The sequence below is a fragment of the Mixophyes fleayi genome, chromosome 4 (genome assembly GCF_038048845.1).
Source record: "Mixophyes fleayi isolate aMixFle1 chromosome 4, aMixFle1.hap1, whole genome shotgun sequence".
NCBI classification, from domain to species: Eukaryota; Metazoa; Chordata; class Amphibia; order Anura; family Limnodynastidae; genus Mixophyes; species Mixophyes fleayi.
Window position 1 is genome coordinate 228,012,891 of NC_134405.1, and position 72,089 is coordinate 228,084,979.

General features: G+C 39.8%; 1 protein-coding gene across 2 annotated transcripts; it reads left to right on the forward strand.

Moving 5' to 3' along the window:
- The first annotated feature begins 9,783 nt into the window (after positions 1–9,783).
- On the forward strand, positions 9,784–22,613 carry NUDT4 (nudix hydrolase 4). Of its 2 annotated transcripts, none has more exons than XM_075209398.1 (4): positions 9,784–9,901; positions 12,307–12,351; positions 13,564–13,651; positions 16,691–22,613. In XM_075209398.1, the coding sequence occupies exons 1-4, from the start codon at positions 9,848–9,850 to the stop codon at positions 16,891–16,893; spliced, it is 390 nt and encodes a 129-aa protein (XP_075065499.1). In that variant the 5' UTR covers positions 9,784–9,847; the 3' UTR covers positions 16,894–22,613. The 2 variants fall into 2 exon arrangements, with proteins under 2 accessions (XP_075065499.1, XP_075065500.1); XM_075209399.1 differs by having other exon boundaries at positions 13,567–13,651.
- The last annotated feature ends 49,476 nt before the right edge of the window (positions 22,614–72,089 follow it).

Here is a 72,089-nt window from a genome sequence, read left to right on the forward strand (position 1 = left end):
TTTTCTTCTAATTCTCCAGGACATCTGGGCTACATTTGACACACACTTCCTATGAAAAAGCTAGATTCTTAGTCTTCAGGATAATGTCTTGGTTCTCATCCTACTTATCAGATCGCTCTTTCAGTGTTAGGATATTAATCCAAAGAAACAATCTGCTTCCTCTATTAGTTGGAGCACCACAGTGCTTGGTCCTAGACCTTATGCTTGGAGGCCCATTATTGCTCTACACAGTTCACTCAACCCATCTTTTATATTCCTTCTATACAGAAATAACTGACCCCAAAAACAGCATTGATATGTGACTGGATCACAGCCCCACTAGACACTTGTTTCTAATGGCAGTCTGGCGACACCAATATGCAGTATGTGGTGCACAACCTCGTATCAAACTCCAATTGTCCTAAAAGTTGTAAGCTTGCGCTTTCCTTGGTCTATGTAGTACCCAGTTTTGTTTTATTACTGTGCTTGCTCACAGCTGTAAAGCACTGCAGAGCATTCTGGAACTATATAAATGTTAATTAAACTCTCCTCTTTATGCCACAGGAATATATGTGTCTCACAGAAACGAAGCAGGATTTTTAGTAGTGAATATGCTGGAGGGCAGTAAACGTTCCCTATGCACAGTTAACCAGTCCCTGCTATTACAAGGATCAGTTGGGCTCTTTACTTATCTCTGTGTAATGGCTGTGTGTTCTCCTCCTGGTCATGCACAGGGTGTGAGAGATATATGCTGTTCTTCTCCACCCTGACTAAATTTCCCATCCTAAAATTGTGTATATTTTTCATCTCCAGCCCAAGCTAGCTTTCAGGATTACTGCAATTTCAAAGCTAAACGTGGATCAATAGAGCAGGAAGTCGGATCCCAGGTCTTGCAGGTGCTGAAGCACTCTCACTGTCACCTGGGACCCTAAAGATACAATGCTCTTAACAGACTCTGCTTGGATCTTTGTCAACACTGGAAGTTGATCCAGGGCTGCAATGGGGTTGTAAGCTGCTGATTTTCCTTCCCATGGGCTACTAGGCACTGGCAGAATGACGCAGCCAGATTCGATCCCAATCCCGACTAAACCAGAATTTTAAAACAATTATTTTTTTTACTTTTAGCCATATAAAAATGCATTACACAGGTGCCCAGTGCCAACAGCACAGTAAATAACACTTTTTCCACAGCATGTGTGGGTTCAGGGACAGGTAAGCTTGCCACATATGATTTATACATCTGCTCCATGTCTAACAGACACATGTCCATTTTAAGAAGCAGAGCTTGCAAGTAAGTGCTCTGAACTACAAATTGTCCCAGATATACCATATACTGCTTTCCAAACTCTTGTGGTACAATCTTCTGAAGAACAAAAATATACTCCAGTTGGTGACACTAAAGATGTGTATCCCTCTGATGAAACACAATATTACTTGAACTGTTGGGTTTTGTTTGTTTTTGCAATAATATCTGCACTATGATCCCCTATTTATAAAGTGCCAACATATTTATGCGTCGCTGATTATTCCATGTAATTGTGTGGGATTGTCAGTTACAAAGGTGCAGCCGGGGGATGGGTTCTAAATTCAGACAGCTTGAGCTGTATGCAGTTGTTACTGGAAACCATTTTTGAGGAGAGGTCTGGTAGATTTCAACTAGAAAACAATAGCAGCCAGGCAAGTAATTTTTGATGGTAAAATTTTATATTGGTAAATCGTTTTTTAAAATGTATTTTTAAGGAGTTTTCTTAATGTTAGACTTAAAGAGCATGTGTTTGTGAATGGTTTTTAGTTGCCTTTCTATGACATTCCATGCATATTAGATGTTGTGGTTCTTCAACCAAAAAGAATCTTGCATTCCATACCACGTGACAAGAATTTTTCTGATTTTGGTTATTCTTGGCTTTTTCCCCTCAACAACAAAAGTGGATATAAAAAAAAACATAAATTTGAGGTATTTGTTACTTGCTTACTTGGCAAAGCTGTAATGTTCCGTAAATACGAAGTTCCACTCATCTGCTGGAGAAATTGTATCCACTCCAATAAGAGTAAATATTTTAAAAACTAAAATATAATACTACTTGGTGCACACTATAAACCGTTTTCCTATTAAGAGCTGGCAATATAGAAGAACTGTGTGCTATGTACTGTGGAAAAAATACATAGGGATAAATATATCTCACACACGTATTTGGCCACACCTGTTATTAAATTGAGGCGTTTCAATCAGTCCAGTTGCAAAATGGTTAGTTCTGAAGACCTCAGTGACTTCAGGCATGGTACTTTTAGAGTGTTACCTTTGCAATAAGACTGCTTGTGAAATTTCATCACTGCTCGATATTCCAGTGAACTGTAAGTCATATTAGAAAGTGGAAGCCTTTAGGAACAACAGCAACTCGGCCACAAAGTGGAAGACGACGTAAAATCACAGAGCGGGGTCAACGACTGCTAAGGCGCATAGTGTGTAAAAAGTTTGCAATGCTCTGCTGATTCCATTGCTGAAGAGTTCCAAATTTCCACTGGCATTAATGTAAGAACAATAACTGTGATGCGGGAGCTTAATGGAATGGGTTTCTATGGCCAAGCAGCTGCATGCAAGCCTCACTTCAAGACCAATGCCAAGCATCTGTTGGAGTGGTGTAAAGCACACAGACACTGGACTTTGGAGCAGTGGAAACGTATTCTTTGGCGTGACTAATCGCGCTTCTGTTTAGCAGTCAGATGGGCAAGTTTGGGTTTGGCGGATGCCAGGGGGATGTTACCTGCCTGACTACCTTTCCACCAAACTTCACAGTTGGCAAAATGTAATGATATGGAGCTGTTTTTCAGGGTTTGGGCGAAGCCTCTTATCTCCAGTGAAGGGCAATCTTAATGCTTCAGCGTACTAAGTAATTTTGGACAATATTATGCTTCCAACTTTGTGGCAACAGTTTGGGTAAGGCCCTATTTTATTCCAACATGACTATGCCCCTGTGCACAAAGCAAGGACTGCAAAGACATGGTTTGATTTTGATGTGGAAGAACTTGACTGGCCCGCACAGAGCCTTGACCTCAACCCCATCGAACACCTTTGGGATGAACTGGAACGGAGATTGTGAGCCAAGCCTTCTCGACCAACATCGGTGCCTGACCTCATAAATGATCTACAAAATGAATGTGCACAAATTTCCACAGAAACATTCCAACATCTTGTGGAAGCCTTCCAAGAAGAGTGGAAGCTGTTATTGTTGCAAAAGAGAGACCAACCCCATTTTAAAGTATATGTACAGTATTTGAATACAATGTCATTAGAGTGGTGTAATGGTCAAGCGTCCAAATACTTTGTCTATACAGTGTGTGTGTGTGTGTGTGTGTATATGTATGTGTATGTGTGTGTATATATATATATATATATATTATTATTCATTCGTGTGTATATTATCTTATTTAAAAGGTAGACATAACATGAAGTTAATTCTTAACAACCATTGATTTGTTCCAGCTCCTTGGCTGCTAATGCCTCGTTTGATCCCCCAGTTTGTAGAATACATATTTTTATTTGTTACTTTTGGAATTGTATTTGCAGGTTGTTTGGCTTGGTTTTTTATGCTAGGATTGATTTTTGGCAACATGAACTGTGCCTACTTTGAGCCTTGCATTTTAGATTTATGTACATGTATAATCTATTTCTGTGTATCCATGCTCTATTTGAAAACTTGTGGTCTCTGCCACCCCACCCCCTTAATTACAGAATTGACAATTATAGCTTTCTTATGCTGTAATTGGCATGCTTAAACCTTAATATTAAATATTAACTGAAGCTTCCGGCATTTAAGCATTTTACACATTCCATGTTATGGCTAAGTGACTCCAAAGGTAGTCTTATCTTAAATTATGTTAATATTCAGGTTCAAGGCTCAGAGCTGTCGTGTGTAAATGATTGATCTAGAAGCAGCGCATTTGCTTCCTTTTTATTTCGTGAAATTGTACTCAAGTGGCTTTCCAGTCTTTTCTATAGACTAATTTTGAAAACAATCTAAACTACATGTGTTCTTTTTGTTTTTTTTCAAATTGGCAGTTTGGGACACTAAAAAAATCGGCTCTTGATTGTGAACTCAGCATGCAAAACTTTTATAGAGAATAAGTGAAATACTGTACTGTTCTTCTTTTGCGCCAACATATAGTGTACTGCACCATAAAATAATTTTTCATGCAAATCTGGCCCTTCCCACTAAACTTTACACACACAAACACCATTGAGTCAGTCATTTAGCCAATGATGTCCTCTCCATGAAATTGTGTGGGTTTTCGTTAATTTCATCCCACAAACTGTGCAGATAGAGCCCAAATCACCAGCATTCAGAGGCATTGATTCAAAGTACTGTGCCACTCTGATGCCACTATTATAAATAATATGGTTTTATATCCAAATATTAAATTAGAAAAGTATTGAAAGAAGAAAATTGTAAAGTCCCTTACTATTGACTAGAGATGGTCACTGACCCCCGTGTTTTGGTTTTGGATTCGGTTTTGGATCTGGATTACCGTCGTGTTTTGGTTTTGCAAAACTGCCATTGCGTGTTTTGGTTTTGGTTTTGTTTGGTTTTGTTTTGCTATTTTTTTGGAAAATCCATGTTTTTGGGCCTAAATTAACCCAATTTAGTGCTCCAACTGTTTTAGAGACAAGTAATCTAATTGTTGAGGTAATAAATCATCCAAAAAAACAGTTTAATTCTTCGTTGGTAGGCCTATTCTACACACAAAACAGATTGTCTTCCTCTCCATCTATGCATATTGGCAATGCAGCCATCGTCTTTGAATGTATATTACACCCTACACTTATAGTTATATGTAAAGAAATGGAAAAAGCCAGTGTGGTTTCTTTCTCTCAAGGCCCCCCTCCACTTGTATAAAATACCAAAAAATTCAGCCATTATAGACTGTACAATATTAATTGACATGGAGAAAGCCAGTTTGGTTTCTGTCTCTCTAGGCCCCCCTCCACTTGTATAAAATACTAAAAAATTCAGCCATTATAGACTGTACAATATTAATTGACATGGAGAAAGGCAGTTTGGTATCTGTCTGCATCAGATCCTCTCTCCACTAGGAGTAAAATAGAAAAAAATTCAGCCGTTATATAATCTAGAATATAAATAGAAATTGAGAAAGGCAATTTGGTATCTGTCTGCATCATAATCATCAACATCATCATTAGCGCCCTCGTCGCCTACACAAATCTCCCCCTCATCCTCTTCTAATTCCAAAGTGGCATCCTCAATTTGGGTATCACCGGCTACACTCGGGCTATTAAGGCACACATCAGCAGAATGCTCACGATTAGACATCCCACTGTTGGATGGACTCTCCACAGGGATTGTTGTCATTTGTGAATCAGAGCAAATATTCTCCTGTAATGCCTCACTGTTATCTTGCAGCTCGGCTTTGACTCGTAACAGTAGTTGTGCACCAATTGTAGGCTGGGTAACTTTTTGGGATCTGCCACTAATAGCCAAAGGTGAAGGCCTCATTCTCTCTTTGCCACTGCGTGTGTAGAATGGCATGCTTGCAATTTTTTTTTTATCGTCACTTAACTTTTGCTCAGTTACACTTTTTCGCTTCAATACAGTAAATTTTTGGTTTTTGTTTTTTGCACTAATTTGAAAACACTCTGTTGTTTGACATCGCCTTGGCCAGATGACGTACTGGGAACACTAACATCAGGACTGGTGACAGAACCTGGTTGCTCATTCAGATCATATGTGGACTGCTTTGAATCCATTCTGAGCGCAAACCACTGGGGAGTGCTAAAAATTATTTAGTAGATACTGCTGACAGATATGACTTTTGACAGCCAGAAATATTAATGCACAATTAGGGAGGACACCCCAAAAGCACTGAGGAGTGCTAAAAATTATTTAGTAGATACTGCTGACAGATATGACTTTTGACAGCCAGAAATATTAATGCACAATTAGGGAGGACACCCCAAAAGCACTGAGGAGTGCTAAAAATTATTTAGTAGATACTGCTGACAGATATGACTTTTGACAGCCAGAAATATTAATGCACAATTAGGGAGGACACCCCAAAAGCACTGAGGAGTGCTAAAAATTATTTAGTAGATACTGCTGACAGATATGACTTTTGACAGCCAGAAATATTTATGCACAATTATGGGGGACACCCCAAAAGCGCTGGGGAGTGCCAAATATGAAGAAAAAATAATAAACCTCTATCCTCCTCTCTGCACTAGCGATTTTGGTTAGAGCAATTGCAAGAACAATATTGTATTCTGTCCCTGCTCTAATTAGCCTATGACTACACCCTGCTCTCTCCCTCTGTCAAATGGCGATGGATTGCTGTGGAGGCGTGTATTTATAAAGTTGAAGTATCGCGAGAACCGAGCCCCGAGATCCGACGACGTCACAATGACGTTCGGCCTCGATTTGGATTCGGAATGGGCGGGAGAGTACCGAGCTGCTCAGCTCGGTACTCGGATACCCAAAGTTCGGGTGGGTTCGGTTCTCGGACAACCGGACCCGCCCATCTCTACTATTGACAGTGATTTAAGTACATTCAGTAGGACTTCAAAAAGTAAATTGCAAATTAAATATGTTTTAACATCCTGTGTCGGCTCACAATTTAAGCCGTTTACTTGATTGCTGAAGATTTTAGCTAACACTTACCAATTTTTTTCTGTTTATGATGCCTACAATTTTTGCATCGCTACTAAGTGGGGAAATCTGTTCTGGAATACAAATGTAATACTGCATTGATCACTCCTTTGCGTACTGTTGCTACGGCCTAGCAGTATATGTGTAGATAAGTTCATCTGGGCCTGTATATCAAACGTAACTTTTATCCCTTTTTTTTAAATGCAGTTATTTGTTCAGAGCTTTAAATAGTGCTCAGTTGGAAAGCATCATTGGACAAATTGTAACACACTTCAGTAGCACTGTAGCGTAAATGAGCCACCTGAAGCTGCATTGACATGGGCGAGGGAGGTTGGTTTCCAAAAGGATCATATCTCAACCTATTGTTTACATACGTAAGTGTACTGGGGGGGATTTTCTTTTGCTACTGGTTGAATAATTACTTTTTTTTTTTTTTTTTTCTATGTGTTTTCATTCTGTCAAACAGTACACACCCATAGCAAAACATAATTTTAGATAGTCAGCCTTGTCCAAAATAGTTTTGAAATATGATGGAGAGTATATACTTATGGTACGTCTGAAATGAGCTCAATTTTTGACTTCCTCTTTAAAATCAGTGCCTCAATTTCTGCTTATTGGCATAGCCTAGTTGCAATCAATTTTTTTTTCTGGGGGGTTGGGTAGTTCATTTTCTACAGTACTAGTTTTTATGAAGTTCTGGTATGACTACATTAATTCTCAGATTACTCTGCTTAAAAATAACCTATTGTAAAACTTATATTATCAATCATATTACACCTACCTCTTTATAGAGAATATGTAATAATTCACATCAGTCCTTGCCACACACTACGGTCCATTTTGTCAATTCTCTAGGAGAAAACTGAGTGGGTCTTCTCTGGGAGGTCCAAACACCACACAAGGGCCCTGGTCGGAATGAATTCCATGACCCAAGCAATGCAGCAACAACTGTTCCTCTATGCAGCCCATGTAACTTTTCTTTCTTTATTCCTTTTGTGCTTGTTAGCCATATTTTTATGTAAGCTGGTAGAACACAGCAAAGAAGGCAATGAAAATAAATTAAAAGCAAGGAATACCAACTAGTTGTAAAGATACTAACTTAGATGAACAGTTTTTGATTAACGGGTATCTCTTAAAATATAGGGAGGTGACAATATATCTATCTTACAATTTGGGTAAAAATTAAATTGGCTCTAATTCGTTTTGAAACCTGCTCATATTTAATCATGATTAGTCTTTAACGTTTCTCTCAATTGGAACATCCAAACCTCCTTTTTAAACGTGCTCATCTCAACAGTACTAAAGTCATTTCTTGCCCCAGTTTCTTTTTCCAACTCCTACTTTATTTCTCTCCCCTCCTTTGAATCCAAACTACTTGAGCAGCTTATGTACAACTGCATAATTATCCCTTTTCCTGCTTAAACACAGCCTTTCATTGAGACTGTCCTCCCAAAGTGAGAGATCTGAGTTCTTAAATCTGCTTACAGCGAAGTCTATTTTTACCTGTCCATACTCATCCTTGTGGACCTGTGTTGCTTTCAACACTATTTATCACCTTCTTTTGCACATCCTTTGGGACAGCGTTCACTTTCTACCTATCAAACTTCTCCTTCAATGTCTCTACTTCTGGCACATCTTCTGCCTCCACTCCCACTATATTTTGAGGTCCCATAAGACTGTTCTCTGGACTCTGCTTTTCTTACTGTATTCCTCTTCTCTTGGTGAACTAATTTTCTCTCACATTAACTCAACGTGTCTAAACATGGCTTGTTTTTCCTCTTCAGAATCTGTACCTCTCCTCAAATCACCCAGTCTTTACTTCTCCCATTCAGTCTACTTCACATTCCTGGCGCCTCCTTCCTTTGCAATATTTTTAGTATAAGTTTTTAAAAGAAATACAATCAAAACTTATCCATTTTCATCTACTACCTCGACTTTTGCAACCTCTTCCTGTCTGACATCACCTCACTCATCTGATCCACATCCACCATAGCACTATATAAATCACTACACTGGCTCACTGTATCTTCCAAAATGCAATTCAAGTTACCCTTCCCTATAAAGCCCTCAGCAGTGCCCCCACCATCACACGTCTCAAACCTACTATCGAAATACTCTATAATACCCTCTTAGATCTGGTCTGGACATGCAGTTTACTAACCATTTCTCATTCTTGCCTTGGTATTCCTTACCATGCCTATTCTCTCTTCCCATGCCTGAGTCTTTTTAAACATGCTCTGCAAACCCACCTCCTATTCTAGTTCCACTGATGCAACCTCCCTTCTGTCTCAATGTTCAGACACTCCATGCTTGTCTCTGTCGTGGTGTTTTCCCCCACTAAATTGTAAGATCTCTTCCAACCAGGACCCTGTGTACTCTTTCGTGTCGGGCAGTACGGTGGCTTAGTGGTTAGCACTTCTGCTTCAGAGCACTGGGGTCATGAGTTCGATTCCCGACCATGATCTTATCTGTGTGGAGGAGTTTGTATGTTCTCCCTGTGTTTGCGTGGGTTTCCTCTGGGTACTCCAGTTTCCGCTCACACTCCAAAAACATACTGGTGGGTTAATTGGCTGCTATTAAAATTGCTCTTAGTCTCTCTCGGGGTGTGTGTGTGTGTGTGTGTAAGTTTGGGGATTTAGATTGTAAGCTCCAATGGGGCTGGGACTGATGTGAAGGAGTTCTCTGTACAGCGCTGTGGAATTAGTGGCGCTATATAAATCAATGTTTTCACTTATCTTGTCACTGTCTTAGCTGTCCAGCCAATTATTTGGCACATTAAAAATTAGCAGCAGCAAAAAATGTATAAACAGATTTGTGAAGACATAGTAAACCTTTAAGATAAATTATAGAACATCATAGCTAAAGCTTAAAATTGAGCTAGAAAAAATATATTTAATAAAAGGAGGTCCTGAAGAATATCAAATGTTTGTTTTTGAGTTTATATACGGTGTACAGTAGATGTTGATAAAAGGGAATACTGTGCTCCTATAGCTAATAAAAAATGTAAAAGCGCTGTTTTGAATTTGTATTTAGTATATGCAGATTTGTATGTTATGTTTAGGGTTAAGAATAAATGTTTGCTGTCTTTTTACTAAATATTCGTACTTTGTTTATAAATGAAGCATAAACGTTGCCATCTGTTTACAATCTTACAGATACTCTTAGTCAGCAGCAGTCGTTACCCAGATCAATGGATTGTACCAGGAGGAGGGATGGAGCCAGAGGAGGAGCCTGGTGGAGCTGCAGTGAGAGAGGTCTACGAAGAGGTATAATAAAAGCATTTTGCATATACTTGCGTCAGTCTTTATTGATTTGGCCGTTATGCAAACATGTGGCAATATTCAATTGATTTCATGGTACTCTGACCAGAATACAGGACAGCAAACTGAAATGGGTTAGTGCTATGCAGGGGACATTGGAAGTAATCTAAAGGGTTCATTGACCCATATCACAATAGTAAATGAATGGAAACATTAGAGCAGTAATGGAGATCAAGATCTGTTCTTTATATTGCAGTTACACAACAATATTCCTAGCAATTTATATTCTGCAGTCTCCACTAGCATGACCTTGATTGTATTGCGCTTTTTTTTTTTTTTTTTTAACCTTGCAGTGTTTAAAGGTAGATAAGCATACTAACTTTCTGTTCATTTAGTGAAACTGTTGATTATTCAGTTGTGTATTAACTTAAGAAAAGGTAACGCGTTGAGTTTCTTTGCAAATGAGCTGCCCAATTTTAAGAAGAGTTAAAGTCAGGCATTTTATCTTTAAAAGTTAAGCTTCATAGGCTTGTAGTTTGTGATGCACTTTTCTGACAATATAAATACAAATGTACTTTTTCTTTTTTTTTAAGGTATTTGCTTCTAACTGCATTACAATGTGTACTGCTTAGTATCTTTGGTTAAACTTGCATTAGATCTTTAAGTACTGTAAATACCTTTTTTATAAATTTCTGTGAGATGTGTTTAAATGTTTAACAAACATGACTTGTGTATTGTAAAGAAATAAGCTATCCCCTACTATAAAATATAAGATCAGTTTCTAGATAACGTATAACTAGTCATTTTATATGTTTGTGTGTTTTTGGTTTTTTTACAATTTATTTTTAGAATCAAGAAGCCAGGCAAATTTTAAGACCCTTTATATGTGGTATCCTCTAATAAACAGCAGGCTGAACACCTACCCCACCCCCTTTTATACACACCTCGCATCTCTTGCAGTATTGACACCACAACACACAGATCACTTTAAAAACGCAGCTTGACCAATCCCAATGTAAAAACTTGACAAGCTCTTCTAGTTCCTTTTACATGTGTACTTCATAATGTTTTTTTGTTTGTTTTTTTAAGATAATACTCCATTCTATAATGTGGCTTTAATGGACCACCTCCTTACCTGGAAGGTGGCGTCACTCCCATAGGACTCTCTCCTGGACTGTTTATTGAGGGGGTGGTTCAACATAGGAGGACTATGGGGCATATTTAACAGTAATCATTGATTACAAGTGTTCTGCTAGAACAGTATTCACGATAAACACCTATCTCGTCTATGGTCACTATCGCAAAGTAGCTGCCTTTGTGATAGTCACTGGAGGGTAGAGCAGGTGAGATGTGGTGAGAGATCTTGGCTTCTTTGTGCAGCCTTAGTTCCACTAGATATACAATTGGTGAATTGAGTCAGTGTGGCAGGCAGTCTTGTTTTACATAAATGTCAGACTGAAAATCTAACCCAATTCAAATGAATATAGTAGTAGTAGTAGTAAAGACTTTGTATCCAGTGTTTCAGTGATGTGCTTTCACTAGTAATTTTAAAATAAAAACAGGTTGGGTTTTTTTTTGGGTGGGGGGGTTTATTTTAAAACTTAATAAAAAATTTCTCAAGTTTAAAAATAAATAGTAGTCTGTTAAAGATCTTTTTTTAAAAAAATATGCTTTAGATGGCGAGTTCTTGTGAGCAGTGTTCTCATCCCTGTTGTCTAAATGTTAAAGTGATGTAGTTGTGCCATTGCCCTGTAGATATCCATACTCTGTACAGCACTGCAGACATGTTAACCCTTTATAGCTAATCTAAAAGCTACTAATAACGTTAAATATTAAACACTTGTGTATTGAAAGAACTTGTATCTGATATTTGTGTTTTACACTTGCTGTAGCTATACTGTTACCAACCATGTTCTTATAATAGTTCCAGATTTGTCTCCTCACATGGGATTGATGACAGGAACTCGCCTCCCCACCCCTCATTCAGATGTTCTGATCCTTAGTTGCCTTAAAGTGAGCCTGCCTGGCTATGCTGCATAAATCATACTCTATTTAATTATAGGTGTCTGGTCACATCAAACTGTTATGCCTGGATGTAACTACCCATGCCGGTCAATCATTCCCAATTTCCACTAGACAATCCAGATTTTCACTGTCTTAATTTCTGGTGCCAAAAGAGATGTCATTCAGGAGTGTGTGGCTTCATCTGACATAAACATGCCATAAGTGGATTAGGGCACATACTGGTTTGTTTCTATCTGGGAGGATGAGGTATGATAATACCTTAGGGATACTTGTAAATGATTCGCAGACTGTTTGAAGGGTTTCATACACACAAACTTCATGTTAATGTGAGAGAATAATATTCACAACAAGCTTTTTACATGATGTATGTCTTCTTTTCATCACAGGCTGGAGTAAAGGGGAAGTTGGGAAGACTTCTGGGAATTTTTGAGGTGAATGTTTACATTTTATAAGTGCATTGAATGGTCGTTTTTTTTTCTTTGTTTTTTTTTTTTTCTTGTCCTTTAATTCCTTTGACGCTACAAATAGGGTAGTCTTGTTTGCTTCATTCTTAATCCGTGGTTTTAAATACTGTCTCCACCTTTATTTAGACATTGCTAAAATACCTAGACCCTAAGTGTTTTCAATAGGACCACCTGTTTGGTTTGTTCAATTCAGAAATCATAACTTCATATATGTACCAGTTATGGAATTAAATTGGACAAGATAGTGTTTGAGCTGGAGTTGCTATTTAATAGAAGAAAAAACATGGAGTCCGATGCTATTGTAAATCCAAAACTGTGTAAAACACAACCAGGTTCCAACGCTCAAGGACGCAGCTATTAAATGAGGGATTTTGCCAGCTCCCTCCAATGGAAAAACCAACAGCAAATGTGAAAGGACAGTATTATATAAATAAACCAATTGAGGAGAACCCTGGAATTATCCCATAATTTAATCAATGACTTAGAGTTGGTTTCTCTTATAAATTTTATTGTAAAATATTTAGTATCATCCCAATAGATGTACATTTTTTTATATTCATCAAAGTCAAACATCTGAATAAATGTGATAATGAGGGTTCATGAAAAATGGTGTAAGGAGCCAATTCTACTTAAACCATGCAGTTTAATTTGTTGTATCGCAGCTAGAAATGCCTGCAGCTAAGCAGATCATAGTCCTATATAGATGCTACAAGTTCCATAGATATCCAACAGGTTAGCATAGGTATATGCAACGATGGATTTTTCAAAACAGTATACTTACAAGCGACTGCTAAAATATAAAGTCACATGGCATATCTTAAATCCAAACTCTATGCATAATAGCAGTGATAGTATAAATGTGAAAAAGCAACAAGTAAGGGATATTCTCCAGATTTAAGTAGCCAGCTTTACACTTGCAGTTTTTGTGAGGGTTCATCTACAGTCTGCAAGTGAAATGTTCCTTCCAATTGTATATAGTCATACACACGCAGCCGATCAACTTGGGAGAATTTTCATGTAGACCCTTTCATGATTGACGCGTTTGATCCTTGGCACAGGACTGTTTCAAAGGTTCTTTAATACAACATTTGTAGGTGTGATTTGGCTTAACACTGACTGAAGAACTATAAAGTTCTGTTAAATCATGGATATTGTTTGTTTTTACTTCTCGTATTTAAGCAGAACCAAGATAGGAAGCACAGGACGTATGTGTATGTTCTCACGGTCACTGAAGTCTTGGAAGACTGGGAAGATTCTGTGAATATTGGTAAGCACTTTTTGTTTATTTACGTTCAGATTTATTGGGTAACTTGTTCATATGCTTTTCAACCTGCTACCTCCCCTGGTGTTTGTTTTGAGTCTCCAAGACAAGTAGTCCTTATCCCTTCTAAAACATGGTGAAGTGTAAAGGAAGCTGGCCGTTGGAGCAGGCAAACTACTAAAGAAAAGGGCTTACAATCGCTATACCTTACAGCTCTCATTCTGTGCAGGCTAGAGGCAGGAAGCCTACCTTGGACAGTATAGCATGGTGAATGAATATGCAGTCATTTGGGCTCAATGAAATATGTAGTAAAGCAGTGCTCTGCATTAAATGCTGTCTCCAATTTCCTTTTTAACAAATAGAACACACAAATGTCACAGGCAGAGCCGTAGCTAGAAATTTTATTGCCTTGGGCGAGAGCGAGCAATAGCGCCCCCATCTGGCTAAGTGTAAGGGCTTTTTCCTAGCCATGACAAACGCTCGGCACTGTGCCCTGAGGCCACACTGCCCTAGTTTACAGCTCAGTGTGTAGAATAAAAAAGGAAGAAAACATTTTTCTAACAAATGTTAGCTATCACAAAGCAAACCCGCACAACCAGCAGCTCATCGCTATAATGACAGTTCCACAACTGTATTGCATACCTCCCCACTGTCCCGATTTCAGTTGGGACCGTCTCGAAATTAGAGCACTGTCCTGGCTTGGGACATGTTTGTCCCATGGGTGGAAATGTTGGAGAAGGGAGATGGCTAATGCACAGCCTAGCACTTTAAATTCATACCCCTATAGAGATGTGGCCACACCCCCTGTCAGGGAATTGGATGTTGGGAGGTATGGTATTATGACAGGTTTATAAGTGTATTATATGGCTGGCTGTATACAGTGCAACCTATGGGTCTCCTTTGTTTCTCCTTTCACTCGCTGTTAAATCAAATAACAGTGTTACAAAAAAATAACATCGGGGTGAAACAATACAAATCAGACATTAGTATGTCAGGCTTGAAAAAAATCCAGCTTTTTGTTTTGTTTTTTTGTTTTTTTTGGTTTTTTTTTTGTGTTCCACAACACTGAAGGGTCAGTGGCACTAAAGTTGTTGACTGAAGGCCCACTTACCTTGAAACTGGTATTCTGGCCTGACTGCTTCTCCTCTGTAGCTTCTTGGGATCAGTACAGGAGAGTGGAGTCCATTAATGTGAGAAGCTTGTATTGCTATGTGATCGCAAGTCTGATATTTTAAGGTCCCATACTGTATTAAAGACCTCTGTCACATGAACTACACTTAAAAAAAAAAGTCAAACTTTTTATTTTTAATTATAGTAACATAATATTGATAAGACTAATCTAATTAGTCACCCTGGCCATTTAATAATGTTCGTTTAGACGTCTGTTGCTTATTACAGAAAAATAAAGTCAGATCTATATCATTTACAAGCTCCTTCATGGTGATATGTATAAATGTTTTCAATGCCACTTATTATGGTGGTAAAAATTCCGTATCAATAAGTTAATCTGCTACCACAGCGTTACTGGCTGAGTGTGGTAAGGCTTAATTTTCCACTTTCCTAGGCCAGTCTTTACAGATATGTGCATGTGGGAGTCAGCTTGCCAGATTTGGGACTTCAATTTTTTTTTTTTTTTTTTTTCAATAAATATGTCAAATTTTATTTTGGAAAAATATGCAGAAACCTTTTATACAATAAAAAATACTTTACTCAAGTGAATAATGCATTTTTTTTTAGAAGTTATTTTAATCTTATTGCACCATGAGATGGCAATAACAGACATGTATTGTGGTGGTGTAAGTAAAATTAAAGGTAAATTCACAAGGTAAGCCTTCACTTATGAAAAGCTGGCGTATCTTAGCTCCATCAGGGTTATCGCTGGCAATAAACCTTTGATGTACAAGGTGTAAAAAGAAAAACCCTCCCATTTTCACTTGTAATAGTGCTATTCATCCTTTAATAAGTCTACCTTTAGTACATGCAACTTTAATGTGGAATCCATATCAAAAAAGCACATGTGCTGATAGGGTTATGAGTTTGATATATAATATATGCAAAAAATGATTAAAATGAGAAGATTGTGCTTACCTGCCATACTCAAGTTCGTCCACATCTCTTCCGATCGGCAGCCACCAGGACTCCATCAACGTCAGTAGAAGAGGAGCAAGAAGGTAAGAGAAGTGATAGGCGTGAGATGCACAAGGGAAAAGTGGATGTTGGGAAGTAAATGAAAGAAGGTGGGTAGATGGATAAAACAAAGGGTTGGCAAAGAAACACAGGGGGAGACAGTTGCAAAAAACTAAAGACAGACACAAAGTGAGGCTAAAAGATGCGCATCCAAAATTGCAGACAGAGAAAAACACACAGAAGGGGAAGAGACGGGCTGACACACACACACACACACACACACACACACACACACACGTACGTACACACACGTACACACACACACACACACACACACACACACACTCACTCACTCACTCTGAGGGGTGAAAGACTGCAGACAGAAGAAAAGTAGGAGAGAGAGTCGTGCATGACATGGAGGAGGAGCAGAAGTCAAGGGGGTGCTCCTGTGCAGTGTGCACATGAAGTGGCTGCCCCTGCGCTCGTGTGATGAGTGGTTGTATGCTGCCTCTCTACTGGAATTGGCAGCATGTAGCCTATTGTACAAACATGTGGGGGCGATCGCAACCCTGATCCCGCTGGCACCCTCCTGCTAGCTTTGCAGCTGGGCATGTTGCACATAGTTGTATAATGCAAATAGCTTTGTGCCCTAGGTGGTTGCACTCATTATGGCTCTGGTCATAGAACTTGAAAAATGGAAACCAATAGCACAAGATTTTAACTAGTGTAGTAAAAAGGAAATGGATTGCAATCTACAAGAAAGCGTACTTATCAGTTTTACTATCTTAAAACATTTGTTTTATTGTGTTTTGCTGAATTGTGAGTTTTTAAGAAGTATTGTCTGATTTTGAGTTTCCAGGTCAGCATTGGAATGTATAGTGAAATCGTTAAACAAAATTTGTATTTTTTTCTCTTTAGGGAGAAAGAGGGAGTGGTTTAAAGTTGAAGATGCCCTGAAAGTCTTGCAGTGCCACAAGCCAGTGCATGCAGAATATTTGGAAAAACTGAAATTGGGGTGCTCCCCAACTAATGGAAATTCTGTGGTCCCACCTCTATCAGACAACACTTCTCTGTATGTAACTTCTGCACAGACTTCTAGCCTGCCATCAACCGTGAGATAAAAACTCTGCACTTTACAAGACAACTTGCTCAAGCAGTGGGGAGAAAGGCCTCGTGTTCTCATGCCGACATCCTGATGATTAGACCTGGATTCTCTTGCAAAATGTGCTAAAACCATTTTGCATTCTTACTTTTCCACAGGTGTTTTGGGGTTTTTTTTTGTTTAGTTTTTTAACCATGTAAAATAGTGTTCATCAAACAAAAGCCATATGGATTTTTTTAGATGCCTTAAATGGCCATTTTTTTCCTGTCTTATGTTCCGTCACTACCATTATCAATGTGGCTTCTTTGCCATGTCAATTTTTTCCACCTGCTATTTATGAAAGGGCTTTAGCTACTGCTGGATACAAGATGGGCCTATAAAAGGTTCTTTACTTGTAACAAATGTGGGTGTTCCTGTAGAGTTAAACTAGGTTAAATAGAACAAAGTGTGGGTTCTCCAGAAGCGGATTATCATATTATTGGTTATTCCAGGCTGCAGGTTTGGCCTCTGAAGGCTTATTATATTTTAGCTATTTACTTGTAATGTAGTCTGTTCCCGATTTTTCTTGTGATGTGATAAATGCCCATTAAGGTAAATTGAAACAAGTTTGTGCTGAGTGGAATAATGTTTTTCAAGCGTTATGTTAAGGTGCTGATGGAGGATTTAAATAATAAGGCTGCCTTTTTAAACCTGGTGCCATTGCTATATGTATAATTTAAATCTATTGCTATTGGAGATTAGTGAATCCACTCTTTCCTCTGACCAGCCGTTTGTTAGAAGCCATCTACTCCGTTTATGCGATTTTACCTGGAATCTTTTAGCCTAATGATGGCTGGTTATTTTGTCATTCAATGTCTTTGGCTATGGATAAATGAAGTAATGGGAAAGATATGTGCATGGTATCTATGTGGTGCTTGGGGCATTGTTTTCCTTTTAATAGGGAAATGTGTAGGTAAGGCGGTAGTGTTTTTGTAACATGCAAAGTAAGGTTTTGTGCTCACAGGCATCTTTTTGCATCTGCCCTTCATTTTACACTTCTTAAAGGTGAATAGATGACAGACTAATAATTAACAAAGGAGATGAGGGTATATTGACATAGAGCATCTTCTACTTTCTCCCATCCATGTATTGTCATCTGTTGCACTTAGTTTCTCCATAGTGAACAATGATCTGGCCTGCATTTGTAACACCCTCGCCATCTATGGGGAGGAAAAAAAAAAACCAGGAAAAAATGTAAAGATGCATAACATGTAAAGTCTAAACTTTGCTAATAACACACGCAGAGCCAAGAGCTCAGGGCTTTAGCCTTGGCTGTCAATGAAATGAAAAATTTGGCCACCCTCCCCCTCCTTTTTTTTTTTTTTTTTTTTTTTAAATTTAATATTGGTAGACAAATAATCAGGAACAAAATGCATTATCTAATAACCTTGTATGAAGTAGAATATCTAAACATTTGTTTTAAACTATTTGGACCTAAGTGGTGCTTAATGGGGTTGATTTGAAGAACATTAGGATGTGCCTCCCATTCATAGAGACATATGGCAAGCAGTTTCTCTCAGGTTAAATACCATTGATCTGTATATAATTAAGAGTTCATGAGACTCTGTCCACATATATTGGTAAGGATGTGTTTAGCACAGCACCTTGTTCATTTAGCAGTCTGCCACAATTGTCTCTACAAACAGTATATTTGCCAGGGCTATCTACATTTTGCAAAAACTTAAGGTGTTTTTCAAGAAATTTAACACATAGAAGGAAAATATACCATTTATTCAGACCTCACCTATATGATTTGCAAGCTTTTGAAGTCTAGCAACTTCCTAGAATACTTTTCATTAGTTTTTATTTGTTGCTCCCGATACTAGTACAAGTTTAGCCACTTGTATGTGTGAGCATTGTCTCCCTCCCAACTGTGAATGGTTGGACTCTCTTCAGTGTTTTATTGAAGAAAATCTGACATGGAAAGCTCCCATTACAAATTCCATTTCCTTCTATTAACGTAAACGGAGGCATGGTATAGATGAGTTGAATCGCAAGTATCTGTACATAAGTTGTAATTTTGCTTCCAGCATTAACATTATATTCAGTGTAAAAATGCATTATTTGTAAATAATCAAACAAGTAAATTTACAGTGAGTGCACAAAGGATTGTTGTTGTAATTTAAATCTTTTGTTACTCAACTCATTGTTTTCTTCTACTTTTTTAACACATTCTGTGTAAAATGCTGCTATAAATTAAAATACTTGTGAGTACTTTTAGACTTTTTGTTCAAGAAAGAATGGTGCCACAACTGTTCTGTTGGTTTAATATATGTGCCATATTATTGCCTTTCTAACTTTTTTAAGAGTAATGTTTGTACCATCCATATTTACATTGCTTAACCCCCTTTTTATTGCATTGAAGCATTTTTTTTCACCTTAATAGAGCCACTTTTGGAGATCTTTGCTTCCCAAAAATATCTGTGGAGTGTCCCTTGTACTCTGCTTTAGTCAGACATCAGTTTTTTGTGAGAGCACTTTGATCATTAAAAAGTCGATCTTTTATTTTAATTTTTGTTTTATTTTCTTCCCCTCTATTTTTTAATTACATTTTTGTCATTTTCCTCTCCTAGTGAAATATAAGGCTGGGTACACACTACAGTGTTTTCAGCTGATCAATGGGCCAATCAAACTATAATCGACCATTCGGCCTGATATCGCATTAGTATGTACACTCCAACATTGGGCGGTTATTGTTCCAAAGCACATTGTATCGTTTCATTTGATACCAGACTAAAAATCTCATTCCAATTCTGCAGTGTATGCACTTATGATCAGTAGTGTCCATAGATCTCTAAGGAGTGTGTTAGAGTCTCAATCTTTTTACACAATTCATCTTCACATCTGTGCTCTGAATCGGTCATAACCATTGGCTGAAATGTGTTGTTTATCCATATTTATTTTTTTTCAATAGTTTGTAAAATTGTTAAGGATATCGGGATATATTTTGTATAGTGTGTACCCAGCCTAACTTTGCGAATAAATCTTCAGGGCTGATTATGGGAATTCATAATGAACATTCAACATCAGTATTGCCATTATGCTAATTACCAATATCCCTTAAACTGAAGTGCCCATGCAAATGTCTGGCTTCCTGATGTGCTGTGCCATACTGCGTGAGGTTGAGTCCACTGTATGGGGCACCATTTGCTAGAAGCACATTGTATTGGGTGGAAAAAAACTCTCCTGAACAAGTCTGCTCACCGACCAATTAATGGTTTTGTTTGACATTTCATACTTGAAATTTAGGTTTTAAGAAAACAATTTTGCATGAATTTTTTAAAGTGGGGTAAAGGATAAAAATGTGAAATTATTTTCCTTCATTTCATTATAACTTTCACATTAGAATTTGGTAATTTACACAATTGATTAAAAAGGGGCAGCTGTGTTAGAAGCATTTGTAGTAATGCAAGTACATTTACTTAGTGGCGGCTTTAACCGAATTTTTTCCATTTTTTTTATTTTTTCAATTAATACCCTCCTTTTGGATTGCATTAAATTATTATTTGGTAGTGCATCACTTCAATAGATCCTAGATGCTGTTATGATTCTGAAATTCATACAAATGGCAATCACTTTTAGATGACTAAGCGACTTTTCCATACGTAAAGTTAAATCCACATTTCAGCTCTGTATACCAGTCATTCTCTTGATTGTTCAACTGAAACTTTGATTAAACTACACTCTCGGAAACGTCTGAAAATGCTTCATATGAATGTGCTTTTGCATACATATCGTGTGTATTGCCTGAAGAGTACAGAGTTGAGGCTGATATTTTGTAGAAGATAGAGGGAGGTGTTGTTTTTTGTCTTAAAGACAATCTTCCTTAATTGGGGGAAACTGTTGCCAATACTTTGGAGCTAGACCGAATGGACATTTCTCAGTGATGGGAATCAATGGTTCCTATTGGACCTGTCATGACAATTTATGAATACAATAGCACTGCATAACGATCAGTGGCAAATCCCCATGCAGTGTAGTGCATACTGTAAATGTTTTCAGTGTTTTGTTTGCAAGAAGAATGTAGAAATGATCACTACCAACCCATTCATATAGCATGAGCTACACTTGGCTATCTCGAAGTGTATTGTGCATAAATGGTCTGTTATGAAGGTGAAATGGTTACAACTTGTATTTCAGTTACTTTGTGAAATAGAATGTGGGTAAGCTTGTGACAACACATTCTTAGAGGCTTTACTGCATGGGCTTCTAACCAATACAAAATGTATTTGATAAGTGTGTAAAGAAATATGTACAGTATTAATGACGCTTAACTCAATTGAAAAGCGTATACATTTTCATTTGGGTTTGGTATATGGCATTAAATCTTTGGATATTTGTGTAAAAATATCACCACAGTTACCGAACACATGCAAATCTCTATGCAATTTAAGTACATATACTCTAATGACCAGCCCTTCTGAGTAACTCAGTAATTTGTTTCTGTAGGATATATTTATGTAATGTTTGAGATGTTTCCACATTGTTTTTGTCTTAATGATATCGACATACGTGTCATTTAGTGATAAGATTATGAAATTTGTTTTTGTTAGTGCTGATTAAGATATCGGATGCATAAATGATCCTGATTGGTAATCAAGCCAAACAATTTTGATTGTGTCCAATATGGCCATACTAGGGGTAGGCTACATAGGAAAGAGCTGACTGGTCCTGAACTTAACACAACTGGTAGTTATCAGATTTGATTGGACAGAATTGATCCATAAGATTTTATAGTACAAGACATCATGGGGGAGATTAAATTGGTGGCGATGGGGTGCGCGAACACATTGCCACCAATTACAGTAGAAATCTCTGCTCATTTGGAAGAATGAGCGGAGATTTATTAGTGTCTTTCGGACACTTCAGAGACACCACTGTAGCTAATTGAATCCCCCCCTCACTCTCCCTGCAATGTGGCTACTAGTTATATGGACCATATTGAAATGTGTGGTTAAGTCTGTGAGGTAGTTTACTCCAGTTTTCGACAAAATTGTTTAACTTTCCCTTTTGCAGGACAAATAATACAGTTTACTATTCTGTATAGAGTCCCCATTGAGTAAAAACAAACCATTTCATAAGTCAGACTTTAATTCCATATCAAAGTACAATAGCGCCTTAATTTAAATGTCACACCCAAGGGGTAAAATGGTGGTAACTCTAATAAATGCTGAAATCTAAAAGGAATGTGAAATGCAGGTTGCTTTTGTTGCATTGTATAGGTATAACATAACACATGGGAACATGTATATACTTCAATAACCCATGTCTAATTGTACATTTTTTTTTCACTATACAGAAATGGGATATATATTACACAAAACTGTGGGGTTTTTTTGTGAAACAATCAAATGTTCAGCTTATGAATTTGTATATTAAAAATTGGTCTTGAACTAATTAAAATGTCAAATATTCCCTGTCACTTTGTTTATATACATTTATTTAAACTTGTATGAGCCAAATAGAATTTTTTATTTTACTGTGATGCATTAATATTGTGAGCTTTGAAGGATTTGGGCTACGTACACACTAGCGTCAAAATTGTCACAATACATACATGTTAATAGATGTGAAAAGAAAAATCCTAGGTTATGTGCGGAAGTGCAATTTGTAACACTTTGCTTATTTCCAATGCGTCTGGCACACACCAACAGTGACCCTTTATATTCATCTCAATTTGGACGCATTGTAAACTCAAAATATATATTATATTCTCTTCCACGCAGGAGAAGTTCACTGCACTTTGAAACGTGTGATAAATCAGGAAGTTTGTGTACTATACAAAGCATAAATAAACATTTTGCAGTTTCTATACATTTTACAGGCGATTTTTACTTTTTTCTTTGACACCTTCATTGAAGAGCGTATTGAAAATGTTGGTGTGAACATAGCCGTATGCTGGTTGTAGATGCTTGATAGCTTTGGATTTGACTTGCTGACTGCATTTGAAGAGATGCACAAAACAATTTGTGAATTTTCTAAAGAGAAGTGTTTTGTGTATGAAATGTTTATGGTGCTTTTTGAATTTGTTTTTTTTTGTTTTTTTTCTATAGATGAGGAATAATTTAATAAAATTAATCCTTGCTTGCAGTCCAGTTTGTTTCATTAAAATAGGTCTGTTTAACAGATTTCATGTTTGTAAGTTGTGATTTTCACACATGTCTGATTTTAAACTTCTGCTAACATCCTGGGCAATCGATATGTAAAATGTTAGACATAATAATTCAAGCAGGTGAGCAAATATAAATTAACTGCAAATGTGTAATCATATTTTGCTTATTGTATTCCACAACATTATCTAAATTGGTCATTCTAACCTGAACAAAAAAGTAAATTTCACTGGTTTCTTTATCATTTATTTTATTTATAAAGCACTGACATAGTACATTGACAAACCAATTACATACAATGTAGAGCAGGTAAGTAAGCGCTGCTCACTTTCCTTGTGTGAGAGATGTAGTGGTCTACGATGTGGGAGGGTAAATTCCCTGGAAAGCCCCTAGTTTGTTGGATAAGAATATCCCAAGATGCAGGAATAGGGGGAGGATGGAGTATTAGTGATAGGTTTGTGACATAACCATGGAATGCTGCAGATGCATCAATGTTTTATTGGTATTACAGTTCAAATGGCTGTAAACACTGGTTAATACACCTAAATGGAATGAGGATATTACTAGACAATAAATACAAAAATACATGCAAAGGTTCCTAGTACATGATCTCATGAGCAGAATCGCAGCATGGCGTCCAGACGCACAATGGTAAATAACCTGTCGTGATCAAAAGTAGTCCTAAGTATTAAGGAGTTGGTAAGAGGTCCAATGCCCTGGTTTGATGGTTTCCAGGATGTTAATAAAATAGTCTTATAAGGTAAAAAACTTTCTTGTTGTACAGTCTAGGTATATTTCCAATGCTCCAAATGGTGAAGAGCTATGAGGCCATCTCCACTCACCCTGTGACACAGTGGTTCCACTTTGGTTGATTCTTTCTTCTTTCTCCTTTGTGGTAGTAGTGAGAGATGGCACCATTTTTAAAGAAATAAGTAGCTGTGATCCGCGGACCAGCTCTTATAAAGTGGTTACCTCTATATTGGTGCCTGTCTTTTGCTGAAGACTTTTGATGGTACAAGTAGATTTGTCAACTAGGTGGTGGTGAAGTATAAATGTAAGGTCCTTGCCCTACATGTTTCACCCCATCAGAGCTGAGATTTCTCAAGAATGTTTGTAGAGAGCCGGCACTGACAGTTCTTATAGTGCTGTGGGTGTAGGTAAACTACCCACCAACTTATGGATCATCGTCATCGTGGGGAGTGTAAATGAATCGGAGGCTGGGGAGAAGTAAATAAACCTTCTCGATTTGACAAACTGTCTAAGGAACTTTTTCCAATGTATGTCAATAAAATAGTGAGAAATTTGTCTGGTGGATTACATTAGAAGCACAGTTCTCATAAAGTGGGGGAACAGACTGGTGTATTCAAAATTTAAAAATCCCTTTCTTTGGTAGGTAGATTAGGAATGCAGTAGTTCCTATGAATGAGTGCTGGCACAAGTGTGGCAGGGATTCAGCAGGAGTGGTGGGGCTCAGGATTACTCATGGTAGAGGGACAAGTTTAAGCAAACCAGTAGGGTACAGCAAAGCAAAGAAGTTTGGTAAGAGTGGTTCTAGGATTTGCCCTAGTCGCGGAATGTAATTGGCATAAGCCACAAGTGGTGATGTCGTGCCTAGATGAGGATCAAGCCTCTAGGTGTTGGGGTTTTCAGGTTGTAAATCAATTTTGCTTCTTTGATATTGTAGCTACATAGTCTCCAGCTCTCCAGGATTTTTGTACCTTTTTGTTCCCTATAAACTTGATAGGAGTGGTTATGGTTAGTGTATCCTCACATGATTCCACCATGTGCCTCATTTGATTTTTTTTATATTAAGAATATGTTCTATCCTTGTGTGCAGGTTTCTGATTGTGTGACCTACGTATTGCAATGCGCAGGGGCATTCAAGTAAATAAATGACGCCTGGTGTTTCGCAAGAAATTATTTCCTTTATAGAAAAGGACTTGCCGGTGTTTCTGAATGTGAAGTTGGTAACTGGTTTGGTAGTGGCTTGTCTGGTGCTCCTGCATGTCTGGCACTGGTTACAGTAAAATAAGCCCTCCTTTTCTCTGTTTTTTTTGTACTTATTGCTTAAAGGTACCAAACTGCTGGTAAGCTTGTTTTACAGGTTTTCTGTCTTTCTGTAGGTAACTTTTTTGGTCTGTCTGGTGGTATGTTAGCCAGTTTCTCATCCTTAATAGATCTGGCCAATGCCTTTTTGATGTCTTCCACCGCCTTAGACTGGTTAATAAATTGGGTAGAGAAGATGGAATAAGTTATTGTATTTCCTTTCTTTGAATCCATTTCAAAGATGCAGCTTGTGAGTCAGACAGTTGACTCAATTCATGAGTAAGGAGGAACTGTTTGGACCCATCAGAATGTGGCATAGCCATTCCTTATGGTGGTTGCTTGAAGATTGGATGTATGCATTTCTATCTACCAGTTTCATGAATATTTTTGTCTGGAGCTTTCCATTTTCTACATAGATCTCTAGGTCCCAAAATTCAATTTTTTTTTCTTAATGTTAGCTGTGAGTTGAAGGTTCCGGTTGTTGTTGTTGTTGTTGTTGTTGTTGTTGTTATACAGTAGGAAGCCTTAAACTTTGTCTTGTGTGCCTGTCAAGATACATAAAACATTATCTATGTACCTGTGCCAACTCATTAACTGGTTCTTGCATGGGTTAAGCTTATGTTACCAAATGTTTGTTCTCCAAATGTGCCAGGTTTGCACAACTTGGGGCAGATTTATTGCCCATTTTGGTCCTGCAAACCTGTCTATAGTGTTGTCCTTGGAACCAGAAGTACTTATGTTTGGGTGTAAATTGGATATCTTCCAGAATGAAGTTGATTTGATATGGTGTATTTTATTCATTGACAAGTATCTGCTTAGTGTGGTTGTAACCTGTTGAGTGGTCAAAGAGGATGTGAAGTGAGGTGACATCACAGGTCATTAGGATGTAGCTCTATCCAAACAGTGTTTATAATCTAATACCTGGGTAGCATTCTTGAGAACCTCTCTTGGTGACAACCAAATGTTGTAAAAAGTGACCTATGTAATGTGAGATCTCTTAAAGTGAGTTTATGCCAGAAACAATAGGTCTAGGGTTTTTCAGGGTTCTGTGAATATATGGTAGGCTGTAAATAACAGGGAGTCTGAGGTTTTTAATGTGCAGAAAGTAGAGTTCCAATCTTTTTTTTTTTTTTTTTTTTTTTTAATGCCCATTTCAAAAGCTTTCCTAATTCTTTATTGTAAGACAGTGGTTCCCAAACTGGGTGCCGCGGCCAGGGCTGGTGGTAAGCAAGACGGATGACTGCTTGGTATTTATTTTGGCTTAGGGGTGCCTTGAAAAAATTATGGAGACCCTAAGGGTGCCTTGAACTAAGAAAGTTTGGGATCCACTGTTGTAAGATGTAGTGAGATCATTCTTCAGTGGTTCATACGTAGGTTGGTCCTAAAGGTTTGGGGTTTTTTTCCCCCCATATATTATACCCCACCCCCCTTATCAACAGTTGTTTAATTATCATGTTCTGGCTCAGCTGCTTTATTGATGGTTTTTCAGAGTTTGGTAGGTTTTGCCTTCTTCCTTTCACATCAGTGGGTAATTTGGTTGTCTTCCTCAACCATTGTTTGGAAGGTCTCCACATAGGGACCTTTCAGATATCTGGGATAAAAGGTTTAGTTCTGTATGCTTATGGGTTGAGTCAAAAATGCTTTTTCACAGAATTTTCTGTCCTGCATGAAGAATTTCTTCAAAGTGATTTTGCAGGGGTGAACTTGTGCAGGTCTATATAGGTGACAAATTTGTTGAATGTGTTGCTGGGGTAAAGCTCATGCCTTTTGTTCAGCAGGGTTAGTTGTGGGTTAATATTGAAGCATAAAGAGGATAGAAAGAAATTGTGTATTGGAAGGCACTCAGCGATCGCTATCCTCTTTATGCTTCAGTATTCGCTATTTGTGTAGTAGTGCACCATCCAGAAAATAATTATATTATGATACTGGAATAGCGATACCTAGTGCAGTGGTACCCCCTTTTTAGTAGTTTAGTTGTGGGTTAGTCAGTTGGTATATACTCAAGCTAAAAAAATAAATCTTCATTTTGCTTTTTATTTACATTTTATTTATTTATTTGCCAGGTGCTTGTTCTTTTGGCCGCCTCCTTTTTTCCTCTTGTGATTCTGGCCTGGTTTTTCTGTTCTCTGTTCTCTGTACACTGAAATTGCCAGGATCTCATGATATCGTTCAGTGGTTCTCAGTCCGCCTTGCCTAGTCCTAAAAAATCAGGCCCAAAGATGTTTGTGTTTGTAGTTTGTGCTGTATCATGGATAGTGTAGTCTTGGTTACTGGTGAGGTCTTCAAGGAGAGAGTCTGGTTTGTTCTAGTTACTTACTAGCTGAGCTCCTTTGAGGAAGTTGGTTCTGGCCTGTTTCTCTTTCTGTTTTTTTTTTCTTGTTTTTTTTCCCCACCTTTTTATTGGTGTGCCCAAGTTCAAAGGGTTAAGAGGTTTGTAGAATCTTGGTAGTTGTGACTCTGGATCTGTTTAGTAGTGACCTGTAGGTTCTGCTGGTTGTAATGGTGGTACCACAGGAATTGTTTTGATACTGGAGTCCCTCACTTCTATAGTACCTTCTAGTGCTTTGGGATGTACTCTTTACCTTGAGAGGCCTTTCCCTTTGTACTTGTTTCCATACCAGGTATGGGATGTCGCTTTCCTATTGGGATTCTGTGTGGGGTATTTCCTCCAATTTCTGTAGTCCACCTAGTAATCTTTAATATACCTAAGGTATTTCTTCTCCTTAATTATTATCACCTCCTTCTATATTTGGTCAATTTTGTTCAGTGTAAGCTGTCTCCGATTCACAAGGTCTTCATGGTGCTTGGTGGTTTAAAAGTTAATCTCAAATCTTTGTTGCATTTAGCGAGTGAGTTTTTCCTTTTATTATAAGCCTCATTCATTCCAGGGAGCAAACGTCTAAGATGGTATTCCATCTTTTGCGGAATGCCATCCTCTGAGACAAATGTTGGATTTTTAAATATTCTCAGTCCTCTGGGTATGATTTTATTTTCTGTGTATTTTTTCATTGTGTTTGGATTCCCACTATCTCTTTACCTCCAATGGTGTGAAGTGTCTCATATCCAAGGAAAATGTCACAAATTGTTTTCGTTGATTGTTTCAATTATTCTCTGTTTGAGAAGATCTCATCAAATATAGACAGTCGGTTTTCTCTTTGTTGTTCATGTCATATCTGGTTGTTGGTGTGTATAGTTGAATGCACAAGGGATTGTGCATGTGTGGGGGGAGAGTTAGTGATGGGTAGCTGTGGATGGTACTAGATCTGGGTGCTGCTAACTAAGGCTGGAATTTAGTTAACAGCAGGTAAGTAAGCGCTGCCCACTGGGAGGGATAAATTCCCTGGAAAGCCCCTAGTTTGAGTTGGATAAGAATATCCCAAGGTTCAGGAATAGGGGGAGGGGGAAGTATTGGCAAATGCAGCAGATGAATCACTGATACTACTCCTTCTATTCCTGCACCTTGGGGCACACTTTCTTTCCTTTTAAACGTTATCCAGTTGCATACAATGAAATACAATAGAAGATAAAGTTGGCCCAAATGTGCTTACAATCTTAAGAGACCTACCTGTGTGTGTGTGTGTGTGTGTGTGTGTGTGTTAAATAAATATATATATATATATATATATATATATATATATATATATATATATATATATATATATATATATAGTGTCTTCAATCTTTGATATAAATTTTAGCAAATATTCTCTGCGTATCAAATCCGTTTACCATCCTGATCTATATTGTACAATCTAATCTACCTAGAAGGCGGAAAGTAAATTGCCCTTTTATAGTGTTCAAAATTTGAAGCTACACAAATTAAGTTCAGAATATCTTGTGCAAGTTTCTTAGTTATAAAATAAAAAAAAGTTGAAGTTTGGGCAGTTCCCTTTCAGTGTCATAAAGTGCTAAGTTGGGCTAGGAACACACTGAGATAACACATCGGTCTGAAAAATCGTCAAACAATTGAATCTAGGACAAAGTCCGATTAGTCTGACGATTCATGTGTACACACTGACGCGATTTACCATCAGATCTGGTCCTCTATCTAGTCTTCAGAGAATGACAGCACAATAGTCATTCATTATTGTCCCTTTGTCACACTGATTAAAACCACCATGTTATAGCTATCCACATGTCACAATGGATTTCATTATCTTCTGTGACTCTGAAACGAATCATTCTGTCTCTGAACCAACAAATTAATAAATCCTGCTACAGCACTCTCTACATTTATTCACCGGGACATTCATCACTGGCATCGACTGAAAAGAGCCCGACTCTTTAAACTCAATGGAGATCGTGAGCATGAGTGCATAACACACTATATGATTGGTTGAAAAATATTAAACAGTACAACCAAATGAAATGATAGGCACTTTGGGATGATCATTGTGTCACTATATACATACTCACGATATCTAACCAAACCAAAAGTCTGATGTCGGCCAATTGGAGGTTTTTTGTGCAATCATCGGGAGAGTGTGTACCTAGCCTTAGTGGTCATTAGCTGCATACCTACTTTTCTAAAACACTTGATTTAAAAAAATAAATAAAAAAATAAATAAATGTCCACTCAATGCTTAATGGCCTTCTTGCGTTTTGCCTAATAGTTTATTCTGTAAGATGACATTGACATTAAGGAGGATGTGGAACAGATGTTAATGCAAATGTGTTTATCTGAAATTTTTCTTTTTTTCTGTTTAAACATGAATCGGCAACTTTCTACCATACAGAAAGTTCCACTCATTAGTTTGGAAAAAATTGCTATGTGAAAGTGTGATGGGCTTCTAACTGACTAAACCATGAGTAAATATAAACAAGAACACAATGGAAAATGTGAAATACATATAGTAGCACATCTTAGTATATTATGACTAAGGATACAAGTCGAGAGGATTAATTTTGCTCTGGTCATCTTCCTCCTTTTATCTGAGGCACAGAAGATAATGGCTTGTAAGAAATGTTTCTTTCCTCCTTCCTTACCTATAGTTTTCAGCAGTCACACAATAGATGTAAGAACTGCTAATTGCACATGAACTTGCATAGATTAATATGTCTTATCCCCACAAGCACCAGTGTTTTTTTTCCTACCGTATACAGAAACTCCTAAAATATCTTCCTGGACAATGGATGACAGAAAAGGTTGCTTGTGTAATAATTTGTGCACATACAAACTGTGTAAATATTGACGTAACCTTATTAAACTAATACAGAATTAACAAATGTGTATCAAGATCAGGCTCAATTTTTCTGTGAACATAACATTGCATTTGAGTTGGGAACATTTGGAACTGTTTGCATGTGTGGTGATTTTTAAGATTTGTGTAAATAACTTTTTTTATATTGAAATGTTAAAAATAAAACTAACTTAATCTACTAGTGTTATTTTATTGCTTGCAAATTTCGTATGCATTTATTAGTAAGTAGTTTGGGCGAGCAGATATTCTTTCATTATTTAATACTACAAAAAGGTGGCTTCTAAAAGGCATTGCAGTATGTAGTTTGGTCAGATAGGTGCCAAAATGGAGGACCAAGTAAGGAGAGGACTCAGAATCAATAGTAGTGTTTCCTGCTTCTGGAGAGTAGTGGACTGCTACCTTCACTGTGAATACATCGGCTGGATATCTTGAACAGCATGGTAGCGAACCCCAAACAACTGAAAAGCATCTGCTCTAGTTAAAACCTCTAAGAGAGGGGTGCTTTTATTGTGACTGTAGTACATTTTAGTTAGCTGTTGGTAATGTCTTGCCCATCAGTACTCTTGTACAGAAAATTGCAGCACAATTCAACAAAGTTTTTGGAACCTTTGATAAATCTTTTACACCTTTAGTGTGGGATTTGTCCTTCACATGTACATCAAAAGGGTTAAGAATATACTTTTCTATCCTCCACCAATATTTTCTGTTGGCAGAATAGGCAGCAGGTATCATTGTGCCAGTCATGGAGTGGATGTAGCTAGGCCGCTGCACTACAATAGGGGGGAAAAAAACTAGTGCAGATGATGGGGGTGCAAGGAACTAGGGGGTAAATTTACCAAGCTGTACATTTGAAACCAAGCTTGTTGCCTTTAGTAACCAATCCGATTCTAGTTATTTTGTAGAATGTACAAAATGATGGATGTTTCCTATTGCAACCAAATTGTAACACCTGCAGCGTGATAAATGTACCCCTAATTGTCAGATCTTCCTGATCCTGGTACGAACTTTGGAGGTAACCACTTTCAAATTATGTAACTCCTTAGTAGTTATTTGGTATTCCCATGTCCTCGCCAGACAATTGCACTACATGAGACAGCGAGGGGCCCAGGATGTGTGGGAAGGTTTTGTAATGCCTATCCATGATTCTCAAATAAGGCAGTCCTTATAGTTTTGTAAGTCCCCTCATTCATTACCAGACAACATTCTACATTACAGATAGGGGGGAGGGGGGGGTTCTAATGCTCAGATTTCTCCCATCCTTTTTAAAAAAGGATAACCCATATTCCTACACATTTTATGTATTTCGTTCAAGGCCTTACAGAATAGCAAAAAAAAAAGCTTTCATAATATCTGTAGAATCCCGTGTTTTGCTGTCTTGGAAAGGTGATGCTAAAGCAAGAACCACAAGGTATCTCTTAAAGTAAAAAGGTATATTTTATTTCTAAATTCCACCAAGCTTACTTTCAATTGGAAAAACACTTGCCTATTTTGGGTATAATTTGTTATGACAGGATGTAGAAGGAGACTAATGTTTTCTGCAAGTGCCATTTTCTGTGTGTGTGTGTGTATGTATGTATGTGTATATATATATGTATGTGTATATATATATATATATATATATATATGTGTGTGTGTGTGTGTATGTGTGTGTGTATGTGTGTGTGTATGTGTGTGTGTATGTGTGTGTGTATGTGTGTGTGTATGTATGTGTGTGTGTATGTGTGTGTGTATGTGTGTATGTGTGTGTGTGTGTGTGTGTGTGTGTGTGTGTGTGTGTGTGTGTATGTGTATGTGTGTGTGTATGTATGTGTGTGTGTGTATGTATGTGTGTGTGTGTGTGTGTGTGTGTGTGTGTATGTGTGTGTGTATTTTTATGCATAAACAGATTACTGATATTAATGTTGGAATGTGCCTAGCTTAAGTGACAAAATAGGTTCAGTACAGGGATGAGAAAATCTTCAGTAGCCAAAGTGTTAGCAACCAAATCTGAAGGGGTGTTTCATACAATATGTACTTAAACTAATGAATAAAAGTCAGCCATCTGTGCTAAGGAACGTCTAGTCTGGATGAATAAGTATTTGTGACCAAGGAGGACCTGTCTGCTATGCAAAGCAGTTCACTTTGAAGATACTCTGAGTGAAATTATTAAGATAATTTAGAAAACGCCTCTAGTAATGAATCTGGAGACAGAAAACCACTTAGAATGTTTTAAGCAAAATGTTCACATCTAGATTAAACACATACAGGTCTATGGGAATTAATGAAGATGCAATTGCCACAGAACCCAATAATCTCTTTTTAAAAATCTCAGTAAAAAGGGTTGTAGGTATCTGGTATATATAGTGGAGAAAGATCTTGTGTAAAGAATAGACACAAGTGGAAAAGTGTAGAATGTTATGTATCCATTCAGTGACTAAAAGATTTGAGTGAAGCTTTGTTCCAAAGGTAGCTACAGCTGGTATGTCAGCCAGAACTACTCTACCATTACAAAAAGGTTGCTCTCGAAGAGAGAGAAATATGGAAAGTTGTTTGGGTTATGTTTTTGTTTTTAACTTTATATTTCTTCTGGGACCACATTAAAGTCAAGTGTGGTCACATTCGTCAGCGCATTCAGATTTTTAGGGGAGACACTATACAGAAGCCCAAGACAAGATGAACAGGCAATACTTGTTGAAATGCTTTGAGGTTATGCAGAGGCATGGAATGTCTATGTGCATCTTTGGATGCTATTACCTTTTCAGTAAGGACAATAACTGCAGCAGTGGCTAGGAGAGCCCTTTGGTTGTGGCATTGGGCAGCAGATGATTAGTAAAAAGAAAAAAGACTAGCCAATACCCTCTTTGAATGGTCCCCAGTTCTTTGGAGACATTAAACACAAAATGAGATGCGTTCTGCGGATAAATCTAATCGCTTGCCACACGATTGAAGATCAAAGCAATGATCTTCTTGCCAGCATTTCAAAGGTGTGAGGAGTTATAGACCAGGAAGGCAATACATTAGATAGAATTTTCCTACTACATCCAAACAATCCTTTACAGATCATTTGGTTGTGGACATTGTAACAAATGGATACAGTATCTGAAGGGGAAATTTTGTCTGACTTAAGACTCCATTATCCTCAATGGAGTTGGAAGCTTTACACAACTGTCTGCAAACTTTAAGGAAGGCCCAAATTATCATCAACATTTATTTATGTAGAGCCAGCAAATTCCGTAGTGCTTCACAAGGAAGAAACATAGTAATAATACTGGGTAAAACAGACAAAGAGCTCTAACCTCACAAGCTTCTTCATCCTGCAGGGCAACCGTGCCCAGGTTTTTTTGGTTCTTTTTAAAGTACGTTTTAACAAAGGTTCAAAATTTTCCAAAAGGTACATTGACATACATGTACATATTAAGATAGACACGATGTACAACTTTTTCTCACCATGCTTTTACAGAGCAAATTTGATTGCGTGTTAATCTTGTACCATGTAGATGCTGTTTTTTTATTTGGAACAAAGTAGAGAGAAATAATGAAAAGAAGAGAAGGGGGGGATAAGTAAAGTTGGTGGGCAAGAAGGGGGGGGGAAAGAAAATTGGAGGGGTAGGGGGGAAGGAATTCACGCCTTTAACAAGGAGTAGTCAAATCCGATAATTTCAATAGAGGACCGGCCTCTACTAGAATTGAAGCAGAGGTTGATTATGGTGTGAAGCCCATGGAGATCAGACTTTATGGAAAGACACAGAGGAGCCCCTCAGCACACTAGTGATGTGCTCTATTTGGTAAGTATGCCAAACCCTACCACAGACCATTTGGAGAGTATGGGGTGTGGGATTTTTCCAGAAAGCAGCTATCTGACAAGTAGCCATGCTGATTATGTGCCGGAGGAGCTTATGCGTGTGTGTGGGGAGGTCTGGGAGAGGCAAGGGTAATAATACATGCTTAGGGTCGGAGGGTATGGGAGTGTCGAGGACTGCTGTAGCTAGTGTGAGAACCGCTGTCCAATACGAGCGTATTCTGGGACAGTCCCACCAAATATGCATAAAGGTGCCAACTTGGCCACAATTTCTCCAACATGCGGGACTTGTTTGTGGATATATAACATGAAGCCTAGCAGGTACATAGTACCATCTATGGAGCAATTTATGGGCATTTTCTTTGATACAGACATTTATGGAACAATGCGCTGTCCACTCATAAATGTCCGACCATTCATCTGGATCTAGGGACGTTCCCAGGTCCGTTTCCCACTGCGCTTGGAATCGGTCCTTGACCTCTGTTGAGGTGGGGAGTAATGCATTGTATAGCGTGGAAATGAGACCTTTTGAAGATGCTCCAGAAAGGCATAGATTCTCAAACCCAGTGGGAGGCCTAGATGATAACTGAGCCTTGACCTTTTAGTGATAGTGTCTAATCTGCAAGTATTGGTGGAACTGTCCCATCACAAGCCCGCACCGGCCTGCTAAGTCTGAGAACTGAGGAAATGTTTGTGTCCTAGTGATGTGATTTAGTAGCAATATTCCACCCTCCCCTGCCCATTTTGTGTGCATAGGGCGTGCAAGACCAGGCGTTAAGGCTGGGTTTGTCCAGAGGGGTATCATTATCGAAGGTGTGGGAGATAAAGTCGCCATTCTATTACATCGGGTACAGATTGAGAGGGAGAGGGCTATTACTGGGTGAGTTCGGGTGGGGGCTGGGCGCTGAGCAGTTGGAAGCCAAAGTGCAGAGGTGCCCAGGTTTTTATTACAGACACTTCCTCCTTAGAAAATCATCTGAAGCATTTAGACTTAACAGGTTCGTTGGTGCCAGGCATTTTCATATCATGTCTGAATTCTATCCTCGCTACCATCAACAAATTGCATACGCTCGCATCCATAGACCTTCAGGATGCCTATTTTCATCCCTGTGGCTCTTAATCACTGGAAATTCTCATGTTTCTGTCATGAGGTAACACTTCAGTTCACATGTTTGGCAATGTCCTCGAGAATTTTTACCAAGGTGCTGGTGGTGAAATTAAGAACGCTAGGTGTCATGATTTGGGCCTATTTGGACAACATTCTTGTAGTGGTGAGTCCAGAGCACAATTGCAAGTGTAGAACAACTCAAATGATAACATTTATGCAAGAACATGGCTGGATTGTAAACAGGACAAAAGCTATCTTGTCCCGTCATGACAAAATTTAAGGTGATGCAGATATATACCATGCAGAACAATGTCTCTGTGTTATAAAAAAAAAAAAAAGGTGCATCAAGATCATCCAGTCCCTTGCATGGCAACTACAGATTTTTCGCCAGGTAACTAATAATGGGACTTCGATTGTTGGGAATAGTTTCGTTCTCCGTAGGGGGTCATTCAGGCAAGGTGGTACATGCAGAATCTCCAGCTGGAGCTACTGAACCAGTGGGGATCACAAACAGATTTTTCTGAATCGTACCAACAAGGAGTGTCAGCTGGAGGCATAGTCCAGAATTAAAGGCAGAACCGGAGTATGTAATACTCTCAACACACTCCATAGTCGCAGGCTGAGGAGCCCATTGTAATGTGCGTATTGTCGCTAACCAATAACGATTGTCGAACCTCGATTTGTGTTTCCAACGCACAAAGATTTATTCGCAATAAGTGGAAAAAATATGCTCAAGCGATGTAATAGTAAATACAGCCGTTACTTAACGCAGGCGCTCTGGATCCAGTGCAGTCATTCAATCCTGAAGTCTGGGGACAAGAAGTCTGCACTCTGGATCACAAGCTGCTGCTTATATACACAATCAAGTACAGTAATACAATGAAGATGGTATGGCTTGCATCTATTGGTCCGGGTCTCAGGAATGTCCAAGGGGTCGTCAATCATTGGCTGGTTCATCCTAAGGAATCCAAAGGAGGGGGTCATCTCTGCAGGGGGTATGCTCTGCTCTTCCCGCCAGAATTCCTTAGTCTTAAGTAGTTCATAATTCCCTATCATTTATAACTTGCGTATGCACTCTGCGATTCCCTCGCAGAGCGCACCAAACAGTAGGATATGTAACAAGGTTCATTATGATACCACTCATGATGTTATTCCTTTAACCCGTTCTGTGTATTTCACTAATATGCATGTAACTCTGATATAACATATAAATACTACTATATTTCGACATAACTGACTATGTGTTGCAACTACCAATAATGTGTACTATTTTATAAGTATGCGTGTTTGTGCGAATGTATGGTAAAAGACCAATTACTGTTGCTGCCACGTGTAGTGGATGCGTACGCCCTTTCACGCCGTAGCGTTCCCTTGTACGTCATAGCGTACCGTACGCATCTTTTCAGACAAAGACAACCAAGTTTGCTAGACTTTAATTGAAATGACTTTATCCAATTTGCTGACTTCGACAGTTCCACCCTTTGATAGTGTAATAAACTATCACCCAATCACCGTTTCAAGTTCAGGATTATACAATACTTCTTCACAGACCATGATCTCGGTATCTGGTACCACCCTTTCAGTCTCTTTCTCAGTGTTACTCTTATGAGACCGTTTTCCACACTTCAACACAGTAGGAACACATTTGACAACTAAACCAATTGCTAAGATGACACCCAGTATAAGGAGAAGGAGCTTACCTACACTCGCAATCATTTCCTGTACCCACTCCCCCAGACCGGAGAACCATTTTGCTGGGTTCAACCATGAGAACCAACCCGCCACCTTTTCCCCGACCTCATATAACGAAGAATTATGGCTCTTTCGAAATTCCCATTTCAGCTGCAAAATTTCATCCATCTTCCGGTCTATAACCTCTTTAGGGTCTTCCGTATTATTAGTAATGTACGTGCAACATTTGACACCGAACTGGGTGGCCAGTGTCACACAGTACCCACCAGTAATAGAGGTGAGATAATTTAGTACCAGTCTATGTTGCACCAACTCCTTCTTGTACGCTTGTAGCTCCCTTCCAGTATACCTGAAAGTGTCATCATACATCTCGGTGATATTATCTATTAATTTAGCTAGGTCTTGGATATATTTAAAGTTTAATGTTCCCCGAGCGGTCCTGGTGAGATCTAGAGCAACCATAACTTGGAAACCAGCAGTTTCACTAATCAATTTTGTAGCTATGGGTTCCTCACCAGGAATCATATTTCTCTTGCCACGGTGTTCATACTGTGTGTGTATGTATGGTGGTGATGTAGTCTTGTGAATATCTACCATTTCTTCATGAGTAATAGTCATGATTTCAGGAACCAGTTTAGCTAAGAAACACAAGCCCTTGGAACTCGGAGTCGCCCAGGAATAAGCTTTCCTCCCACAAACAAAATACACATCATCAGGGAGAACATAAGGAACAGTATGCCCATGAATTATATCACACAGAGTTTTGATAAAACTACCCATGCCTAGTGTCTCCATCTGCTCTAGACACGTGTCGGCATTAATGATATTTTCACATTTATCTGTAGAGACTTTTCCAATAGATACCTTCTTATGTTTGGTTATGCGCCCTAACTTGTGACTTCCATCAGCATTCCTGCCTAGTAGTGACCTTGTGAGTCTCTCTCTAAAATAAGTGTGGCGAGCCATTGTCTGATCTGATAGGTCAGCCTCCCAATTCTCCAGGCGCTTTGCATGAGATATGTTTAGGCACAGCAAAGATCTGCCTATGGAGTATTGTCGAAGCGTCAGACTAGGGGACCTAGTGTTATTGTACCTCCCTTCTATGGGCCTCCCACCCCTTAATTCGAGTACTTCGGATATGTTTAGCGGGAATGGCACTAGTCCTATGTTATGCTGCCCTTGAGGCACGTGAGAGCACACCCAACACTCAGTTTGGTTTAGCACCTTACCCACCAGGGAGTGATAATCCTCCAAAGGATGTCCGCCTATATTCAGAGTACTGGGGGACTGGCATCGTTGGATGCATCTCTCGTCAACTAGGGAGTTGCAGAACTTGCAGATACAATACTCATCAGACAATAGCCCCTCACACTGCCTCCGAGTTCCTGAGCTAGCAGACCTTTTCATAACCCCTGGACCAAGTTTGATAATGGGCTGCTCAGGATATCCTATTAACTTTTCTTCAGCCTCCATTTCATCCGTATCACTCCCAGAACTCTCCTCCATCCTCCATTCTCCTTCACAAAAATAGAATGTCCTAGAAAAAGTAAAAACAAGGAAAATCCTGGAACAAAAGAAAAACAAAAACCGCCACTCCATCGCTGGAAAGATAGTTCTGAGGCAACGTCTCTGGTTCAGGTGTCTTAACTGCAGGCTTTAGGTCTCCCGGAACAGGCTCACAAGTGACAGCTCTATGTCGTCGGTCTGAGTCTTGCCTTGCACTTTCTCCGGATTATGGACTCTCCTGCAGTGGGTGGAATGGACCCAAGTGTCTCTCTCTGCAACCTTCAGTGATGTAGTACTGGTCAGCAGCACTTGGTACGGGCCTTCCCAACGGTCTGTTAAACAACCTGAACGTAAGAAATTGCGGATCATAACATAGTCTCCAGGTTCAACATCATGACAGTTTGTTTCTGGCATACCAGGTGACAGCATTTTTAGTTTTTGTTGTTGTTGCTTTAGCTGTCTACTCATTCTTATAAGATATTGTACAGTCACTTCATTATTACACTTTAAGTCGTCTTGTGGACTCACGATCAAATGAGGTTGTCGTCCGAACAGTATCTCAAAGGGGGACAGATTAAGAGGAGGTCTAGGAGTGGTTCGAATGCTGTGGAGGACCAACGGCAAAGCCTCAGGCCATGCCAACCCAGTTTCAGCCATTATCTTACCTAGTTTGTTCTTGATAGTACCGTTTACTCTCTCCACCTTACCACTGGCTTGTGGTCGGTAAGGGGTGTGAAGTCTGCTACTGATTCCCATGAGTTTACACATATTTTGGAAGACATCACCAGTAAAATGGGTACCCCTATCACTTTCAATGATTCTAGGGATACCGAACCTACACACAAAGTCTTGTACAATTTTCTTTGCAGTGAACACAGCAGTATTAGTGGCTGCCGGATATGCTTCTACCCAACCGGAAAACACATCAATACACACTAACACATACTTCAGATTCCTGCACGGTGGTAGTTGGATATAGTCAATTTGTATTACCTGAAAAGGTCCGTCTGTAGGAGGGATGTGGGATGGCTCAGTTGGAATAGTTTTCCCAACATTTTTCCTCAAACAAGTAAGACATGACATTGCTTTCTTACCAGTTTGAGAGGAAAATCCGGGAGCACACCAGTATGCTCTCACCAGTTTGCACATACCTTCTTTACCCAGGTGAGTCAGGCCGTGTGCTGCTTCAGCCAGGCTTGGATAGTATGTTCGGGGAGCTACAGGCTTACCTTGTCCATCCCTCCAGAGTCCTGAGGACTCTTGACCACATCCCTTCGCCTTTCAGACCGCCTTCTCCTGCAGGGAACACAAATCTTGCATTTCAATTAATTTCTGCGTGTCTAATGTCTGAAAAACCATCATAGTCTCGGTCGATACAGTCATAGGTTGCCCTGCTGCCCATTTAGCAGCTTCGTCTGCCCTGTTGTTGCCCAATGACACTGGGTCTTCTTCAAAGGTATGGGCTTTGCACTTTATGACGGCTACTGTTCTGGGTAACTGTATCGCTGTCAGAAGTCCTTTTATGTGTTGTGAGTGTGCCACTGGTGTACCTGCTGCTGTCGTAAAGTTTCTAAGACGCCAAAGGGCCCCAAAATCATGCACTACCCCGAAGGCGTACCTAGAGTCAGTATATATGTTGGCTGATTTACCCTCTGCCAATTCACACGCTCTCCTTAGTGCTACTAGTTCCGCCACCTGGGCTGAGTGAGGTGGACCAAGGGGTTCAGCTTCTACCACATCCTGATCGTCTACAACAGCGTAACCAGTACATAGCTCTCCTGTCTCTGTCTGTCTATGGCAACTTCCGTCTGTATAAAACGTAAAATCTACATTTTCTAAGGGGGTGTCACATATGTCGGGCCTTGCAGTAAAGGTCTGATTCAGGTGTTCCATACAGTCATGCGTGTCAGTATTCTTGCCTAACTCATCATCAACCAGGGTCTCCTCACCTCCCACCCTTTGTGTCTCTTGAGACACATACGGAAGGTATGTAGCTGGATTTAGGGTGCTACATCATTTGATGGTGATGTTTGAGGGTGCCATCAGGGCTAGTTCCCACTTTGTGAATCTAGCTGAAGAAACATGTCTGGTTTGGGCTGAATTTAACAGAGCTGATACAGCATGGGGTGTATAGATGGTTGAATTATGTCCTAATACTACATCCTCGCTCTTACTTACTAGAAGGGCCGTTGCTGCTACACTTCTGAGACATGTTGGGAGTGATCTTGCCACATTGTCCAATTGTGCACTGTAGTATGCTACCGGTCTGCTAGCGTCACCATGTTTCTGTGTGAGGACACCTGCTGCACAGCCATCAGCTTCTGTACAAAATAGCTCAAAAGGCTTTTCATAATCAGGTATTCCCAATGCAGGTGCTCTTGTCAGACTATCTTTAAGATTAAAGAACGCTTGCTCCGACTCTTCTGTGTGTATGACACGTTCTGGTTTTGAGGAAGAGACTAGCTCCTGCAATGGTAATGCCAGAATAGAAAAACCTGGGATCCAGGACCTACAGTATCCACACATCCCCAAGAAAGTACGAATCTGCTTCTGGCTCTGCGGCAGGGTCATGTGTTGTATGGCCTCAATTCTGTCGGTTGTCAGGTGTCTTAGCCCCTTAGTGAGGCAGTGTCCTAAGTATTTGACCTTAGTCTGACATGGCTGTAATTTATCCTTTGCCACCTTGTGCCCTGTTTGTGAAAGATGAAGCAACAACAATTTAGTATCATGTAAACATGACATAAAAGAATCAGAGCACAACAACAAATCGTCCACATATTGAATTAGAACAGACCCATTGTGGGGTTGAAAGGATTGCAAACAGTCATGTAAGGCTTGGGAGAAAATACTGGGGCTGTCAATGAACCCCTGGGGTAGTCTGGTCCATGTGTATTGCACTCCCCTGTAGGAGAATGCAAAAAGGTATTGGCAGTCAGGGTGAAGAGGGACTGAAAAGAAAGCAGAACATAGATCAATGACAGTAAAATGACTGGCAGACGGTGGAATCTGCATGAGGATGACAGCTGGATTCGGCACTACGGGGAATTGGCTCTCAACAACTTTGTTATTTCCCCTTAAGTCCTGGACTAATCTATAGCCCCTCCCCCCACTCTTCTTCACAGGGAAAATGGGACTATTTGCTGTACTGGCTGTACGAATTAAAATCCCTTGTTGTAACAGCCTCTCAATAACAGGATATACCCCTAGTTCCACCTCCGGTTTTAATGGATACTGTGGGATTTTTGGAGCTATCCTACCACTTTTTAGATTGACCATGACAGGGGCTACGTTTGCCATCAGTCCAGTGTCCTGTCCATCTCTGGTCCATAGGGAACCTGGTATTTCCAGCAACATCCCCTTTACTTGAGATGGACTTTGTTCTATAACAGGAGAGTGTAACATTAACCTTGGAGGGGTGTCCAATATGTCCTGTACCTCATGTGCAACCTTCTCGGGTATATCTAGGAACACACCATCTGAAGTACAGTATATGACACATCCCATTTTACATAACAAGTCTCTCCCTAGCAAGTTAGTAGGAGCCGCTGCAGCCAAGAGAAACGAATGCTTAGTATGCAGAGGCCCGATAGTAACTTCGGCGGGTTTAGTTAGAGGATAATGTAACACTTTTCCCGTCACCCCCATAGCTGGAATAGTTTTGCTGGTCACCTGTAGATTGAAAGGAGAGGTTATCACAGATCGGGCCGCCCCTGTATCTACAAGAAAAGTTTGTTTCCTGCCAGCTATGTCAACTATCATTGTTGGTTCTTCACTCTGACTCTCAGTTAACCTCACTGGCTGTAGACTACAGGTATGACCTGACCCCTAGCGCTGACTATTGATTTCCCGCGCAGCATTTGCTGCCGTAATATGCGCGGGTAGATGTGAGTCTTCTAGTCTATGTGAATCCTTTCTTGGAGGATATCTATGTGACCCACCCCTATGTGTATTGAGTCTTTCTTTATTACAATCTCTCCTGTAATGTCCTTCCTCGTTACAGTTGAAACACCTGATCACTTTAGGTTTCCTGTTATATGGGTTGTATGCTGGTGGTCGTGTATGCACCCCTTCTAGAGCCTGTATACTTACCGTCATTAACCTATCACTTTTCTCTTCCCTTTTTCTAAAAAGGTTCTTGTCATGCTCCACAGCAGACTCCCTAAGGAAGTCTACCGTGACGCCTCTCCAATTAGGTAATGTGGTTTGTACTCTCGTCTTTAAATTTTCCCTAAGGCCATCCATCAGTACCCCTACAGCTACCTCTCTGTGATGTGGGTCCTCACTTATGTTGGATATCCCAGTAAATCGTGCAATCGCTGTTATAGCTCTAGCAAAGTAATCTGAGGCAGTTTCACTATCCTTTTGTTTAATGGTGAAAATCTTACTCCAATTTACTACTACTGGAAAACAGATGGCTAAGTGTTTGACAATTTGTTCTATATTCCGTTGGTTAATCTCATCAGTCAGGGTGTCATCTTCCTCCAACAAACAATCTCCAATAAATTTTTGTATGTTAGTATTGGGAGGAAGACACGCCCTCAACACTACCCGCCAATCCTTACTGGTTGGTTCATGAGCATTCCCTAAGTCTTTAACAAATTTCTGACATTTAGCTAACTCTTTTCTAGGATCTGGGAATTCAGTCATAATGGAACGTAATTCTGATCTAGTCCAGGGACAATGCATTGTAACATTTCTTAAAGGAACTACACCATCCTTATCCGGTTTCCCATTGGGAACTGATATTGTGCGGACCGGGAACACACCCTCTGGTACACTAACTTCAGGGGACGCTACAGGATTTACAGGCCCTAGATTTAGAACACTTTCACTCCTAGTGATCACGCTACTCTCACCTATCTCAGCCATTTTCTCATACTTGCGCTGAGCCTCTAGTACATTAACAGCATGGGCAATGGCCGAAATCACAGTGGGTTCATCTTCGTTTTCAGATACACTTGATTGAAACTGATTTAAAACAGGGTACAACTTAGTAATTTTTCTATTTTCAGTTTTAACAACGGCTGTACTTACCCCTCCCGCCACATAAGGTGGCGGGGGCGCGCTTGCGCTGAGTTCGCCACGCTTCTCAATGGTTACATCCGCCTTGCGCTTGCTTTTCGCCACGCCTATTTCCGGTTTGCATTCGCTGCTCTGCCACGTGTTACCTTCCATTTGCCACAATTTTAAACAATCATTATGTCTATTTCTCTTTTTCGTTGACTTGATCAACCATATTCTATCTTTTACAGTATTCAGTACCTCTGCATTAAAACTCCCTATTGTTGGGAAAGGCCTATCACAAGCTTTGGTCATCCCGACCCACGTGTCACAATACACAGTTGCATATGCACCATACTTCTTACACATGAGAAACCTCGCTGAACCAATAGGGCCTTCCTTAGGCAGTACACTGACCATCTCTAGCGTATGCTTAGCACCCATGTTGAACAATATACCTTCTACCCGGAACACAGACACACCGCAATGCTCTGTTCCTTCCGGCCAAATGTGAAATACAGACACACCGCAATGCTCTGTTCTTTCCACCTAATAATTTCAACTCTGTTGCTATACTCACCGCTAGAGATCTATAATCCTCGGTGAACGTATTTCCTTTAGCCGCGCTCACTCGCTTTTCCCTAATACAGAAATATCACTGTGGGCCCCAAGGGCTATCAGCTCCTCGATACCCTGGCTAAACCACAAAATCTGCTGAGTTTATTATCGCTGGGAGCGCAAAGTCGATACAATCAACCTGCCTTTCCAGTATAATTCCTCCTAGCTGCTTCACCAATTCGCACTAACGGTGCGACCGGATCGCACTGCCTACCAATACTAATTATTAGCAAACTTTGCGATCTATTGGTAGCGCTTTGCGAAAACCCAGTTTTCGCATTCGGTATACCTGCCCTGTATACCGTCCTTCAGTTGGGCAATCCGCCTCGTCAGACAGCAACTGAGCACCTCAACAATAAAACAGTGTATCTACGTTACAACATCACACACTATACACCTTTTCTGCGCAGAAAATCAAAAGTTCCCAACAATAGTAATAATGTCTCAGAGGCTTTCACAAGTAATTATACTATGCATGTATAATAACTATCAACACGATTGTTTAACCACGTGGCAAGTTTACCGGAAGTTCGCGTACGCACAGCAGGAAGTACACATACGCTAAACAATGCAATACAGTTAAAACGCACAATGACAGAAAAAAGAAACAGTTTTCTCTTTTGTCCCTAGGTTCTAGTTAGCGTGCCCTAGATAATGCAAAACGGACATTCGGTTTCGCAACACAGAGTAAAATTCAGGTTTTGAACACCATGCGTTCTTACCCGTTTATGACGCGTCTCCACCCTTTGTTGAGGAACCGAAATCCGTTGGTCTTGCGTATCATCGGCAACGAAACCTCCAAAGCTCACGAGCCCCCAAATTGTAATGTGCGTATTGTCGCTAACCAATAACGATTGTCGAACCTCGATTTGTGTTTCCAACGCACAAAGATTTATTCGCAATAAGTGGAAAAAATATGCTCAAGCGATGTAATAGTAAATACAGCCGTTACTTAACGCAGGCGCTCTGGATCCAGTGCAGTCATTCAATCCTGAAGTCTGGGGACAAGAAGTCTGCACTCTGGATCACAAGCTGCTGCTTATATACACAATCAAGTACAGTAATACAATGAAGATGGTATGGCTTGCATCTATTGGTCCGGGTCTCAGGAATGTCCAAGGGGTCGTCAATCATTGGCTGGTTCATCCTAAGGAATCCAAAGGAGGGGGTCATCTCTGCAGGGGGTATGCTCTGCTCTTCCCGCCAGAATTCCTTAGTCTTAAGTAGTTCATAATTCCCTATCATTCATAACTTGCGTATGCACTCTGCGATTTCCTCGCAGAGCGCACCAAACAGTAGGATATGTAACAAGGTTCATTATGATACCACTCATGATGTTATTCCTTTAACCCGTTCTGTGTATTTCACTAATATGCATGTAACTCTGATATAACATATAAATACTACTATATTTCGACATAACTGACTATGTGTTGCAACTACCAATAATGTGTACTATTTTATAAGTATGCGTGTTTGTGCGAATGTATGGTAAAAGACCAATTACTGTTGCTGCCACGTGTAGTGGATGCGTACGCCCTTTCACGCCGTAGCGTTCCCTTGTACGTCATAGCGTACCGTACGCATCTTTTCAGACAAAGACAACCAAGTTTGCTAGACTTTAATTGAAATGACTTTATCCAATTTGCTGACTTCGACACCATCTTTTGGAATAGATAGCACAAGAGACATGGTCACAAAAATTCATTCAAAAGTTTCAGAAATGCAATTTATCTCATGGAACACATCACAACTATCTTACATAATGACCTTTATAGTTTCCAAAGAACATAGGCACCTTGGACAGGTTACTGTGAGGCTGAACCTTCACTCAATTGTTATGGCTACATGCTACAAAGATAAACTTTTAAAGCAGTTGAGGTCTTCACCTTTAGCAGTTGTCTTTCCCGTAGATCTGAGTGTGCTCACAGGTACTTGGATGCCCCCAGGTCTTAAGCTCAGCGTAGTAAAGGTTTATCTATGGCGGCCGTAGCGCAGCGGGAACAGGAGGCAGTGGCCATGATAAAGGAGCAGATTGTCAGTAGTAGGCCGGGATCAGGGTCCAAAGCAGGCAGAGTAGTCAGGAAAACAGACCAACGGATCCAGGTAACAAGCAAAACAGCAAATTCCAATCTTCAGGCAGAGGTCAGAGCTACAGGCAAACAGTTCAATTCCAGGCAAGGGTAACAAGAGGTCAATCAGGAGACATTGAGCAGGTAAGCAACAACAAATGGACAGACTTAAAGAGTTAATCAATTTTTGGAACAATTTCTACGTTTTTATGCCTCTGAATTTCACGACAATTGGTCACCTTTGCTTCCATGGGCTGAGTTCGCATATAATAAATAACTCGTGTCATTCTTCCACTTAAATTTCTCCAATTTTCTGTAACTTTGGATTTCACCCAAGGTCTAACTCTTTGTCCTCTCTCAATCATTCTGGCCTTCCGGAGACATGTTCTACGGCTTCCCGTCTCCGGATCCTATGTAAGTGAGTCCACTCTGCTTTGCTATGGGCCTCTTTTCAGTTCAAAATGTTTGCAGATCATCACTGTAGAACTTTGTTCTTTTAAAGTGCGTCAAAAGGTCTGACTTTCCACTTGCAATATCAAGATCAGACAACCTTGTAAGAAGTTTGGTCCCAAGTTCATTGGACCTTTCTCCATTGTCAAACAGATTAATCCTGTTGCCTTCAGGTTAAAGCTTTCTCGTTCACTGAGGATTCCCAATACTTTTCACTGCTCACTTCTGAAGCTGACTGTTCCTGCATGCAGATATAGGTTCCATCACCCACAGAGCTCTCGGCCTGTCAACATCGACGATCATCAGGAATTAGTGGTAGAGAAATTTCTTGATTCCAAAAGAGTCCAGGGGCAAATTCATTTTCTGGTGCAGTGGAGGGGGGGAGCCGTGGTCTGGAAGAACAATCCTGGATTCCGTGGGGTGTTTACACGCTGGCAAGCTTATAAAATAATTTTTCAAACACTTTCCCAACAAACCAGGATGTCGGGGTTCCTTATCCGCTCCTCAAGGAAGGGGGGGGGGGTACTGTTATGAGCCACTGTGATCTGCAGCTCTGCACATCCAGAGGGAATAGACAATTCCTTGGATGTTCTGCCTGGGTAATGTCTTCCCTCTGTTTCCACTTGTCCTTTAACCTGGGATTTTTTTGTTTGGGGGGGGGGTTTAAGCCGACGTGCGTGCTGCAAATCACCCAGTGGTGCAGTCTGTGACTGTGCTGGGGGCTTGGGACTTTCCTTAAATGGAAAGGGCCTGCTCTTCCCCACAGCACAGAAGCCAGAAGGCTCAGACAGGCAACTTTCTCCCCAAGATGTCAAAGGTTTCCCTGGTTCTTCAGCCTAGGGGATGCTTCAGGAGCAACTAGGGTCTCTGCCCCTTCTGCCAGATCTCTTGCACCCAATTATTCATCCAAATCCAGAACAACTAGCTTTAATGACATGGAGATTGAGTGGGAACTGCATATGCAGAGCAAGTGATTTGTACACGTTTTCAATCAAGAAAGAAGAACTCTTCAATAATCTATTACATAATTTGAAAAAAGTTTAATACTTGGTGTGAGTCTAAATTCAATCTCACTTTAGCAACTATTTTCAATGTGTGCTCATTTATGGCATTTCCCATAGAGTCTAAAATAAAATATGTGAAATCTCCACCAGCGCTTCTCTATCTACTGCAGCTAGATATAATCAAAACAACCATACACCAATTGTGACAAAGAGATATATATGACAAAGTATGATATTATCCAGCGCTGTTTAATCTCTCATATAAACTTGTAATATTAAACCAATAATGTGCATGTGATATACCCAAAAAGATTTTATATAAACTTGTGATATATTCAAAAACTAAATAAATAATCTTATACTCCAATTTGTCTTCTCTGCAACATTGGAATACAATAATCATACATAAAAATAACAAAACAAACACAAAATAACATATCAGGTATTACAATCATTTTTAATAATGGGACAAAAAATTGTTAAGATGCACATTCCTCAAAGAATATTATTCTAATCTTTATTCCAATATGTACTCCATGCTGACAAGTACAGTGCAAAATAGAAATGAGAATCAATCAATGTATATTATTTTAAGCTGTCTTCAAATCAAGATCACTTTATGATGGAAAGGTCCTGTGACTGGATCACTGATAAATAACTTTGAGTATAAATTTATATAAAGCAAATAGCGCAGGCCGTTTATTTATATAATTGCCAATGCACTTATTTTTGATACTGTGTATATTGTGAGATAGGAAATCGTTATCTATGAGACCAGGGTAGAAAAGTTGTTTTTTCTGTTTACCCTTGCTAAAGGAAATATCTTATTTCTGATGTATACTTGATACAATAAGTCTTTGTTTTGAAAGCCTTTTGCATATCTTGGTGCAAGGAAATGCATTCATGTCTAAGGTATATGTTTGATTTCTGATAAGCATTTGTAAGTCTGTTGTGTAGTCTGGAGGATGTCCTCATTAAGGCTAATTAAGTCTATTCAATGTGAGTGACCAACACTTGAATGCACAACAGGGGAGCCTGTTACCTGAATGCAGGTCCTGTTAGACAGATCGGAACTTTAAACAATGGAAACAGAACATCTGAAGGGGGGATGTGGAAGTTAAATTGTGTTCGATACAAAACTAGATTACATCCTGAGATCTAAGGGAATATTCTAGACGGGTTGGAGTCAGGGACTGGCTTACTCTGCTAGGAGTAATTTAAGAACTGTATAAAAGCATGTAATGTATCATTCTGATGTTCCATCTGACCTGACCACTGATACCTTAAATCAGGGGAACTGTCCTTGTCAGGACACTTGCGCAATAAACATCACTCTGCTTCAAGATCCTGCTTGACAACTTCTTCAATATTGCTGTAATCCTGTGACCTGCCGCTTAGACCCTACAATCTAATCCGTTCTCCGTCTGATGCTGATGTTTGGACCCAAGCTTCTCCAGTACCACCGCTCTGCCTACTACCTGCAGCTCTTTTCAGTGTGATAGGCCAGGGAGGATCCATCCACAGCAACCCGGATCCATAGTAAGAGGTTCGGAGTTACCAGCCCAAGTGTACCAGCACAGGAGTACACTAGCAGTGACAGTTAACCAGAAGTAACGTGGTTCTGAGCGCCATAAAGAAGTTCAGTGGTGGCAGCATTATAAGCCCCTCCTACTGCGGCAAGAGGGCGAATTTGGGATAACAAATGGGAACGGTGGCAAAGCCCAACCGGTTCCCAGCAACAACAGACAGGGTGACATAGGCGCTCCATCCTGTCACAACATTACAACAAACTATTGCAAATTATTGCAATAAACTAGCAAACAGTGCAAGACTGTATTCTTTACAGTTAATAAGAATATGCAGCCAGATACCAAATTTGTAAGGCACTTATGAAAGTAGTTATTTGCACATAGATTTGGCCTTAATAAACAAATGGACACTTCAACATATTTTGTAGGTCACTATATTGAAAATTACCTGGTCTTACGACGTTAATGTTATGGGACAAAAATTTGGTTAAACTTTCTCCATGACCCTGGCACCCGGCGAAATATCTCCTAACCTCTCTAGAAGCAAAGCAAGCTTTGCATGACTCACTAGAAATATTTATGTAAACCAACAAACCTGAAGACATTGCTATTTTTACAAATCGGTATACAGTTACAGCTTTTCTCAGAGGTACGACTATACAAATTGCTTAAAAAAATTAAAACAGCCAATGATTAACTCCACAAAGATTTAAGGGTATAATTACAAAACTGCGGGTTTGAAAAAGTGGAGATGTTGCCCATAGCAACCAGATCATAGCTGTCAATTTTTCAATCCAGCAGTTTAGTAAATATACCCCTTAGAATCCAAGATCATCTCATTTGAGGAGTAACGTAAACAGCAGCCCAGTAATGCTACTATTATAAAAGAAGAAAAGGCTAGGGAACAGTTGCAAACTTTCTCCATGAATCAAATCCAGAAGGCTCACTTTCTCCTCAACCAAAACATTTTACTCTCTAGGAAACAGAGTGAGTAAATTACTTGCACGCAAATTAAGGGGGAAACTAAAAATTGGATTAGATGCACGTTTAGCAAAAAACGGGTCAAAATAACTAATCCCTTGAATATAGTCAATATACTAGCTGCTTATTACCAAAAATTGTATAATTTAAAGGATGATTCCAATACTATCCAATCTTCTGCTGCTACTGTCACCAATGTTCTGGAAATTCTGAAGTTCCCCATTTGAAACATTAAGTAATGACGTCTCCCAACACAGATTGGTGCGAACTATAAATAAAAGATTCTGTTAAATTCCTAGCTAAGGATAATGCTCCTGGATCAGATGCCTATATAAACAATTTTCACATAACATTTCCGCTGACACTAATCACAATCCTTATTAGGCTTTTCAACGAGACATCTGTCAACGGACAATTTGCAAAAAAGATGTTAGAGGTGCAAATTATAGCCATTCCAAAACCTGGCAAGGACCCAGCCCACTGCCAGAACTATCCAATTGCACTATGAAACACAAACATCAAAATTTAACTGCAAATAGAATAGGACCCCATATCCCTAGTTTGCTGAATGCCAATCAGTTGGGGTTTGTTATGGGCCGCCAAGCCCCATATAATACCAGATGTGCCTTCAATAACTTAGAAGCACAGGCTAAGACACGTTATTCATTAATGTTGCTTTTACTAGATGCAGAGAAAGCGTTTGATAAGACTACACTGACACGTAGCATAAACTTTGCCTGTTTTCAAACTATATACTGCTTTTTGTCACAAGCGCCTAGTCCTCTTTATGTCCCTCCATCTCACCCTGACAGACTATTCAGAAGTCTCTTTTTACAGACTAAACACAACCAAAACAGATGCGCTAGTGATTAATATACCGACAGGTTTGCTCAACAAGATAAAAACAACATTTAAATATGCTTGGCAAGACACTTATCTGAGTTATTTAGATATTCGTATTCCAGTTAAAGATGATGATATAATAACAAATTACAAACCCTTATTGACTGCAGTAAGCAAGCTTACTTAGAATTGGATGACCTACGAAGTCTCCGGGATGGATCGAATAATAGCCATAAAAATTAGGTTGATACCTAAAGTGCTATACTTGTTCAGTGACTACTTCCGAATACTTTGATTAATACATTTTATTCTGTAATGATGGCATTTATCTGGACAAATAAAAGGCACTTTTAGGTAGGCAGTGCATGTTCCTTCCCACACCGAATGATAGGCTTGCTTTTCCCAATTTGGCATATTACCAATTGGCCTGTTCACTAGACCAATCGAAAAATTGCTTTGCAACTGACCTGCTGAAGCCGTGGGTTACACTAGGTAACAATATGAAGTATACTTTTCCCCTGACAGATTTATTGTGGCTCCCCTCTAAAGATAGGCCCTTTTCAGCAAACACCTCCAAATCCACTTTTGCTACATTACAAGCTTGGGATAAGATTGTTACTCATACTGAGGAACTTTCATTACCATATCTTAATCTGTCCCCATTTAGCATTGCAAAACTAAACCTAAATTTAAGTTTACATAATTGGCATTTATCTGGAGTCTCTACTGTTTGTGATAAATACTAGATGGAACATTCATTTCCTTTTCACAATGTCTTCAAATCCCATCCCATGATTTCTCTAAATTTCTTCAGATAAGACACTGAATTCACAGCTTTTCCATGAACCGATGCCAATTTACTTCCATACCTTCTGCTATTGTTTCTAGGCTTACCACCCAAAACCATAAAGGTAACACATCATGTTATAACTCCATGTTAATGTGTTAATGGCACAAAAACCAAGGAAATCTTTACCCCAATTGAAATGGGAAACTGACTTGACTATTTTCACAGGCGATGACTGGGGGGAGGATCTTTAGAGACAGTCACAGAATTTCTAAATGTATTAGCCGTTTAAAAAGACTAATTAAAATGATAAATAGATTGATCTTCACTCCAGCTAGACAAAACCAGATTTGACCTCACTATTCCCAATATTGCTGGCGGAATTGTGTTCATATAAGGGATTGATTATATATTTGGGCTGAAGTGGCTAGCTTAATTACATGAGTCTTCTTGAACTAAACTATAAAAAAGTATATAAAAAGTTACCTTTTTCAAATGTTGGGTTACAAGTTAATAAATTTATTAATGTAATGTGAATGAAAGGCCCATATTTTAATAAAGAAATATGGAACTCATTCATTGTTAAGCTACTTTGGCTGAAAATCCCTTGTTGTTTTTGTTTTTTGTTTTTTTTACTTTTTTGGTTTCCTTTTTGGAGAATTTCCTCTTTCCCTAACCCCCTTCTTCTTTATTTTCTCACTTCCTTCCTAAAAGTGATGCTAGAAAAGAACACTCCTAGAAGTTTAAGATATACGGATGATCTCACTGGCTCTCACAACAAAAACCAGGGGAGAACTAGATATTAGTATTCTATCCGTTCACAAAAACAATCCTGATATTAGAAGCAGAAAATTTCATGAACAAGGAAGTTAAAGTAACGTATTCGCGAACATGGGAGGAATGAATGATTCCATCAATACCATTTTTTAAAAGAAGGTCCCATGACCAAACTCAGAAACAAATCCCCCCAATTCCCTTTTTAAAAAGATATATAATGGACATAATCTCTCATTTTCTGATGTATTTCTAACTTTGGATTGTGTTCTTGGTAACCAATGTTTTCATATCAAAATGAAGCCTATCTTTAACCTTTAATAACTTACTCTTTTTTAACTGATAATATTCTTCATAATCTTTATAAAGATCTAAATAAGATTTCATTTTTATAATCTCCTCATCAATGCCAGGAAGATTTCTCTTTTAGACTTTATTTATTTGAAGATCAGCACATAACAAATGTAATAAGAATATGGTAGAGTGTTGAACACAGTATTAAAGTAATTTTATCGTTTTCCAATAAGCATTGTCTAAGCGATTTCTTGTGTTTCCAAAGCACAAAATAATTTATTTAGCAGATGCAAAAGTTAACAGTTCAATACATAATTATAATACAGTACAGCCGATACCAAAAATACATACATACCGGTGCACCCGCCTGCGCTAACTGTGCTCCGCTGGTACCAGCTACAGTACTTCACTCCAGAATACTATGGTCAGAGTATGACTGAAGGCAGTGCCAGCAAAGCTGTATTATATGCACTCAGTGTTACAGAGAAAACAATGCAGATGATGTGGCTTGCTTCTATTGGTCCAGGCTTCAGGAAGGTCTAGTGTACTGCACGTCGTAGGCCAGTTCAAACTAAAATATCCAAAGGTGTGGGTCATCTCTCCAGGGGATGTGCTCCGACTTTCCCGCCAAGAATCCAGTTTCAACTAGTCTAGTTACATTTTACAGTCTGTATCACTTTAAACATTTATTCCCTAACATCGCTAACTAGAGTATGCAATGTGCGATTCCTTCGGCGAATGAACCGGACAACTGCTGATGAAAAGGGGATCAAAATGATACTAGACATGACAACCTGCAACCTGAACCTTAAATATCACTAAAGTGAACATATAACCTTAAAATATATATAACTATAACTTTAAATACCATCTGCTCATAAATCACTGGAGAATGAAACCATTATAATATGAAATATATAAATAACTAAATGTGAGAGTGCGAGTGTGTGCGTGCGTATTTTACCGTGTGATCGCGCCATGCCATGTGTTATGTGGCATACTGATCGCAATTGCACGGTAAAACAATATTAACCAATATACTTTCATTCATCCAATTATACGACTTCGACAGCAGTGATATGATGGGTGGCATACAAGAAGGAAGGAACAAAGTGGTTGTTAAAGACATATTGCAATGTCTTAGTGCAGTACCAACCAGAATTCTTGACTACAATGTTTCCTGACAATAACAAAGAAAGCAGAAAGCTTATTCAAGAACAGGTTCCCTATTGGTTAGATGATAGTATTCATGGTTTGTGAGATAACGGAGTCAGTCATTGGTTTGTTCTGCCGATCATTCACTAGAACATACACACAATACATCTTATGTTGTATATTATGCATGCACTCATTCCTAATAAGTATTAAAACATGTGACAATTGATTTAATAGTATTTTAACCACTTCACAGGTTCAATTCCTATCAACCTAGTTCATCTGAATATGAAACTTATATAAGATAATCGGTATAATTAATTAATGTATTACATAGAGGTATGCAGGGATATATTATAATACACAGTATAAATCCTCATGAGATAAATAAAAACTGTAAACTGAAAAAAAGTGTTTAAAAATTAAATAAAGGTAATCATATGATCCCATTCAAAAAGTGAGACAAGTATGCTATAATGAGTGAATTAAATATTAGGAAGGATTTGTGCATGTAAAGATAGTGTCATGTGGTCATATGTTATATTCTAATCTAGCAAGTGTGGTGACTTACATCTTTAAAATCTTGACATTTGTGCTTGAAGCATCAGCTAGTGACTTACACATTGTGCACTAAGTGAATGTGATATTATGTTATTCTATTCCTCCGCATCCTCTATTCAATAGTAATTATTTAGATTATTGGAAATCCAATATAGATTGTGTAAAGGCCTTTTATCGATTACATGGTGATTATTAGGCAGAAAATTATATTCATATGTCCTTACTGTCTACATGCTACATACTTCCGTATAATTTCAAATAAGTTTGGCTTTTATCAATTAGTAGTCTCATTATCTACATCCATTATGTTTCTCCATTTCAAAACAAGATTAAATGGTCTTTTTTATTATTATTTTACTATAAATATTTTGTTATGTGTCTTAGTTGTCATGGCTCCTTACTGTTGTATTGACATAAATATGTCCTTATCCATTTTTGCTTATATATATTTTATTTAATTATTGATTTTTTTGTATTCTTCTAAAGAGTATCAACATCTTCCACTATAATAGGGTTAGGTTTGTGGTGGTAATAAATATAGTTCCCAAAATCTATCCTAGTTGTTGTTCCTTGTATGAAGTAGTTTAAGTACTATGGAGAGAGACCTCAGTTTTCCATTAGTCCTTTGTTTATATTTTTAAAGAAAGACTGTTTAGTTATTGTTTTCATTGAGTCCTGCCGGGTGTATAGTTCCCATAAGGAAAATCATCCTGACTTCTGGTTTTCATTAATTCCTGTTTGATATCTCCAACTCTAATACCCAAACTTATTTTTTCCATAACATATGCTGTTAGATGTTTAGGATTGCTATTGTGTATTTTAAGAAATTATATAAATATAAAATAGTTAGTGTTTTCATCTTTTTTACATCTTGTTCAGCATAACGAAATGTGTTCAAGCAATCTATGTTTCAATGGTCTGCTTGTTATTTCACTATAACTCAAGTTACAAGTGCAAATCAGGCAATAAATTAACCCTTGCGCGTCACAATTAATCAATGTATTGATAGTATGGCTATTACCAAATTTATCCTCGAAATGTTTCATTTTCTTGGTAAATTTGAATGCCTTGCATTTAACGCACAGGAATAATTTTGTTTGTAATCACTGTTTTTTTTGTGTTGTCTTGAAAGTGGCTGTTTACTAGTAAATTTTGTCGATTTTTAGATCTTCTCCAGCTGGTAAATATTCTATCTCCAATTATGTCTTGGAGATCTGGAACTAATTTTAAAACAGGACTATGTTTCTGTAATATGGATTGCATTTCCTGCCACTGGATATTAAAAGTGCTTGTGAATCTAATTTGTTCATCCTGTGGTTTATTTCGTCTTTGTGGAAAAATCAATTTATCCCTTACTATAGTTTTTGTTTCATTATAAGATTTTTTTTTATCACTTTCTTAATATAACCTCTTTTAAGGAGTCTCATAAGTAAGAATTTGCCTTTGGGAATGCTTTGAATAGTTGAGGGAAGGTGAGAACTGGAAGCATGAAGAATGCTTTTTGTGGCTGTCGATTGATCTTTCTTGTTCGTAATAAATATAGTTAGATCTAGAAAGGTAACTTTCTTAGAATTTATATTGAATGTTAGATTTAAATTTATTTGATTAATATTCAATTTGTTTATGAATTTGATGAAAGTTTACTTATCTCCTCCCAAATTATAAAAATATCTATAAATCTTAGCCACATTATAACATGTTGTGTATACTTTTGGTTATCAACGGTAAATACGCTTGCTCCCACCATTCTAAATAAATATTAGCATAAGTGGGGGGCAAATGTTGTCCCCATCGCTGTGCCCCTCACTTGTAGGAAAAACTTATTGTCAAAAGCGAAATAATTCTTTGTTAAATGAATTCAAACAATTTCAAAATAAAGCTGTTATAGTATTCACTTTTATTTCCAAAAACTCTTTGACCGCCAGTAGACCACTTTTATACAGTGCCTCTATATCACATGTGCATAACCAAGTATTGTTACTCACAGTGATATTCTGTAGTTTTCCAAGAATGTCCATAGTATCACAAACATAGGAAGGCAAGATCAGTACAAATTCTCTCAAATGGGCATCTACATATATGCTAGCTTTTTCTGTGAAATTGCCTAGGCCCGAGACAATTGGTCTTCCTGGCGGTCTTCTTCATTCTTATGTATTTTTGGAAGTACATGAAAAGTAGATGTTTTCGGATTATTAAGCCAAAGGATGTCGAAGACTCTCTTACTAATTACTCCTTCCTCAAAAGCATTCTTAATAAAGGTCTGATATAATTTCAGAAAGGGAGTAGTAGGATTTAAAGTAAATTTTTCATAGCATTTCATATCATTAACTTGTATATACACCTCTGTTTTGTATTCTATTGTTGGCCAGGACAGTCTCCCACTTACTAATTTCTTTCAAAGCTTTTTTTGTATTATTACTTCTACTTTGAAGTGGTTTTTGTATCACAGCATCCAGGTCTTTTGAGCCAAGTTTCATACATATTAATACTTAATGCCATATCTTTGGGTTGGGTCAAAGAGTGGATTTCTTAATGATACAGTTTCATCTTTATTAGTTAGTGTGCTACTCTCGTGTGAAGTTTCTGCTTGTAATTCTTCAAACATCTGTATTGCTTATTGGTCCTGTGAGTCAAATGGACATAGTTATGTGTCACGGTCCGGAGACTGGATAGGAGCCCAGTGGCAGGGAGGAAGGCTGGCTAACAGGAGATAAGATGGAAGAAAGGTCAAACAAGCCGGGTTCGGTACACAGAGAGGCATAGCGGTCCAAAGGTTGAGGCAGAAGTGTAGTGGAGGGCAAGCCGAGGTCAGTACACGTGTAGTAAATGCAGGTAGACAGGAACAGCAACAGGAGCAGGAGCTAGATCACAGGCACAGAGCACAATAATCAGGCACTGGAGACAGGAACTGGCCAGGCTTTTATAGGAAGTCAAGGGGTGGAGCTAAGGCATGCTGGAAGATCAGGAGATCACTGGAACTGATCTAGAACACTAAATAAAGACAAGGAACTGTCCTGCAGCCAGAATAGCTCAGTCAGCAGAGCAGCAGTCCACGGAGGCAGAAGCCCTGGGTTCGAATCCTGACAGTACTCCCCTCCTTCCAGTACGTCCTCTGGACGTCTCAGGAGCTGGCTTACCAGGATGTCTCTGGTGAAACAGTGCGGTCAATCTGGAGGCATGGACATTTTCTGCAGGCTCCCATGAATTTTCTTCTGGACCATATCCCCTCCATTTTACCAAAAATTGTAATTTATTTCTGTGCATTCTGGAGTCCAGGATCTCTTCAACAATAAATTCTTCTTCTCCTTCCACCATGACTGGTGGTGGTGGGGCAGAAATCCGGCCAGGAAAGGGGTTGTCTCGAAAGGGTTTGAGCAGGGAAGTATGAAATACTGGATGTATTTTCATAGAGGTAGGAAGATCTAAGCGGAAGGCAACTTGATCAATTTGGGATAGAATTTTGAATGGCCCAATAAACTTTTGACCCAATTTTGGTGAGGGTATCCGTTGTTTAAGGTTTTTAGTGGATAGCCAGACCTTGTCTCCAACATGAAAATTGGGTGCAGCTCTACGGTGTCTGTTGGCAGCTTGTCTGTAATGTTCCTGGGCTTCTCTCAAATTTTCAATAAGCCTTTTTTGAACTTCTTGTAATGTTCTGATTCTATCAGTTACTGTTGGAATTGGTGTGGAAACCAGGAGATTTGGAATAAACGTTGGATGGAGTCCAAAGTTGGCAAAGAAAGGTGTCTGGGAAATTGAACTGTGTTCAGAGTTATTATAGGAAAATTCAGCAGTGGGAAGAAAATTCATCCAATCATCTTGAAGGTAACTAATAAAACATCTCAAATATTGTTCAAGTGTCTGATTAGTCCTTTCAGTCTGTCCATTAGACTGTGGGTGGAATGCGGAGGACAGATTAATTTTTATTCCCAAAGCAGTGCAAAAACTTTTCCAGTGCTTAGAAGTGAACTGAACACCACGATCAGAGACTATGTCATCAGGGATGCCATGAAGCTTAAATATTTCCTGAATTAGAAGCTCTGCAGTCTGTTCAGCAGTAGGTACTCCTCTAGCAGGAATAAAATGAGCCATCTTAGTTAGACGGTCCACTACCACCAGAATTGTTGTCATCCCTTTCGAAGGAGGTAGATCAACTATGAAATCTACCGAGATAGAGCTCCAGGGACGAGATGGAATTGGAAGAGGTTGTAGCAAACCTAGTGGTGAGGAGCGAGGAGTCTTGTTTCGGGCGCATGTCAGACACGATGAAACATATTTTTTAACATCGCTTTTACACTTTGGCCACCAGAAGGAACGTGTCAACAATTCTTGAGTCCTGTATACTCCTAAATGTCCAGCGGGTTTGGAATCATGGACTAATTTCAGTACTTCAATTCGTACTGACTCTGGTACATAAAGGCGATGAAGCTGAGTCCAGTAGCCATTATTAAAAGTCAAATTAACATCTGAAGTAGGACTTCTGAGGAAAGGATCAGTGTCATAACCTTTCTTCAAAAGATAGAGTAAATCCATAGGAACAGTTGCCCCTAGGAAGTTGTGCTTAGGTAGGATAGTCTTTCCAGAATCCTTTTCTAGATGCGGATTGGAGAACATTCTTGAGAGTGCATCAGCTTTGCCATTTCTGGTTCCGGGTCGGTAAGAAATTATGAAGTTAAAGCGAGAGAAGAATAAAGTCCATCTGGCTTGTCTAGGAGACAATTGTTTAGCGGTGCGTAAAAATTCAAGATTTCTGTGATCAGTAAGGACTGTCACAGGGTGGATAGAACCCTCAAGAAGGTGTCTCCATTCTGAGAAAGCACACTTAATGGCCAGTAATTCCTTGTTCCCAATATCATAGTTTTTCTCAGCGGATGTCATCTGGCGAGAAAAATAAGAACAAGGATGCAACAACATCTTCTCGCCGGCACGCTGAGAAAGAATTGCTCCCACTGCAGAATCAGAGGCATCAACTTCCACAATAAAGGGTAATTCAGGATTTGGATGTATCAGGATTGGTGCTGATGTGAAAAGAATCTTAAGTTGGGTAAAGGCTTCTTGAGCTTCAGGTGACCATTCAAAAGGAACGCCCTTCTTTTTAAGTTGCGTAATAGGAGAAACGATTCCAGAAAAGTTTCTTATGAATTTTCGGTAAAAATTGGCAAAACCAATAAACCGTTGTACTTGTTTTTCGTTCTTAGGTACAGGCCAGTTAATGACTGCATCGATCTTACTGGGATCCATGCTCAGACCATCGTGGGAAATTATCTATCCTAAGAATTGAATCTTGGCTTGTTCAAATTCACACTTTTCCAATTTGATATACAATTGGTTCCTCCGAAGTCTTTCGAATACAGTACAGACATGTTTGCGATGTTCCTCCAGATTATCAGAGATTATAAGAATGTCGTCCAGATAGGCAACAACAAATTGATCTAATAAGTCTCTTAAGACATCATTGATGAAATGCTGAAAAGTTGCAGGGGCATTACATAGGCCAAAAGGCATGACCAAAGACTCAAAATGTCCATATCTTGTCCGGAAGGCGGTTTTCCACTCATCCCCGGATCGAATACGAACAAGATTGTATGCCCCACGCAAATCAAGCTTTGTAAAGATCTTTGCCTTCTGTAGCCTCTCCAACAATTCAGGAATTAAGGGGAGTGGATAACGATTCTTAACTGTAATCTTATTGAGTTCCCTATAATCGATACAGGGGCGTAAGGTAGAATCTTTCTTTTCAACAAAGAATAAGGCGGCACCAGCAGGTGAAGTAGAATGGCGAATGAAGCCTTTGTTTAAGTTTTCATCCAGAAATTCCCAAAGGAATTTTAACTCCGGTTCGGATAGAGAGTAAAGTCGTCCAAAAGGTATGGATGATCCTGGAAGCAGCTCAATAGGACAGTCATAAGGGCGATGTGGAGGTAATATATCTGCATTCTTTTTATCGCAGACATCTGAAAATTCACTGTATTGCAGAGGCAATTTCGAATCTTTAGAAGGAAGTTCGGTGACCTGCTGGTCTACAGATACCACAGTTCTAGATGGGCAGTTTAGTTTGCAGTGCTCAGAAGGAAAGGATAAAGTGCGAGTATCCCAGTTGACAGAAGGATTATGGGTAGACAGCCAGGGGATTCCCAGTATTATGGGAAATTTAGGTGAAGCAATCAAATGAAAGCTTATAGCCTCCTGATGCCCTGGTTCAATAGTCATTTGTAGCTGGATTGTTTCGTGAGTTACTGGCCCAGAAGACAAAGGGGATCCATCTACAGTCTCCAAATTTACAGGAGCTTGTGTACTCTTTGATTCAATGCAGTTTTCCTGTGCAAAGGTGATATCCATGAAATTGCCACCAGCACCCGAGTCAAGCATAGCCAAACTGCAAATTAAAAGAGACCCGGATGAAAGTGTTATTGGGATAACAAAATGTGATTGTTGAGGCAGAGGATCTCCGTTTTCATGAGCCAAGGGGTTAAGTGATTGCGAGATGGAACTGGATTGACTAGACTCTTTGGAGTCCATTTGCTTTAAGTCAGTCATATCTATGGTCTGGCGAATCTTATTTGGGCAAGTGAAGGCATAGTGTCCTTGATCACCACAATATAAACAAAGATTCTCCTCCCGACGTCTCTGTTTCTCATTAAAACTGAGTGGTTTCCTAATTGCATCAATTTGCATTGGTTCGGGAGAGACGCTTGGATTGTCTGATGGTGCAGCTTTGAACACTGTAGGTCTATTAAACTGATGCAAATTACTGCTCATACCGAAGGCTCTTAATCTTTCATTTTTCCTCTCACTTAGCCTTTGATCAATACGAATGCACAGCTGGATAAAATCGTCCAGATCATCAGGGGTGTCTACTCTGGCCAGTTCATCCTTTACTTGCTCAGAAAGGCCGTGACGGAACTGACTTTTTTTTGCAGAATCGTTCCATGTAGTGTCTGCAACCAAGCATCAGAATTCAGCGGTATACTCAGCCACCGAGCGTCTTCCTTGTCGCAGTCTATGGAGTTTAGCTTCAGCGGTGGCACATCGGTTAGGATCATCAAAGACTTGCCCCATGGCGGACGTAAACACATCCAGATCTTGCAGAATAGCACTGTCTTGCTCAATGTAAGGAGAGACCCAGGCTAGGGCTTCCCCTATCAGGAGATTGATTATGAAGAAGATCTTCATCTTATCATCTTTGAACTGTGTAGGTAACATGTGAAAATAAATGTTGCACTGATTTAAGAAGCCTCTGTATAACCGATGATCGCCACAAAATTTAATAGGCAATGGTGGACGCGAAACTTGTGCAGCAGTGGTGTCATAATCTTTTAATTCTTTCTGCAATTGAGCTATTTGTTTCTGCTGAGCTTCAACAAGGACTTCTAGTTCTCTCATCTTGTTCTGAGAAATGCAGGCAAACTCTTGCAACTCCTTTATTTGGTTTTTCAGAGTATTTAGCGCAGCTTCTCCCGCGGAATCCATTTTTGGGCCTGATTATTTTGTCTCGGTCCGGAGACTGGATAGGAGCCCAGTGGCAGGGAGGAAGGCTGGCTAACAGGAGATAAGATGGAAGAAAGGTCAAACAAGCCGGGTTCGGTACACAGAGAGGTGTAGCGGTCCAAAGGTTGAGGCAGAAGCGTAGTGGAGGGCAAGCCGAGGTCGGTACACGTGTAGTAAATGCAGGTAGACAGGAACAGCAGCAGGAGCTAGATCACAGGCACAGAGCACAATAATCAGGCACTGGAGACAGGAACTGGCCAGGCTTTTATAGGAAGTCAAGGGGTGGAGCTAAGGCATGCTGGAAGATCAGGAGATCACTGGAACTGATCTAGAACACTAAATAAAGACAAAGAACTGTCCAACAGCCAGAATAGCTCAGTCAGCAGAGCAGCAGTCCATGGAGGCAGAAGCCCTGGGTTCGAATCCTGACATTGTGACTCCTCCCTAATTCTACCTGGAGTTCCATATTGATGAGTATTTTCTTGAATGCTAGAAGTTATCTATTGTTGGTGTTTGAAAAATTTATGTAGTAACAATATCCTCCATAAGAGATGTAGATCTTTCTCTACTTCAAATCTATTCATGTTCGCTGTGGGAGAAAAAGATAAGCCCTTAGATAACACTTTTATTTTTGGTTGTTTCCTTGTTTCTTCCGTGGCGTGACCTATGAGGAGATAATATGGGGAGGGGGGGTGGGAGAGAAAGAGAACAGGCGAGACAGTATACACAATAGCGGCCTGTCCGGTGGCTCTTCTGGAGTGGGAAATGTTTATAGCTCCTTTTGCAGTATTGGTCTATAGCTCCTTTGCCTTGTTTATAGCTCTAGTGCCGTGTATACTGTGGTGATTCTAGGGGTTCTCAGAGTAGAAACTCTTGGGGATGAGGCGGGCAGGGGGATTAAATTGCCCTGTTCGAAGCTTTTGGTTATAAGCTTTGCAGGAAATCTGCTAATTGGTATATATGCTTGCTTGTTCTGTATAATAATAATATGTATGGCTATAGGGTGACGGTGCAAGCTTTAAAACACTTTAAAGTATAAATTTGGTTGGGTTCCCTTTAAGGGATACGGTGTAGGGATGTGATGAATGAGTGTGTGAGTATTGTGGGTTTAAATGGGCTGACTCTTAAGGAGATTTATTTTTGTAATCCTGGAATAATTGTGTGTGCTTTCAGAGTGTGAATATTATTATTTTTAATTTCGGTATGTGGTAAAACCTATAAATGTCTTACCTACTACCCACGGCTCGTATTTAGTATAATGTACACACCTACACCCCATAACCTAGAATAACCAAACTATAAACTCCACACCATAAGACCTAAATACAGTGCACTCCAAATTATTCATCAGACTTCCATTCCCCCTACCCCATCCTCTCCTCCCCAAATAGTTTTTAGGATTCCCACCCCACAGATTATAAAGTAATCGACCATTATCATAAATTTCTAATAAATTTCTTAAAAACATAGCCACATATCTGGTCATTTTCAACCTGGTTATTTGGCCACTTATTAGCACCATTTATAACGCATCCACCTATTCTCCCCTATCCTTCATCACCGCTCTAAATTGCCCTATAACTTTTCCAAATCCCCCAGCCACACCCACACAAGTTCCTCCAATATATCCTCATTTAGCACATTCAACCCCTACCCTATATCTCTTATTTTTAATTTCACCCAATATCCCTCCCCCCCCCAATAATTTCGCCCAAAATAAATAAATAAATAAATAAAATAAATAAATTCATCCCCAGACAAACCGCCACCCCCTTCACCATTAAATCGCTGATCCATAACCCAGGTTCTAATCCATACTCGCACATTTCATAAAGTAGATAATCCTCATCCCGATATATATCCTCAATTCACGTAAGCCCCCCCCATGTTTCTAATATAGGTCCCCGTTCATTATGCCCCATCCGCCCAAACTAAAAATTCCACAGCACATGTCCCACATAATGCACACGCATATATTATACCACATAACGAAATTAAAAATAATAATATTCACACTCTAAAAGCACACACAATTATTCCAGCCCTTTAACCCCTTTTAATTCTATATGTCTTATAGATCTAAAAATCTACCTCTCCCTAAAACATTCCACTGAGAGGATTGGGTATCCCTGACTTTGGTGGGACTTTCTAATACTTCCCCATCTGATGTTTCAACTTCCAATAAAGTGTAACCTGAATATTTACTCTTTTTTCATCATAAGTTTGCCTCTCCCCTGATTCCACTTAAAGATATTGTGTTGTTCAAAATCATTTTTATCTGTGGCAAATTTCTTCCTCTTATTTTCCTCATATGATTTTGGAATTAATCCATGTTTTCATACTCTTATCATTTATCTCCTAATTCAACTATATCTGCCGTGTATTTTTCCAATTCAAGTTGGTCATGTTTGACCAACACTTTTATTAAGTCACATGAGCATTTTAAAATAATATGTTCCCATTCTTCCTTTAATTTCTCATTGGCTAATTCATATACATGATACAATTTAGGTGTTAAACCTCTTGTGAAGATACTGGTTTTATCTGGCCCAATGCTACCCACTTCACGCTGGATAGCCACCCACAGGTGACTTACTATGCCAGAAAAGTCTATCCAGTACCATCTAGAGTTCTCAGTCACTCCAGCAAATGCAGTTAGACAGTAAAGCAATACCTTTATTGTAATAAAAACAATCAGTAGATTACTATGTACACACAGTAAATAAATTCCAGGCAGGTTTACCACATTATCTGTCCCTTACCACACTAGCTTAAGGAGTTACAGTCACCTGGCTGTCCGGACTTGACGACCCGTGGATCTGCCGTTTTATTTCACTGGTAGACAACGGCAACTCTAAAAACAGTCACCCTGCAGCTTCCAGTCCCAGAATGAATATCTCCTCCCCTCTTGGACTGGCTCCTTATATTTAGGGTCTAATTTCCACAGTGTTTTCCCCTCCCTGGGCAAACCCCTGGGTCTATCCTTCTTAACTTTTGATGGGTGCTGTATCAGGGGGTTGGAGGGGGAGTGGAGATGAGCTGTACTTCGACAGAAGGTCCCCTGCTGGGCTCTAGACAAAATGTCTGAAATAGTCATGTTGAGATCAATGGATATTAATTGGCCTTCCCTCTCACCTGTATCCTGCAATCTGATCCTTACCCATAACCCACCTGGCTTCACTTTAAGGACAATGACTAGCAGATTCCATGTAATATCAACAATATACAATAAACAATTTACATATTTACAATGAACTACAATGTTTCCTTATCCACATGTAATTAGACACTGCAGTGGTATACTGTTGAGCTAGGGAACAAAAGCAAGGGCTATAAATAGTACATGCTATAATCCACTTTTGTGAGAAATGAGGGACAGGCTGGTTAGGGTGATATTAATACCTCATTTCACCATACCTCTAAGTACAAGATTTCGTTTTATGTAATTCTCAAATGTTCCAAAAGGTTTTCATCTCTTTAATGCAGCTGCTGCTGATCAGATTTTAGTAGGAAACAATGAAGTAACAAATAAATGTTAGGAAAAGGTACAAAACATAATCTATTGATAACTGGTTACATGGATGGAGCATGGAATTGTTTGGCAACCTCTCCAGCATCTCTTTGACACATTGGGAAAGATTTTATACAGTCTGGTAGGCACCAGCAATAAAGGCGTTTGTAGGCGTTCTTCTTTATCCTATCCCTAAAGAATCTAGAGGCTATGCTTTCTCATATTTCCTCCCAATCTTCGCTATCCAGGGTCTCCCTCAGATCCTCCTCCCAGTCTCATTTATGTGAGTCTCTTATAGCAGGCCCTCTAGGGTTGAGGCTTATTAAAGTAATTTTATCGTTTTCCAATAAGCATTGTCAAAGCAATTTGTGTGGTTCCGAAGCACAAGCAATTTATTTAGCAAAAGCAATTTGTTTAGCAGTTCAATAAATAAGTAAAATACAGTACAATATAGCCGATACATGATATCTATTAAAGATGTCACATTAAAGCAGGAAAGTATAAAAACACTGAATACATTACATCTTCCTTATAGTATTCACTCAGGTTCAATGAATGCAGTCATGTGGTCACGTTTCCAGCATCAACGAGAAAGAGAACAAAAGCCAGCATGCTTGTATATACTTGTCCAGATAACACTTAGTGAGTTCTTCATTGGTCCAGGGTTAATGGTATTCCAGTTCCTTGCACGGTATAGGTCAGTTCATTTGATCCTTACAAAGGGTGAGGGGAACGTCCCCCACCCTATTGTTCCCATGAATGACCAGCTCAAACTGACCCACACAAAAGTAATTTTTTTAGGATTAATCTCATATTGCTTGTATCTTGCGATCGCTATTCCGTCCACACCGGGTTAATGCTAGTGAAATAAGCTTTAATATGAGACCAAACTCTTTATTTTTTAAAACACCTAAACCAGTGGTTCCCAAACTTTTGCAGTTCGCGGCACCCTTAGAGTCTCCAAATTTTTTCAAGGCACCCCTCCAAAATAATTATTGAGCAGTCCTGTTTTAGAAGTAGTTGGGTCAAAAAATTGTAATAAGTATTTAGGTCAGGACAGAAATACTTATTTAGTTGTATGCAAAAATGCCCCCTCTCCATCTAGACACTTTGCCCTCAGGCACTCTGCCCCTCTGCATCCAGACACACTGCCCTCTCTCACACTGCCCCCTTTGCCCTCTGTCACGCTGTCCTCCCTCCTCTGCCCTCTCACGCTGTGTCCCCATCCACTGCCCCTCTCACGCTGTGTCCCCCTCCGCTGCCCCTCTCACGCTGTCTCCCCCTCCACTGCCCCTGCTGTCACTCTCACTCTGCCCCTGCTGTCACTCTCATTCTGCCCCACTGTCACTCTCATTCTGCCCCACTGTCACTCTCACTCTGCCCCGCTGTCACCCTCCTCTGCTCCGCTGTCACTCTCACTCTGCCCCTGCTGTCACTCTCACTCTGCCCCACTGTCACTCTCACTCTGCCCCTGCTGTCACTCTCACTCTGCCCCGCTGTCACTCACTCTGCCCCGCTGTCACTCTCACTCTGCCCCGCTGTCACTTCACTCTACCCCTGCTGTCACTCTCACTCTGCCCCGCTGTCACTCTTACTCTGCCCCGCTGTCACTCTCACTCTGCCCCACTGTCACTCTCACTCTGCCCCTGCTGTCACTCTCACTCTGCCCCACTGTCACTCTCACTCTGCCCCGCTGTCACTCACTCTGCCCCGCTGTCACTCTCACTCTACCCCTGCTGTCACTCTCACTCTGCCCCGCTGTCACTCTCACTCTGCCCCTGCTGTCACTCTCACTCTGCCCTGCTGTCACCCTCCGCTGCCACGATCCCTGTCACTCCTCTGCCATGGGCCAGACATGGAAAAAAAAAAAGAAGAACACATAAACTTACCAATCCGCTGGGCGCCGGGACCCAGCAGCCTCCTCTCCCCGCAGCTTGTTACTGACGTCGATATTTAGTGACAGCTGCGGGAGAGAGGAGGCTGCTGGGCCCCGGCGCCCGGCGGATTGGTAAGTTTATGTGCTCTTTTTTTTTTTTTTTTTCTATGTCTGGCCCGCGACACCCCAGTGACAGCGCTGCGGCACCCCTGGGAGCCGCGGCGCACACTTTGGGAACCGCCGACCTAAACCATAAAAACCTTTACTACAGTATTATATATGAATAAATATACAATCTAATACATTTACTAATAAATGAATGTGGATTGGAACCTTAATAAATATGAAATATATAAATAACTAAATATGAGAGTGTGAGTGTGTGTGTACGTATTTTACCGCGTGATCGCACCATGCCATAATGTTACGTGGCATACTGGTCGCAATCGCACGGTAAAACAATATTAACCAATATACCTTCGTTCATCCAATTATACGACTTCGACAGGCTGATTGTGAGCCCCTTGGCCCATATATGAATTTAAGGCAGTTGGGCTTTGCCTCCCTGCCCTTATTGCATCTAGTGTGCCTCACTTGTCTGACCAGCGCCTGTCCTGCGGATATTCTGCTTACTTCTATTGATTCCTGTTGTAAGCCTTTGATGCTTTTGTTAAGTGCGTATCGTCGCTAACCAATAACGATTGTCGAATCTCGATTTGTGTTTCCAACGCACAAAGATTTATTCTCAAAAAGTAGCAGTAGATATTCAAGCCAAAATTATAATAAGTACAGCCGTTACTTATCGTAGGCGCTCTGGATCCAGTGTACAGTCATTCAATCCTGAAGTCTGGGGACGAGATGTCTGCACACTAGATGAGGAGCTGCTGTTTATATGCACACAGAAATACAGTAAAACAATGCAGAATGGTATAGCTTGCTTCTATTGGTCCAGGTTTCAGGAAGGTCCAAGGGGTTGTCTAGTTCAACCTAAAGAATCCAAAGGAGGGGGTCATCTCCTCAGGGGGTATGATCCGATCTTCCTGCCAAGATTCCTTAGTCTTAAATAGTTCATAATTCCCTATCATTCATAACTTGAGTATGTACTCTGCGATTCCATCGCAGAGTGGCCCGGACAGTTGCAAATGTTAAGAGGAGTATTGTGATACTACACATGATATGATTCCTTCAACTTGTACCATATGTTTTACTGATATGCATATAACTTATATTACACATAAATACTACTATATTTCGACATAAATGACTATGTGTTGCAACTACCATTAATGTGTACTATTTTACAAGTGTGCGTACGTGTGCGAATGTATGTAAAAGACTAAATACTGTTGTTGCCAAGTGTTGCAGCTGCGTACGCCCTTTTACGCCGTAGCGTGCCCTTTTACACCGTAGCGTGCCGTACGCATTTTTCAGACAAAGACAACCAAGTTTGCTCGATTTTAATTGAAATGACTTTATCCAATATGCTGACTTCGACAGCTCCACCCTTTGATAGTGTAATAAACTATCACCTAATCACCGTTTCAAGTTCAGGGTTATACAACACTTCTTCACAGACCATGATCTCGGTATCTGGTACCACCCTTTCAGTTTCAATCTCAGTGTTTCTCCTAGGAGACCATTTTCCTTACTTCAACACAGTAGGAACACATTTGACACATGAACCAATCGCTCAGATGACACCCAGTATAAGGAGAAGGAGCTTACCTACACTCGCAATCATTTCCTGTACCCACTCCCCCAGACCGGAGAACCATTTCACAGGGTTCAACCACGAGAACCAACCTGCCACCTTTTCCCCGACCTCATATAACGAAGAATTATGGTTCCTTCGAAATTCCCATTTCAGTTGCAGAATTTCATCCATCTTCCGGTCTATAACCTCCTTAGGGTCATCTGTATTATTGGTGATGTACGTGCAACATTTGACACCGAACTGGGTGGCCAGTGTTACACAGTACCCATCAGTAATAGAGGTGAGATAATTTAGTACCAGTCTATGTTGCACCAACTCCTTCTTGTACGCTTGTAGCTCCCTTCCAGTATACCTGAAAGTGTCATCATACATCTCGGTGATATTATCTATTAATTTAGCTAGGTCTTGGATATATTTAAAGTTTGATGTTCCCCGAGCAGTCCTGGTGAGCTCTAGAGCAACCATAACTTGAAAACCAGCGGTTTCACTAATCAAGTTTGTAGCTATGGGTTCCTCACCAGGAATCATATTTCTCTTGCCACGGTGTTCATACTATGTGTGTATGTATGGTGGTGATGTAGTCTTGTGAATATCAACCATTTCTTCATGAGTAACAGTCATGATTTCAGGAACCAGTTTAGCTAAGAAACACAAGCCCTTGGAACTCGGAGTTACCCAGGAATAAGCTTTCCTCCCACAAACAAAGTACACATCATCAGGGAGTACATAAGGAACAGTATGCCCATTAATTATATCGCACAGAGTTTTGTCGAAACTACCCATGCCTAGAGTCTTCATTTGCTCAAGACACGTGTCAGCATGGATGACATTCTCACAATTATCTATAGAGACTTTACCAATGGACATTTTCTTATGTTTGGTTATACGCCCTAATTTATAACTTCCATCAACATTCCTGCCTATGGGTGATTTTGTAAGTCTCCCTCCAACATGAGCGTGGCGAGCCATTGTCTGATCTGATAGGTCAGCCTCCCAATTCTCCAGACGCTTTGCATGAGATATATTTAGGCACAGCAAAGATCTGTCTACGGACTATTGTCGAAGCGTCAGACTAGGGGACCTAGTGTTATTGTACCTCCCGTCTATGGGCCACCCACCACTCAATTCAAGTACTTCGGAAATGTTTAGAGGGAATGGCACTAGTCCTATATTATGCTGCCCCTGCGGCACGTGAGAGCACACCCAGCACTCGGTTTGGTTTAGCACCTTACCCACCAGGGAGTGATAATCCTCCAAAGGATGCCCGCCCATATTCAGATTGGACTGGCATCGCTGGATGCATCTCTCTTCAACTAGGGAGTCACAGAACTTGCAGATGCAATACTCATCAGACAATAGCCCCTCACACTGTCTCCGAGTTCCTGAGCTAGCAGACCTTTTCATAACCCCCGGACCAAGCTTGATAATGGGCTGCTCTGAGTATTCTAATAACTTTTCCTCTGGCTCCATCTCATCCGCATCACTACCAGAACCCTCCTCCGTCCTCCATCCTCCTTCACAAAAATAGAATGTCCTAGAAAAAATAAAAACAAGGAAAATCCTGGAACAAAAGAAAAACAAAAACCGCCACTCCATCGCTGGACAGATAGTTCTGAGGCAACGTCTCTGGTTCAGGTGTCTCGACTGCAGGCTTTAGGTCTCCCGGCACAGACTCACAAGTGACAGATCTATGTCGTCGGTCTCAGTTTTATCTTGCACTTTCACCGGGTTACGGACTCTCCTGCAGTGGGTGGAATGGACCCAAGTGTCTCTCTCTGCAACTTTCAGTGATGTAGTACTGGTCAGCAGCACTTGGTACGGGCCTTCCCAACGGTCTGTTAAACAACCTGAACGTAAGAAATTGCGGATCATAACATAGTCTCCAGGTTCAACATCATGACAGTTCGTTTCTGGCATACCAGGTGACAGCATTTTTATTTTTTGTTGTTGTTGCTTTAGCTGTCTACTCATTCTTATAAGATATTGTACATTCACTTCATTATTATACTTCAAGTCTTCTTGTGGACTCACGATCAAATGGGGTTGTCGTCTGAACAGTATCTCAAAGGGGGACAGATTAAGAGGAGGTCTAGGAGTGGTCCGATTTGCTATGGAGGACCAATGGCAAAGCCTCAGGCCATGCCAACCCAGTTTCAGCTATTACCTTACCAAGCCTGTTCTTTATAGTACCATTTACTCTCTCCACCTTACCACTGGCTTGTGGTCGGTAAGGGGTGTGAAGTCTGCTACCGATTCCCATGAGTTTACACATATTTTGGAAGATATCACCAGTAAAGTGGGTACCCCTATCACTTTCAATGATTCTAGGGATACCGAACCTACATACAAATCTTGTACAATTTTCTTTGCAGTGAACACAGCAGTATTAGTGGCTGCCGGATATGCTTCTACCCAACCGGAAAACATATCAATACACACTAACACATACTTTAGATTCCTGCACGGTGGTAGTTGGATATAATCAATTTGTATTACCTGAAAAGGTCCGTCTGTAGGAGGCTTACCTTGTCCATCCCTCCAGAGTCCTGAGGACTCTTGACCACATCCCTTCGCCTTCCAGACCGCCTTTTCCTGCAGGGAACACAAATCTTGCATTTCAATTAATTTCTGCATGTCTAATATCTGAAAAACCACCATAGTCTCGGTCGATACAGTCATAGGTTTCCCTGCTGCCCATTTAGCAGCTTCGTCCGCCCTGTTATTGCCCTGTGACACTGGGTCTTCTTCAAAGGTATGGGCTTTGCACTTTATGACGGCTACTGTTCTGGGTAACTGTATCGCTGTCAGAAGTCCTTTTATATGTTGTGAGTGTGCCACTGGCATACCTGCTGCTGTCGTAAAGTTTCTAAGACGCCAAAGGGCCCCAAAATCGTGCACTACCCCGAAGGCGTACCTAGAGTCAGTATATATATTGGCTGATTTACCCTCTGCCAATTCACACGCTCTCCTTAATGCTACTAGTTCCGCCACCTGGGCTGAGTGAGGTGGGCCAAGGGGTTCAGCTTCTACCACATCCTGATCGTCTACAACAGCGTAATCAGTACATAGCTCTCCCG

What these genes read in the sequence shown, in the direction of transcription:
- NUDT4 (XM_075209398.1), top strand. Translation starts at nt 9,848, where the DNA reads ATGGAGCCAGAGGAGGAGCCTGGTGGAGCTGCAGTGAGAGAGGTCTAC. An exon ending in TGAGAGAGGTCTACGAAGAG is followed by an intron (nt 9,902 to 12,306) that starts GTATAATAAAAG and finishes TTTTCATCACAG; the next exon opens with GCTGGAGTAAAGGGGAAGTT. An exon ending in GACTTCTGGGAATTTTTGAG is followed by an intron (nt 12,352 to 13,563) that starts GTGAATGTTTAC and finishes CTCGTATTTAAG; the next exon opens with CAGAACCAAGATAGGAAGCA.